Raw genomic sequence first — 72,089 nt, 5'->3', positions numbered from 1 at the left:
GATTGAACTTCCAACAATTGTTGTTCAAATTTTGTAGATAACTCGAGACTAAGACTTTGAATCTCTAATCCGTGAATTTATGTATTGTTTCGTGAACTCGGGTAGTTTTATAAGATACAACGTCGATGTTAGAGTAATTTCAAGAATTAATTCATCTATTTCAACCATATGGTCCTTATATTTACGTGGAACATTCTGAAAATAGAACATTTTAATCTTCCATAATACATCCAATTACACAAGTATTGGAATATAAAGTAATTTATTGGCTTTCGACTTATTACTAATACAAAAAGGAGGGTCTTTCTACCGTGAGATCCCAAGAACACGACTTATATGACATACCCCTTCAGATAGCGACACGTGTCCCAACAACAAATCCTATTTTTTCTCCATTTATGTATTGTCGCAAATACCCTTTGTACAATTATTAGTTTAAAAAAATCGGCAATTATAAATTATTAATGAAATGTCAATTTTACCTTCTCTAGTTTAATGCAATTTTCAATCTATATTTATTGATGAATTAAAATTTATAAGTTCAATTATATCATTATTGGTAAAAATCATTAAACCAACCATCCAAATTTCCAACAACCTTAATTCAAACTTGTGATCATCTGAAAGCATACAAGAATACTTACCAAGACACAACACATAATTGACAATAAAATAACAATATGGATATACATCACAAAGCTACAATGTATAATGACTATAAAACTTATATAAATAATGTTAAATAAATTATTAATTCTCATATAATTATTATTATATATTAAAAATACCCCTCTTGTTTGGATAATTACAAACACCCCCTCAACTCCTCAAATTTAGTGGAATCTTCAAGATTATATGGAATATTATCACTTGTGTACCCGTTTTATCCCATTCAAACTCTACATTATGAAGCAAAATGATCATAATATGCGATTTTTAGCTTGTATATAACAGTTTGTGGTGCATCGGAAACTGTATTTTTACACAAAACGAGTACAAACTAGAGCACATTCCACGGAATCTAGATGATTATGTTGAATTTGGCACAATAAGGGTGGAGGTGTAAGAAAAAATCATAGTTGAGGGGGTAGATGTAATTATCCAAACAAGAGGGGGATTTTCGTAATTTGACCATACCTCAGAGAGGAGTGTTTGTAATTTACCCTTTAAAGAAATATATATATATATATGCAGTGGTTACAAATTATTTATTAAGAAGATAAGAAATCTAATTTGATTTGATTTGCTTTCAACTTGAGTAAAAGGAGAAAGTGATTCACTTCAAATAATTCGAAAGGGTGACACATAATTTGATCTCATATGCAACACGACTTGCGCTAATACGAACCACGACTTGCGCTAATACGATCTCATATGCAACACGACTTGCGCTAATACGAACCAAGACTTGCGCTAATATGAACCACGACTTGCGCTATGCTTGATGTATGAGGCAACCTAGAAGGATGAAACGAAAGCGCAAATACTGCGAATAAACCTAATATATATTTAAATCAAAATAATATATATATATTAATCAGATACGAGGTTTTTCGAATTAATGTTGCAATGTTGCTGCTGAAATAAAATTAATGGTTTTGTTTCCATCACCATTGCTTTCCACTGCAGCACCACCGATGTTTAAGTGAATGTTGTTTCTTTCGACATTAAATTTCCAGGAAAGCGGGGCCTGGGCGAACATTTTGAGGTCTTCTATGAAAGGGTTAAGGTATAGTGGAGGAAATATTGCCCGTAAATCATACCCGCAAAGCTACTCATACAGTTCCCGTGCAGATTATCGACTTTATAATATCTTTCTTTGACACATGCCGCCACCCGGTTTTCCATCTGTCGCGCATTAATTACCTCAATGGCAATTAATGATTCATACCTGCACTTTTGACAATTTTCTCTCACATTCGATTTTATATGTCTCGAAAGCAATGAATGGGAAATTAAAACCACCTCATTCCTTTTTGTATTAGTAATAAGTCAAAAGCCAATAAATTACTTTATATTCCAATACTTGTGCAATTGGAATACATAAATTCACGGCGGATTAGAGATTCAAATTTGATGATGCCCCAACTACAACCAATCCAAAAAGATATTGAACCTTGTACGTAAATTGTAGGTTTGCAACATTCAACTTAATTACTTCATAATCTTTTTTTAGGGTAAATTACAAACACCCCCCTGAGGTATGGTCAAATTACAAAACCCCCCTTTTGTTTGGATAATTACATCTATCCCCCTCAACTATGATTTTTTCTTACACCTCTACCCTTATGGTGCCATATTCAACATAATCATCTAGATTCCGTGGAATGTGCTCTAGTTTGTACTCGTTTTGTGTAAAAATACAGTTTCCGATGCACCACAATCTGATATATACAAGCTAAAAAACACATATTATGATCACCTTGTTTCATAATGTAGAGTTCGAATGGGATAAAATGGGTACAAAGGTGATACTATTCCATATAATCTCGAAGATTCCACTAAATTTGAGGAGTTGAGGGGTGGTTGTAATTATCCAAACAAGAGGAGGGGTTTTGTAATTTGACCATACCTCAGGGGGGTGTTTGTAATTTACCCTTTATTTTAAGTATGCCCTGAAAACTATAAGATTTTTTTTTAGAAAGTAATTCGGTCTTAATGCACATCTAAGTTTCGTTTCGTCTCGCTCTACGTAATCCAAAAGCGGAACATAATTACTAAATATAGGTTTTGCAACTATATGAATATCACATAAAAAGAGTAGTTTCTGTAGGATACACACTTCAGAACACAAGGGCTTTTCGAACAGTTGAAATCTTCAAAAAGTCCATCTCTAGCAATAAAACCTAACACGTATTATGGAGATAAAGCCAGGATTTACAGATGCGTTCGCCATAGAAGCAATTTGTAATCTCCAAAAAATAAATATAAATGTATAATATGATCCGCGAAAGTATTACAGATAGCTTCAGATTTTAAAGCAAAAAGTGGATTATACCTCAATCAAAATCAACGCCTTCATATTTTCCTTTTCTTCCTTCCGCCAATCATCATCGTGCAATTGCTGCTCACTCCTGTTATATGGGTGTGTGTATTCTGAAATGGGAACGAACAAAATTTGGACAGAAGTTTGACAAGAAATATGTAGTCGAGGCAAAAACTAGGTTCTTTCTCCTTAAGACAAACTTGCCTCGTGCAGTGCTCTCGGTTTATAGCAATCGTCTCCCAAGATACAACGACTATTTCAGTTCCAACAAAGTAGCACACCAATTATTGGAACACAGCGAACGAAATGACGTTTAGGACTTTATAAGACACGAAAAAAATGGACTTGATAATGCACCAATATGCTACGACGAGAAGTGAATTCAATTAATGTATTGAATTCTATGTGAAAATGAACTATCTCAAATGGTAGATTTTGGAATCTATTTATAGATTTTCAAAGGTTATGACCACAAGTCACAACTCTTAGAAAAATAATTTCATGAAAAGGTATCACACCTTTTCCCATTAACCACACATATATTCAATTTAATAGGTGTTTAAACACCTCCATCTTTTTCAATGTGGCATTTCACTTTCTTTATTTTCCATTTATTATATTAAGTGATTTCATTGATTTCTCATTCATTTAATTTTGAGAAACTAAATTTAATCCACTTAAATAATCAATCAAAATTGTGTCTAACCCTCAAAATTTCCAACAATCCCCCACATGAATGAAATTAATGCATGCAGACACATTCAAAGTTCAAGCGATTTGTGATTGCATCAGGAGAGGTAGCTTATGGCTTTGAACCTTCCTTAGTAAAATGTTGTCGGATTTACTTGTTGCTTAGTGAACGCGTTGTCTTGAACTAATCAACTTTTGTGTAAACCAAGACAACAACACTTACACAATAACATCTCTAACGTCTTTTGTTCTCACGTTGTGTCCATTTCGGCCTGGGACACATTCTTGGATTCATAAGTGTTTCGTTGAAGCGGCCCTATACTTCACACTTAAATAGGTGATCTCCCATAAAGATTGCCCTGTCGTATTCCACCTTAAAAGGTCATAAGAATCATTAAAAGTCACTAGACTTAACCTCACCACATTCGACAGGTAGCACTTGGATTTTAGGGAATGGTAGGAATTATTTCCAAGTGCTCGATTTGAATTTCCATAACTTAGTTGTCCTATTGAACCAATATCTTGGGATCTCCAATCTACAAGGTTGGGTTACCATCATGGATTTTCGTTTGAGTTATGGGTTTAGACCCATTCCCATCACTAACTAGCACATTTGATCTCTATTGATTCCTTCGTTAAGGATCAACCAAATTATCTCCTGGCTTCGTAAAGTCAACGTTTATAATTTCAGTAGAGATCAATTGCTAAATGGTGTTACGTCTACGATCGAGACTTTACCATTTTAGATATTATTTTGTGCTCTTTGTATAGCCAATTGACTACTACAATTATTTTCAAGCACGAACTAAGTCCATCACATAATGTCCTCTAGAAAATTATGGAGTTATCCAACATTTTTCTTTACCTTCCAAGTTAAAACTCGAATTCTATAGTGAATCGAGTTTTACATTTGTTTTGAGGACTTCCACAATACAAAGTCATTTATGGACTTAGTATCTTAGTAGCACATATCCAATTCGTATGAATTTACTTTTCAAGTACAATTGGATATCTTCTATAGTGTAATTTGCGTTTGTACGTCCAAGAGAACTAATTACATATAGGATTATCTATTTACTTGACTTGATTAATGAGTTAATCAACATGTAATTCATTAAACTACAATCTCTTCAAGAATATTTTAGTTGAACCATTGTTCATCACTATTCTTTTGTCTTATATTGATGAGTTCAATATGACTAGCATTGTCTCAACATAATGAGACTCCAATAATTCATAAAATCCTTACTGAATTTAATCTCAATAATATTGCATCAATAGGACCATATTTTGCACATTTGAAATATTTTACTAATGTTTCATTAGTTTTCATGATAATACCATGATTACACCGCATGACTAACATTCCATTTACTCATAAACATGTACTCTTAACCTCCAATTGCACAACACTTCATTAGTTGCTCGAGGTTCATTTTCTAACTCATAAATTAGAAAACCAAAATCAAACTGTTGATTTCGTAGCTCTCTTTTATTGAGCGTTTGGTTATTTATCACTTTATAAATTACCACTTGATCTCATAGAGAGATATATCTTTAGCTAACCATTTACACTTAATAAAGTGCTTTAAATAGCTCATTGTCAATGTGGGATGGTGTCTTTTCACCTCCCTATACATTAATCTCCCATTCACCCCTAGTCGAGTTTGAGAAATTAAACACACTAGATTTATCTAGTAAAAGTGTAGATTTTTATCCCATAACTTATCAAATGGAATCCACTTAAATTGTTTGTCAAACTTGGGTCAAAATCCAAATTCTCAAACACATTCAATTTCAAAGATTGTACATTTATTTGCATCAAGAATGACAATCTTGCGCACTATCACGGGACATTATTACGTTCGTTGAACATGTTCAACTTTGGTACATCTACCTTAGTAAAAAACACCCCCACATTTCTATGATCCAAAACCTTTATGTGGTAAAGTAATGAGAAAGTGGTGAGTCATAATCTCTCCCACAAATTCTAGCTTACTCTATAATTATCAACATAGCTTTCTTACTCATTAATAGTTCGAGTATTTCATTTCTCAATATATTCAACTGTGGTTGATAAGGACTAGCGATTTGATAAGTAAAAAATTTGTCAAAAAAGACTCCATATCATCCACGTCAATCACTTTGAATAACAATTTTTATTCATATACCATGATCATTCTCATTTTTTTCCTCAAAAAAATGATCATTCTCATTTAAATGCTTCTAAGGCCTCGTCTTTGTTACTTAACAAAGATACATAATAAAGTTTTGGTATAAATACCACAAAAGTAACAAATACTTTTCTCATAAATTGTACAATCTTTTAAATCACTAATGTGATTTAAATTTTATACACACTGTGTTTATTTTGTCTTAATAGAACACACTATAAGAAACTTCTCAAGATACTCAAATCAAGAAAGTTCTTATCAAATTATGACAGTTTGTACACAATTCAAATCTAGAGTTTAGAAACTCCCACCATTCACAATATAGAAATATTGATCCAACAGTGCAACTGGCCACAATAATCTCTCGTATAGATATTGTTTGACATTTTCCATCAGAAAAAACAACCATTGTTGGTTACAAATGGATCAGATGTTCAACATCATAAAATTCATTCATATGGTATACTCATGTCCTACATTCAAAGGTCAAGACGATCCAATAGACCGATCATCTTCGATGTTCTTTTAGATAACAACTACTCAAATATTCCTTTAGAAATTGAGCGAGCTTCTTGAGTTTCGATTGTATATCAATTTCAAATATTATATGCCTCTAATTGCACACTCATATGAAATTATCATTTTAAAGAGAAAAGTGCATCAACTTGATCTTCAATATACTAAATATTGAATTTAAGCATAATAATATCACAAATAGCATGAATTCTCAATGATATAACATAACATTTGGAACTAATCGGGAGCTTATAAACATACATATATGCACGTAGTCATAATTACATAATTTCAAATATTCACATGCATCATATAATTTATGCATACAAAATACTTATATGTACATAAGCATTTCAAGATTAATATGGAATAAATAATCCATTTGCACATTTAATAAACCATTATCCGATTAAACAATATTATTCTCATGCAGAAAATCATTTATATCATAGCATAAATATCCATATAATTTAATCACGTACTACAACATAATTTCCAATTCATAAAATTATGCTTCAACAGACATATATTATATGCTTCTAATTCTATGTACTCATAGACATCGACATCATCTAAATAATATAACATATAAAAAAACATTATTATTATATGTTATCTCATGTATGCGACAATACTAACATCTCATAATATTATGCACTAATTTAATATAAATAATGCATACGAATTTCAGCAAAATCTCATGCATATATCAAGATTAATCCATGCATCTCAACATATCGAAATAATATTCAAAGTATCTATACATGCTTTAAGCATAACAACATTCAAGATTTATCATGCTCTCATAAATAATGTTATCATGCCAATTATAACATATAGTGCAAATATTATTACGCCATAACTTTATCATGCAACATAACCATGTTTCTATCTCATATAATACCATATTATTTATCATATAATATTATCACTTAATTGCATGAGATATAGTTTTATAAATGAAAAGGCGTACCCGAAATAATTATAAACGTGTTGTTTCATAAGGAATGCATCGGCAGTTTTGGCAACACGGAAAAACTTAATCATATCTTTAGCATCCGATTGTTGATTCAATATGATCCGAATAGCCAACGAAATTTCCTACAACTTTCGTCTTTTAAGTTTTCTGAGATTCGGACTGGATCATGATCAAATTAAGCCTCCAAGTCAAAGTATGTGTGCTGTATAAAATTGCACCTACAATGGAACCATGAAAATATTAAATAATATTCAAGAATTGAGAATAATATAAACCTCATCATATTTAGGGTGTGATTCCATCATTATTCTTTGATTAGGTCTTCTTTCACCAAATCGTGCACCATAAAGTGTTAGAGATGTGTTGGTATGCTGGGGTTGCATCGCCTCACAAACGGTTGCAGTATTCATGAAAAGGTGTGTTGGGCACCCTTTTCGTATTTTCGGACTCCTCCGTATGAACTCCGATTGGGATGAATTAATATGTTCTAGAAAGAACACTTGATTTTCTGCAACTTTTGTGAAATGGTACTTTTACAGATTCCGACCGTATCACCTCCAAAAATGGGCTGGAACATAGACGTTGTCTTTTGTCTGAAAATGACATTTTCCTCCAATTTGATTTCGTAACTTCTTGGATTATGAGTAGAATATCTTCTTCTCCATCTCGAAAATACAACTAAAATTTGTCTTAAGATTGTTATATGGGTGTGTGTATTTTGAAATGGGAACGAACAAAATTTAACAGAAGTTTGACAAGAAAAATGTAGTCGAGGCAAGAACTAGGTTCTTTCTCCTTAAGACAAACTTGCCCCGTGCAGTGCTCTCGGTTTACGGCAATCGTCTCCCAAGATACAACGACTATTTCAGTTCCAACAAAGTAGCACACCAATTATTGGAACACGGCGAACAAAACGATGTTTAGGACTTTATAAGACACGAAACAAATGGACTTGATAAGACACGACGAGAAGTGAATTCAATTACTGTATTGAATTCTATATGAAAATGAACTATCTCTAATGGTGGATTTTGGAATCTATTTATAGATTTTCAAAGGTTATGACCACAAGTCACAACTCTTAGAAAAATAATTTCATGAAAAGGTATCACACATTTTCGCATTAACCGCACACCTATTCAATTTAATAGGTGTTTAAACACCTCCATCTTTTTCAATGTGGCATTTCACTTTCTTTATTTTCCATTTATTATATTAAGTGATTTTATTAATTTCTCATTCATTTAATTTTGAGAAACTAAATTTAATCCACTTAAATAATCAATCAAAATTGAGTCTAACACTCAAAATTTCCAACAACTCCCAACATTGCGTGTGCGTATTTGAGAGAAACGGAGCGACAGAGATTACAGTAAATATGATTTCGGAGGGTTTTGCTTTTCCCTTTTCCTTTTTCTCTTTTTTTCTTTTATTTTATACTTATTGGTGCGTTTGCATTAAAAAAATATAAGATAAGGAAAATTAGGAATTAGTAAATATATGTGAAATGTATAGCAAAATAATGGAACACCGAAAATGTAAAAATTCCACTGATTGCAATCATAATCTATATATCTATTTTAATAATAAAATTTAAAACACATACGTGTGCTATAAAAAAAGGAGAGAAAAGTTAGTGATGGAGAGAAAAAAAAAAGGAAAAGAAAATAATCAAAAAGAAAAAACAAACCTGAAAAAAGGATTCAAATTTGATCGTATTTAGTGGGGAAGGGAAAAAAAATAATTAAAAAAATATGTCCTATAAAAAAAGAGAGAAAATTTAGTGCCGGAAGAGGAAAAAAGAAGAAGAAGAAAAAAATATTTGAAAATAAAAAAAGTGAAACAAGTTTGACCATGTTTAGTGAGGAAGGGAAAAAAAGGAAGAAGAAAAAAAGAAAAAGAAAACAATTAAAAAAACGAAACGTGTTTTATATATATAAAGACCGAAATAATTTTTGAATATGCTATCAAGAAAGTAGAAAATAAAGAAAACAAATATTTCACAAAAATATTTATAAAAAAAAAAACATGTTTTTAGGGTTTTGGGGCAAACCTTCTTTTATATATAAAGATAATAAAAATTAAAATTAAATTAACTAGGAAGTAAAAAGCGTGTTAGTGTATAACTTCCGCGAAGCTCAAATATTACAAATGCGATTTTGCTTTCCTAAACTAATAAGAGTAAATTGCAAATACCACCCCTGAAAAATAAAATTCACTTAAACCTCCTTGTGTAATCAAAGTCAAAGCATTAAGACCCCTGAAGGCAAATTGTGTCTCACAAGCGCGAGTTGTGCGATTTTTCTTCACCTTTGCTGTGTGAAATGACTGAGTTGCCCCCAACATCATTTTTTTTCCTTCTTTGCTCGTCATCGTCGTTACCAATTAATCGACCCCTCTCCGTCAAAAACTCCCAATCCACGGCTGTCGAAATTCCAGCTGTGGATTTGCAGTCATCTTCGCCGGCAAACCATGGCCGTCGTCTTCAATCGCCAGCGGTGGATTTTGTGTAACAATAACTATTAAAGAATTCCACAAAATCAACCTCTGCGAAGGATAAATGGGTATTCGAATCTCAAGTGAATTCCACCTTCACTGTGAGTTGCTTCGCCTATCATTTGAAGCAATTTCTTTTATCACATTCCAATACTATTGCACCTCTCTGATGTCCAATTTCTCCGGGAATGACGACGTCTTGCTTGCGGTTGTGGGCGGTGGATCTTAAAAACACGGTGGTGGTGGTGGTGGTGCAGGAGGGGTGAATTGATGGTGAGCGGCGGAGCGGGCAGAGGGCTGGGAGAAATGGTGTGGGGTAGGGTGATGTGCAGTTTGTGGGGTGCTGCGAAGAAAACGACAATTTTTCTTTTTTCTTTTTTTTTCCCTTCAATTTTTCTTATTATTATTTATATTTATTATATATTTTATTTATTTAACACAATAAAATTATTAAAAATTTGTTAAACACTGGTAGGTTTTACTAATTGCAAAAAAACCATAGGGCATTTTTGTCCTTTCGCCCTTGATCAACAATTAAACTACCAATTGGTGCAGTGTGCTTCGAAAAATATCACACGGAGAGGTATGAGTGAATTGTTTTTTGAGAGAGAGTATTTGACAATTAGGTATTACACAGGGGATATATTTGCAATTTACGCTCGGATGGAGTGTGTTGGCTGTTGGGTAAGCAAGTTGCATAACTAAAATAAATAAATATACTAGTAATAATTTTGCTTGTTTTAGCACGTGTCACATAGTAATCATTTTTCTGAATCTTACACTCAATAGAGTTCAAAGGACACTCTTCTTCTTTGTCATTCTTCCACATAATCTCACACTTGAATTTTTCTCTTATTCACCACCGAATAAACATCTTCTTCCACTCCATCTCCATTTTCCAAGAAAAAACAAAAATCTCCATGAAAGTCCCCATATTTAACCGTGGCTCTTGAGTATGTTATGAACACCATTTGAAAAACTTGCTCTCACCATAGAGAACATCATCTCCCTCTTGGAAACCCGCAGCATCTCCGTCACCATCGAGGTTGTTTAGTTCGAATTTGGCATCAACTCTTGTAGCATCTTCCTTGATTGGTCTTTCTTTTCCTTTCGGCTATATAGGTAAGAAATTCGATTTATCGATGCAATTAGAAGGTATCAATAGCATTAAAATAATTTTGCAAGATTGCCTAAAATACTTTAAAAAAATTCGAAATTTATGATTTTTTTGGGGGAAAATGAAAATATGGTGCTAATCTTTAATTCTTATATATTTCATGTCTTATCTTCGGTTATAATCTGTAAATCTATATTGAGTCAAATGAACCCGTGCATTGGGTAGAGATTCTAAGAATCAACTGTTCGAAAATATGTGAATTATATTATTATGTGAATTATATGAATTGATTATACCATTTACGTTAAATATAAGACTTTCTATATATGCCTAAGTATGTCATTTAATTTTGGGGCTCTTTGAGGAAACCCTCTCATAACTTCTTTTAATGGAGAGATGTCCAAAATATTTCTCTCCATTTGAGAAAAGCCCACGCCCATCTTGAGCCATTATGTTTTCCAGCTTTGCCCCCGCCCGCCACATCATCATCGGGTCACGTGCTCAGCGATTTTTTGTTTTTTTTTCCTGTTGTTTTTCTTCCGTTTTTTTTCCCCTTCTTTTTCTGTATCAGTTTTCTTAATCGACTATGAAGCATAGTCGATTAGCCTTAATCAACTATGATTCATAGTCGATTAAGGAAATTCTTTAAAAAAAAATTGTTTTTTAAATTTTTTTTTTTCTATATCAATATATTAATCGACTATGATGAAGCATAGCCGATTAAGAGTCTGCTACTAAAAATAACAAATCAAAACTGCAAATAAATGCAAAATCAAGGGTTTTTTTGCACTTTGCACCCTTAAATTACACCATTTTGGCACTTTGCACCCTTAAATTGCAAAATTGGCAGATTGCACCTTTAAACATAAATTGTTTGGCACTTTGCACCCCAAATCACTTTTGGCTTAAAAAACTTACTTGCAACTTGCTAGAAACCTGGAAGATGAGCAAATTCATAATTTTCTTATTATCTATCATCCTCCCTAAATTCTTAATCATCGTTCCACCATGTTTATCTTTCGTCCCTTAAATCAAAATATCCTATATCTTTTTAGCCATTTCTTTCAATGGTAAAATCGGTATAAACACTAAACAATAATAGTACATCACTTTTTTTTCCTTTTGAGTATGAAAAATAATGTAACTGAAAATTTTAGGCCGAGCCCTCAATTTGTTTTTTTTTTAAATAGTCAAATGACAAAATAAGGCTACTGGGAAGTTTATTTGGTGGTAGAAAGGTGGTGCCTATTAGTTTCATGATGGGAAGATTTTTGTGCTCCCATTGAATAGTTTGGATCTGCAAAATTATTAAAAAAAATAGCGTTACCATGGAATAAAACTTGATTTTCTGAAGGTGTGTTATCGGACTCTTGTCTATATATTCCGACCATTATTGAGTTTAAGTTCAGAATTTACATATTAGGGCAAATAGAAACGGCTAAGAAGAACTTAGGATTTTTTGATTATTAGGACGAAATATAAAAATGGTGGGACGATGATTAATAATTGGGGGAAGAGGCTAGATAATTAGAGAATTACGAATTTGCCCATCTTTCAGGTTTTCAATAAGTTGCAGATAATTTTTCTAAGCCAAAAGTGATTTGGGGTGCAATGTGCCAAAAAAATTATGTTTAAAGGGTGCAATCTGCCAATTTTGCAATTTAAGGGTGCAAAGTGCCAAAAACCCCAAAATCAACTATATTTTACAAAAACAAAAAAAGGGAAAAAAAATCATTATAATTGATTTATACAATTGGTCAATAAACAAAAAATAAAAAAAAATAAAAAAAAATTGGAGTAGATCAACCTTAATCAACTACCAGAGAATAGTCGATTAAGAATCTGCTAATAAAAACAACAAATCGCAACTGCAAAAAAATGCAAAATCAACTACATTTTACAAAACACAAAAAATATACCAACATTATAATTGATTTATACAATTGGAATCAATAAACAAAAAATCCAAAATAAAAAATAAAAAATAAAAAACTGGAGTTGATCAACCTTAATCGACTACCAGAGCATATTCGATTAGCTTAATCAACTATTGAACATGTACATAGTCGATTAAGATTCCAGCCTGCGCGAATTTCTCTACATGCGCCGTCATTCGCCCGATCCACCAAAAAACACTAAATATGCCCCTCCATCGTCACCACACCGCCGCCACACACACTATTTGTTAAAATTTATTTCGTGCAGATATTAAATTATTTGTGTCAGATTCAGTTTTTCGTTACTGTTGCGTGAAGTGATGCAACAGTTCGTGAAGCAGTTCGTAAAAAACAGTAATAAACGAGACACAAATTTTAATGTGGTTCGGATACAATTGTACCCTACATTCACGGGGACCTGCAAATAAAATTTACTAATTTTTTGTTTTACGAATACAATAATAGGACTTAATCAAAATACAAAGACTCCCTCTTTGTTGACGCCGTTCTCGTATACTACGCTGAATTATAAATCTTCAATTTGCAGCACGTCCCTTGCTCCGCACGGTTGAACTCCCTTCAACGCTGAATCCCTCAGTCGGCGGATCGATCTCCTCCCGAGATCTGTTTAAGCCCCTCTCCCGAAGAACCGATCTTCTTTTTGTATAGAAGAAGCAAACTTGTGATACTCGTTGAATCTTGGTGTCTTCACCACAAAGCCTTGAAGCCGATATATTTTCTATGAAAATCACGTATCACGATGGAGCAATAAAAACGAGAGGAAAAAATAATTTCTCTGAACTCTTCTCTCGATCAAAAGACCTCCAGGTGCAGCAAAAATAAGAGCAGAAAAATATAATTTTTCTTCTCCAACAAAAGGCGTGCAACAGCAACCAAGAAGAGAGAGATCGGCTTCTCTTAAAAAAAAAACGCACAAACCGTATTATGTTCCTGCTTCTTCTTTTATAGTTTAGGAACACTCCTGTATTAGGTTTTACTAGGTTAGAGACGTAGAAGGAATTATCTTGTTAAAAGATATGGAATAAAAGTCCATGCCTTATTAAAATATTGTCATCCTAATTTAATGGGAATTCCCATGTAAACAAACAACCAATTAATGACAATAAAATATAAAAGATAATCAAGGAAATCTTTTCCTTCTTGAAAAATGATACGCACAAGGACTATTGGATAGTCTTGGTGTACAAAAACTCTTTTTGATTAATAAAATAGTTTTCTATATAAAAGAAACAATTAATGACAAATTAAAGAATTTGAGTAAACAAGGAGACTTCCCTTTTGTGTGACACCCCTCTCTCGATTACCCTTATTATATGTAATCTCAGCGGAAGACTTTTGAAAACATGATTTTTGTGGATATAAATTTACGTGAAATTTTTTTTTCTTTTTAAATCAGAGGGAGAGAGGGCACAACTTGCTAAACCCTAATCGATCAATTAACACCAATGCATGCTAAATGCAAGACTAGAAAGTAACTAGGCATGATGGACTTAATGCAAATGCGGACAGATTCAATGCAGAAGCTTTAAAAATTAATTCCTCTTAATCTACTCATGCAAATGACCCCAAATTAATACCATAACATTTAAACCGGGTCTGGATCACTCAGTAAAAACAGTTTTGAAATATGCATGGCCATTTAGGAGAAATAAATAAAATAGCACAGTCACTCGGTTTAAAATCCAAAACAGGGGAGGGGGTTTTGAAAATTCACAATAAATTCCTCACTGACCCAAAAACTACCAAGTTTTACCCCAAGGCAGAACAATAAGTTTAAAACATTTTCCAAGTAGAAACAAGGCATTTGAGTGAGTAAAACTCCAGTTATACCAGAAAACACCCGAATGACCTTGTTTCAATGCAGTAGTGAGAATTAAATCATAACTAAATGAATACTTACCCAAATCATGCACAAGACCTATCAAACTGATGCGGACAGAGAGATGCAGAGACTCCTAAAATTTCATGATTTTCTAAGAAGAGAACCTATATGAAAATAATTTTAGAACATGGAGACAAAACATGAAGAAATCACTAGCCGAAAGCATGCATGCATTTAAATAGTGAAAATTTGCTTTCGCTTACAAAAGACTACGGATTACCGATTAATTATCCAAAATAGGGTAATCCTAATTACTATTACACATATCGTCTTTTAATAATTTCCACCGATCGGAGGAAGCGAACGGTAGAAAATACCTAAAACCGTATCAAAAGTTTTTATAAGCATATTATACGAATAAAACCACATAACTAGATTAAGAGCCAACACTATCCACAACCCCTCCATACGATCTCCTTCCGATTCTCGAGCTCGATCCCCAACTTCACTCCTCGGGCCCTAAATCGGGTATACCTACAAACATACAACACCTATATGAGTCTTTGAGGACTCAATGAGAATCTTGAAGTAATATCGAATACACATAGCACATAGAGTATACATATATCTATACATATATATACATACATATATCTTATACATGAACATACAACATGAAGTAAAACAATCATATACTTCCCTTTTTCGTCGGCGTTCTTCATTCACATAATTGCCACACGCATAGAGTGAGATAATTCCCACCTTTATAACCCTATGCCATGACACGTATTGAAGATTATAGAAGGAATTTCCCACCTTTATAACCCTACGATCCCAAGACCGTAGAGTGAGATTTCCCCCCTATATCAACAACACCATAATGCAACATGCATGACATGAAAAATTGTCGGGAATCCCTCGGAAGAGTCAATCTAAGTTACCGGTAAATAACCCCATATAATTCGAACCATGACTAACTACGTGGGATCAAACCACCCCTAGGCCCTACGGTACCGGCTCGCCGTACCCGAGAAATTTACCGTAACCTCGAAAGACTTTCCAACATAGCTTTATCTTTTTTTTTTTTAAATTCATGACACTTAATGCACCCACCCATGCACCCTTTCTACTTACCTTTCTCTCATCTTCACACCCAATGATTCACATAAGCAAGCAAGAGCACATAGGAGCACATAGAAAATACACATAAAGTTTCACAAAATCATTTAGTCATACTAACATAGAAATAACCGAAATCTTAACATGCAAAAACAATCTAACATCAAAGTTCACTAGATCTAGCATTTTTACAAGAATAAAATTCAAGACTTCCATCTTTACATTTATTCAAGCAAATACACTAGATCTTCACATGCAAGAGTATTTTAAATCAAATTAGCACAAATCCTTAGTTCTTAACCATTTTTCATAGAAAACACTAGATCTTAACATGCAAGACTTTAGATCAACCATCAATCACTAGATCTTAACATGCAAGACCTTGGATCGACAATCAATCACCAACCTTAACATGCAAGGCCTTAAAACAACAATCAACACAAGATCAACACATGCAAAACACAAAATAAACCACATAAGCAATTTTAAGCATTTTACCTAAAAATTTCGAAGTTCCTTAGTTAAGTCAAAAATTCATTTTCTTTTCACAAATCAACAATCAAACACTAGATCAACACATGCAAGGCACTAATTAAACCAAATAAGCCATTTAAAACATTTTTCCCCAAATTTTCGAAAGTTTCATGGCTAGGCCAAAAATTCATTTTCTTTCCAAAATTCAACAATCAAACACTAGATCAACACATGCAAGGCACTAATTAAACCAAATAAGCTATTTAAAACATTTTTTTCCCAAAAATTCGAAAGTTTCATGGCTAGGCCAAAAATTCATTTTCTTTTTAAGAAATCAACAATCAAATACTAGATCAACACATGCAAGGCACTAATTAAGCCAAATAAGCCATTTAAAACATTTTTCCCCAATTTTCGAAAAATCATAGAACTTCAAGAACAAAGTTATCTTTTCAAAACACTAACATGCAATCATCATCTAAACCATATAATCAAATAATATGCAAGAATCAACAAATAAATCACATAAAAACCGAAAATACTAGTGGTGTTGTAGGTTTGAGCAAGAATTCAAGAATTCTCACCTATACTCTTTAGGGGAAGGATTTGTTAGCTCTTTTCTCTCTAATACAAGAAGAGATAAAGAATTAGATTACAAAACAATATGAAGAAGGAAGAGAGGAAATTTTCGAATAAGAGAGGAGATGAAGCTCTTACATTCAAATTCAAGAATCTCTTGAAGAAAATATTTTGAGCTTCTTCTACTACTAATTTCGAAAATGGAAGAAGAAAGAAGAGAAGAGAGATTTCTTAGGATTGTAGTGGGGAGATGAGAAAACACTTGGTAATGGGTTCTATTTATAGAGTGGGGAGGCTTGCAACCTTAATGGGTAAGTATTGAGGAGGGGCTTCTTGGCAATTAAATCTTTAGGTGGGTTGGGGGTGATTTTGCAATTTTCGAAAATTGAAGTGGTGGTGGTTCTTGGGTGGTTCAAGCTTGAGAAAATGGTGGCTATGGTGGTGGTGGTGTGGCTGCCGAAATGAAGAGGAAGGAGGGAGAAGAAGAAAGACCTTTGGTCTTACTTAAAGTGGAGTGAAAAGCATGCCTAGTCTATAAAGTAGGGAACTAGGCTTGGGTATTTCTTTCTATGCTCAAAGTACAACCACACTAATGTATGTTTTTCTACCAATTAATATGCAAAATTTAAAAATCATGTGTGTGTGTGAGGTGTCCGAAAATTCAAGAAATGTGGGGAGGATTTTCAAATTTTCGACATTAATTAAAAATCCTAAAATGCATGATAAAAAAATTTATTTTCTAAAATTTTGTGCATGCATAAATATGATGAAATGCTCATTTAAATTACATGCAAGAATAAAATCCAAGTTTATGAAAAATAATTTATTTCGACATACTATTTCGAAATATTTCCTAAGCACATAATTCACATAATCACCTAATTCACATAAATACTAATCATGCAAGAATTATTATAAATTCTAATTTCACAAATATGCACATAAAGGTGGTAAAAATTGTTTTACCGAAAATGCGGGGTGTTACAATCTTCCCCCCTTAAAAAAATTTTGTCCCCAAAATTTGTACCTTTTTCAATTAGTTCCGGATAACAACTCACAATCTCATCCTCAAGTTCCCACGTTGACTCATCCGGAGAATGGTTTTTCCAAAGGATTTTGGCTAGGCGAATTTCTTTGTTTCGGAGTTTCCTAACTTTTCGGTCTAATATTTGGGAGGGTTCTTCGGTAAAGGATAGGTTCGGGGATAAATCAAGGGGTTCGGTTTCAAGGATGTGGTTAGGGTTGGGAATATATTTTCGGAGTATGGAGACGTGAAAGACATTGTGGATCTTGGATAGTTGAGGCGGTAGGGCGAGGCGATAGGCTTGGCCACCAACAACTTCTTCAAGTCTTGATACATTTTAGTTTCACCCGGATGGCAAGAGTAGGGTGTTTTGTGAGCTTCGTCGAGAATTAATCCTTTGATCTCTTTGTTCGCCGGAATGCAAATTCTCCTTGAAATTTCAAGATTTTGCCGTCGGTTATTGAGAAATTTGGATTTTGACCGGTTGCTAAGCCTTCTCGGATTTTGACAAGTTGATCATCATGGTCTTGAGCGGACTTGATAGTTGATTCGAGCGGCGGTTTAATGATCAAGGCGGACATGGATTTTTCGGCTAAGAGCGTCGGCGACAACGTTGGCTTTACCGGGATGGTAAAGGATTTCGCAATCATAGTCCTTGACTAATTCAAGCCATCTTCTTTGCCTCATATTGAGCTCTTTTTGAGTAAAGAAGTACTTGAGACTTTTGTGGTCGGTGAAGATCGAACATTTTTCGCCGTAAAGGTAATGTCTCCAAATTTTGAGAGCGAACACGACTGCCGCGAGTTCCAAGTCGTGCGTCGGGTAATTCTTCTCGTAGTCTTTTAATTGTCTAGAGGCATAGGCAATTACATTCCCGTTTTGCATTAGGACGGCTCCGAGCCCGTGCTTGGAGGCGTCACTATAGACCACATAGTTTCCGGTTTTGTCTGGTAGAGCGAGGATTGGTGCCGAGGTTAATCGCTTCTTGAGTTCTTGGAAACTAGACTCGCATTCGGGAGTCCATTGATACTTGACTTCCTTTCGGGTCAAACGAGAGAGTGGAGCGGCTATCTTGGAAAAGTTTGGAACGAACCGTCAGTAGTAGCCTGCGAGGCCGAGGAAACTTCGGATTTCTCCGACATTACGAGGGATTGACCAATTACACACGGCTTCAATTTTGCTTGGATCAACGGCTATGCCTTCCTTGGAAATTACGTGACCAAGAAAGTGGACTTGTCTTAACCAAAACTCACATTTGGAAAACTTCGCATAGAGTTGGTTCTCTCGGAGAGTTTGGAGCACCATTTCCAAATGATTCCGATGTTCTTCATCATTTCTTGAATACACCAAGATATCGTCGATGAATACGATCACAAATTGATCGAGATATCTGCGGAAGATTCGATTCATGAGATCCATGAAAGCGGCGGGGGCATTGGTTAGACCAAACGACATCACTACAAATTCGTAATGGCCGTAGCGAGTCCGAAACGCGGTTTTCGGAATATCTTCCTTCTTGATCTTCAATTGATGATATCCGGAACGAAGGTCGATTTTGGAATAGACCGTGGAGCCTTGAAGTTGATCGAAAAGGTCGTCAATTCGTGGCAATGGATACTTGTTTTTGACGGTGACCTTGTTGAGTTCTCGGTAGTCGATACACATTCGGAGGCTTCCGTCTTTCTTTTTCACGAAGAGTACCGGAGCACCCCATGGGGAAAAACTAGGGCGGATGAACTTCTTGTCGATAAGATCTTGAATTTGGTCCTTGAGTTCCTTTAGCTCTAACGGTGCCATGCGATAAGGTGCCTTCGAGATAGGAGCGGAACCGGGGATCAAATTAATTTCGAATTCGATTTCACGATCGGGCGGAAGACCGGGGAGATCTTCGGGAAAGACATCGGGAAAATCGCAAACGATTGGCACTTTGGAAATGTCGGCTTTATCTTCGTTGAGAGCTTCCACTATGTCGACCAAATGGCATAGGTGCCCTTTTTGAATAAGTTTGCTCGCTTTAATGGCGGAAATGAAAGAAATCGACGGATTGTACGAGCTTCGGAATTCGAGAGAACTTCCATTCGGTAAGGAGAAACGAACGGTTTTGTGAGCGCAATTAATTTGAGCGTCGAATTTTGATAACCAATCCATTCCGAGGATTATTTCGAAATGTTTAACGGGTAGGATGATTAGATCGGAGGCTAGGGTTTGGTTATGAATCTGAATAGGGCAATCTTTGATGATGAAATTTGATTTAAGTTCATCACTGGAAGGAATAAGTATGCTAAACAAGGCATCGGCTTGGCTACGGACTAGGCGGAGTTCGGCAACGAGGGTACTTGAGATGAATGAGTGAGTTGATCCGGAGTCGATGAGGGCATACACAAAATTATTATACACATTAACGGTACCTGCGATCATTGACGGGTCAGCTTCGGCTTGGTCTCTTGTCATGGCGAATACTCGTCCCGGCACTTGTCTCGGGGCGATAGGGCAGTCTCGGACCATGTGTCCGGGCTTCTTGCATCGAAAACAGTGGTTGGTTCCGGCAACACAATCGCCTGAGTGTTCTCGCTTGCATTTAGGGCAAAAGGGCTTGTTGCTCGGGGTCACGGTTGCTCGGTTGATCGGTTGCTTTCCTTTGGCGTTGTTGAGGTTTGGTTTCTTCCATGGTCGAGAAGAGGCATCGTGAGGAGGTGTCCATTGTCGTATTTCCATCTCGTCTTGTTCGGCTTCCAAGGCTTTGTCCACTACTCCTCGGAAAGTAGAGGCGCAGGTTAGTCGAACGTCGCGCTTGATTATCGGGTTGAGGCCTCTTAGGTAGTGATTCATCTTTTCGGTGTCGTCTTTGGATATGAAAGGTGCGTAGAGGCTTCCTTGCTCGAAACGGCGTGTGAATTCGGCAACGGTTAGGTTTCCTTGTTTGAGTTCGAGAAACTCCTTAAGCTTTTGTGCTCGAACAGTTTTGGAAAAGTACTTTTCGAAGAAAAGAACTTTGAAAGCTTCCCAAGTGGTATTAGCTAGATCGATTCCACTCTTTGCGCCTTCCCACCAATTTCGGGCTTCGTTTTTCAACAAGAATAGTGCGCAATGGATTCGGTCGCTATCGTTCATCACCATGTACTCGAAAATAACTTCGAGGGATTTGATCCATTCTTCGGCAACAGTTGGACTAGGGCCGCCGTGGAATTCGGTAGGATGCATTTTCAAAAATCGCTCGTAGGTGGCTTGTGGGGCTGTATTTCTAGGTTGGGGAGTGGGAGGAGGATTTCGGTTTTGAAGGTTAACAAGGCGGTTGATTTGTTCATTTTGTTCTCGGACGAGGGCGGTGAGGTCTTGGATGGTACGAGATTGATTGTGAGGATCGTTAGCGGCATTTTGAGCTCGAGTTCTTGCTCCAGACATCTTAATACTTAAACATATACAAACGATTCACATTAGCCATAAAATTCACATAAAATTCACATAAAACATATACCTGCCCGAGTGTTCAGTTGGAGTCGTGCTTTGAGAATCGTGAAGATCATTAGGTCGTATGGAGGTTTCCGGGATCGTTGCTCTGATACCACCCATGCTGTGACACCCCTCTCTCGATTACCCTTATTATATGTAATCTCAGCGGAAGACTTTTGAAAACATGATTTTTGTGGATATAAATTTACGTGAAATTTTTTTTTCTTTTTAAATCAGAGGGAGAGAGGGCACAGCTTGCTAAACCCTAATCGATCAATTAACACCAATGCATGCTAAATGCAAGACTAGAAAGTAACTAGGCATGATGGACTTAATGCAAATGCGGACAGATTCAATGCAGAAGCTTTAAAAATTAATTCCTCTTAATCTACTCATGCAAATGACCCCAAATTAATACCATAACATCTAAACCGGGTCTGGATCACTCAGTAAAAACAGTTTTGAAATATGCATGGCCATTTAGGAGAAATAAATAAAATAGCACAGTCACTCGGTTTAAAATCCAAAACAGGGGAGGGGGTTTTGAAAATTCACAATAAATTCCTCACTGACCCAAAAACTACCAAGTTTTACCCCAAGGCAGAAAAATAAGTTTAAAACATTTTCCAAGTGGAAACAAGGCATTTGAGTGAGTAAAACTCCAGTTATACCAGAAAACACCCGAATGACCTTGTTTCAATGCAGTAGTGAGAATTAAATCATAACTAAATGAATACTTACCCAAATCATGCACAAGACCTATCAAACTGATGCGGACAGAGAGATGCAGAGACTCCTAAAATTTCATGATTTTCTAAGAAGAGAACCTATATGAAAATAATTTTAGAACATGGAGACAAAACATGAAGAAATCACTAGCCGAAAGCATGCATGCATTTAAATAGTGAAAATTTGCTTTCGCTTACAAAAGACTACGGATTACCGATTAATTATCCAAAATAGGGTAATCCTAATTACTATTACACATATCGTCTTTTAATAATTTCCACCGATCGGAGGAAGCGAACGGTAGAAAATACCTAAAACCGTATCAAAAGTTTTTATAAGCATATTATACGAATAAAACCACATAACTAGATTAAGAGCCAACACTATCCACAACCCCTCCATACGATCTCCTTCCGATTCTCGAGCTCGATCCCCAACTTCACTCCTCGGGCCCTAAATCGGGTATACCTACAAACATACAACACCTATATGAGTCTTTGAGGACTCAATGAGAATCTTGAAGTAATATCGAATACACATAGCACATAGAGTATACATATATCTATACATATATATACATACATATATCTTATACATGAACATACAACATGAAGTAAAACAATCATATACTTCCCTTTTTCGTCGGCGTTCTTCATTCACATAATTGCCACACGCATAGAGTGAGATAATTTCCACCTTTATAACCCTATGCCATGACACGTATTGAAGATTATAGAAGGAATTTCCCACCTTTATAACCCTACGATCCCAAGACCGTAGAGTGAGATTTCCCCCCTATATCAACAACACCATAATGCAACATGCATGACATGAAAAATTGTCGGGAATCCCTCGGAAGAGTCAATCTAAGTTACCGGTAAATAACCCCATATAATTCGAACCATGACTAACTACGTGGGATCAAACCACCCCTAGGCCCTACGGTACCGGCTCGCCGTACCCGAGAAATTTACCGTAACCTCGAAAGACTTTCCAACATAGCTTTATCTTTTTTTTTTTAAATTCATGACACTTAATGCACCCACCCATGCACCCTTTCTACTTACCTTTCTCTCATCTTCACACCCAATGATTCACATAAGCAAGCAAGAGCACATAGGAGCACATAGAAAATACACATAAAGTTTCACAAAATCATTTAGTCATACTAACATAGAAATAACCGAAATCTTAACATGCAAAAACAATCTAACATCAAAGTTCACTAGATCTAGCATTTTTACAAGAATAAAATTCAAGACTTCCATCTTTATATTTATTCAAGCAAATACACTAGATCTTCACATGCAAGAGTATTTTAAATCAAATTAGCACAAATCCTTAGTTCTTAACCATTTTTCATAGAAAACACTAGATCTTAACATGCAAGACTTTAGATCAACCATCAATCACTAGATCTTAACATGCAAGACCTTGGATCGACAATCAATCACCAACCTTAACATGCAAGGCCTTAAAACAACAATCAACACAAGATCAACACATGCAAAACACAAAATAAACCACATAAGCAATTTTAAGCATTTTACCTAAAAATTTCGAAGTTCCTTAGTTAAGTCAAAAATTCATTTTCTTTTCACAAATCAACAATCAAACACTAGATCAACACATGCAAGGCACTAATTAAACCAAATAAGCCATTTAAAACATTTTTCCCCAAATTTTCGAAAGTTTCATGGCTAGGCCAAAAATTCATTTTCTTTCCAAAATTCAACAATCAAACACTAGATCAACACATGCAAGGCACTAATTAAACCAAATAAGCTATTTAAAACATTTTTTTCCCAAAAATTCGAAAGTTTCATGGCTAGGCCAAAAATTCATTTTCTTTTTAAGAAATCAACAATCAAATACTAGATCAACACATGCAAGGCACTAATTAAGCCAAATAAGCCATTTAAAACATTTTTCCCCAATTTTCGAAAAATCATAGAACTTCAAGAACAAAGTTATCTTTTCAAAACACTAACATGCAATCATCATCTAAACCATATAATCAAATAATATGCAAGAATCAACAAATAAATCACATAAAAACCGAAAATACTAGTGGTGTTGTAGGTTTGAGCAAGAATTCAAGAATTCTCACCTATACTCTTTAGGGGAAGGATTTGTTAGCTCTTTTCTCTCTAATACAAGAAGAGATAAAGAATTAGATTACAAAACAATATGAAGAAGGAAGAGAGGAAATTTTCGAATAAGAGAGGAGATGAAGCTCTTACATTCAAATTCAAGAATCTCTTGAAGAAAATATTTTGAGCTTCTTCTACTACTAATTTCGAAAATGGAAGAAGAAAGAAGAGAAGAGAGATTTCTTAGGATTGTAGTGGGGAGATGAGAAAACACTTGGTAATGGGTTCTATTTATAGAGTGGGGAGGCTTGCAACCTTAATGGGTAAGTATTGAGGAGGGGCTTCTTGGCAATTAAATCTTTAGGTGGGTTGGGGGTGATTTTGCAATTTTCGAAAATTGAAGTGGTGGTGGTTCTTGGGTGGTTCAAGCTTGAGAAAATGGTGGCTATGGTGGTGGTGGTGTGGCTGCCGAAATGAAGAGGAAGGAGGGAGAAGAAGAAAGACCTTTGGTCTTACTTAAAGTGGAGTGAAAAGCATGCCTAGTCTATAAAGTAGGGAACTAGGCTTGGGTATTTCTTTCTATGCTCAAAGTACAACCACACTAATGTATGTTTTTCTACCAATTAATATGCAAAATTTAAAAATCATGTGTGTGTGTGAGGTGTCCGAAAATTCAAGAAATGTGGGGAGGATTTTCAAATTTTCGACATTAATTAAAAATCCTAAAATGCATAATAAAAAAATTTATTTTCTAAAATTTTGTGCATGCATAAATATGATGAAATGCTCATTTAAATTACATGCAAGAATAAAATCCTAGTTTATGAAAAATAATTTATTTCGACATACTATTTCGAAATATTTCCTAAGCACATAATTCACATAATCACCTAATTCACATAAATACTAATCATGCAAGAATTATTATAAATTCTAATTTCACAAATATGCACATAAAGGTGGTAAAAATTGTTTTACCGAAAATGCGGGGTGTTACATTTTGTGTCACGGTACATAGGACTTGTTGCACAAGTCTTTACTCATCCCTTGTTTATTAGAATCCAATTAGATTCTAACAATCTCCCCCTTTGTCATTGATTGATTCTAACATTTTCTCCCCTTGAGTAAATTGCCTGAAAATGAAACAATAGAGGATATAAGGAAACAATAAAACTAAAGATCATCCTCAGCATCAAAGGAACAGCTCATCATCATAATCTCTTTCAGCAACAAGAGTGGCATGAACTGCTGCAATAGCAAGTGCCACAGTTTCAGCAACTGTTCCCACAGTAGTGGCTTCGGCAGGTGGTTCACAACGGAGTCAGCTCCCCCTGCATGTGTGTCTTCCACTGTGAATGATCCTTAGGCAGCTCCCCTTGTAAATGACTTCATTCTTCCCCTTTGCTTACTTGGCTTTGTAGACTTGGAGGGCGACGTGGTAAATCACCCACGTGATAAAAGACTCAGCAAATAACGTCGGCATTATAGCTCCTCCTTTTATATTCTTGTGAAGACCTAAACCAATTAATGACAATAAACATCTCCATAGAATTCCACTTGGTGTTGTGGACTTAGAATCCCACCGAGATTCTAACACTCTCCCCCTTTGGCATGGATTGGTCATAACATTTACTCCCCCTAAATATATGATACATGCATGAACAAGGGTCAGCAAATTCAAAATAACATCTGCAAATATAAACTGTTGCAACAGTTTATCAAACAGTTCAGCATATAGTGTACAGTTGTTCACTTAAGCAAAGAACAATTAAAAATATGCAATATAGCAGAATCAACTTCCCTTTACAATGAATTCCTCCTTATTTGTCATGTATTTATGCACTATTCCAACAACTGTATGATGCATTGTCTCAACTGTTGTCTGAACTCCCCCTGCATTCCTGCACTGTTCCAGCAACTGTCTGATGCACTGTCGCAACAGTTGTCGGAACTCTCCCTGTGTTCATGCCATCGCTGACTGTTCTTTTCTCCCCCTTTCTGGGCAATCACCATGCATAGACAACTCAACATGGTGCACGTAGATGTTCAAACACTTTACAAAAAGATCTTGATGATTCGAGCAAGCTGTTCAAACACTTAACAAAAAGATCAAACGTAGAGAGAATTTTGAAAGTAAGTAAGAAGAATCACCATACATGACGTGCACACAAAATCACAAACTCATAAACTCAATACCACACGATAATTGCAATTCGAAAATCAAAGGATAATGATATCAAATCCAACATTAAATAACAAAGACTACTGAGTTTGCCAAACTTCATATGAGACGTGGAAATGCGAGGAGTAAAATCAATAGATCCGGCTGCAACAAAAATCAAATTTAACCGGCACATAAACAAAAATCCCGTCTCTCTCTCTCTTTTTTTTTTTTTTTTTTTTTTTTTTTTTAATAATGCCTAATGCAAGACAAGAAGTAAACATGAGAAATAAACATGAGTGAAGAGACAGATGTGAATAGGATACTGCATGGACAAACAAAACATATGGGATTTATCTTCACATTCACGATAAGCGCAATCCCCAAAAATCCGACTGCCAATGCAACCAATAAACTTAATAATCCCAAGTCAAACACAAAGATGCTCTTATTAGGTAGCGTACACACACGTCTAATGGTAGCTTTTTCTCATGAAAAATAGAGCAATTAAAAGGAACGAGATTATGGTGGTCGTGCAATGTGTAGTCCCCTGGGCTTTCTAATTGAGCCTTGTAGTGAGTGTTCGGTCAAGTGGTTTACTGGCTCGACTCAACTAGGCTTCGAACTATTCACTGACCATATGTATAATTTATATTGGACGTGCAATGTGTAGTCCCCTGGGCTTTCTAATTGAGCCGTGTAGCGAGCTTTCGGCCACGTGATTTACTGACTCGACTCAAAAAGGCTTCGAACTATTCACTGACCAAATGGTTGTAGATATATATATATTAGTAGCAGTAGTTCAAGAGTAGCTTTCACTCATTAAAAGAGGCAGTTTTTCCCTATAAAAACATCCAACCATGACAAGACTATTCAGAGAAATAAATAAGTTGGAGCCTTTTAAGTAATCATTTTGGGAATTGGTGAAGTTCTACCCCCACAAAGTTTAGAAGAACACAAAGTATCAAATTCACATTTGTCTCAATCATATGCAATATGCTTAATGCAGGTCCTATATGAGATGCAAAAACATATGCAGTGTCCTACCACTAAAAGTTGCAAGTCTGGACACACAGACTGTTGCAACAGTTCATGCAACTGCATCAGATTAAACAACATAAATTCCCAGCGATTTTTGCAAGGAATCAAATCTCTGTGCATCAAGGGTTTTTGCAAAAGCATCAGTTAATTCATTCTCCGTTGCAGCATAATCAATTGAGACAACCCCCTTTTCAACCAAGTCCCTTATGAAACTATGACAAATATCAGTAAGCTTAGTTTTCGAATGCTGAATTGGATTCATAAACTTATTTTTCACATACAAATTATCACAATTCAGATTACCAAGTTTTTTTATTCCCCAAACTAGCTTTGTCACCAGAACTGTTGGAACAGTTAGTACTATCATCACATGAGTTTAAAGAAGTAATGGCAGATAAACAATTAAGATCAGACTTCTTTACCCAGATTTTTTGTTGAGTTTTATTCACTAAATCAACCTTTATCTTGGGTTTTTGAGACGACACAAAAGTGTGATCAATTTTAGCGGAAAGTGGTGAGCGGGCCATTATTCGTTTAACCATTTTCAAGTACTTAAAACACCTGGGTCGTATATGACCAGGAACATGACAAAAATGACAGGTAGGAACAAAAACTTTTCTTTGAAATGGCTGTGTTGGTGCAACTGTCGCAACAGGCTGTGAAACAGTGGATTGCTTAACAAAATTGATTTTTCTTTTAGGATTTTCTTTCTGTTTCGCTGCACCAGTAGATAGCTGGTTACCCCCTATACCTATACGACAGTAGTTTGGCTGATTTTTGTCAAAATTTCATTCAAAGTTACTCTACCAGTATTAAACTTAGAAATAACATCTTGGGTTTGAGCAAATTTAGCCTTGAAGCTATCTATTTCTCTACTAGAAGAAATAACATTTTGTTCAAGAGTAGAAATTCGTACCTTCAATACTTTGTTTTCCTCAATTAGGACAAGCTTCTCTTTTTCTAAGAATTTATTTGACTCGCATACCTGAAGAAATTTTTCGTACATCCTTTCATAGCATTTCTTTATTTCTTCCAAGGTTGACACGTCATCATCGCTGTTGTATTCCGAATCCCCATCACCACCTGCAAGATTTAACGGAGTTAATCTTTTATCAGGTATTGAGTGCAACTTATCATACCTAAGTTCTGTCTGAACTGTCTGTCCAACTGATGCAACAGTTTCAACGACATTCTCTTTGCACTCGCTTATCTGAGTAGTTCCTTCGTAGGCCTCTTGTAGAACATCCCATGCCTCCTTTGCTGATTTGCACATTGATATCATTTTGAATTGATCGTCATCAATACAACTTAGGATAGCATTCGTTGCCTTGGAATTATAATCTGCTCTACGTACTTCTTCATCACTCCACTTCTCTTTTGGCGTTTGAATGATTTCGTGTGACTCGTTCATTGAGGTAGGAGGTGTCCAATCAATTAGAATCGCGCGCCAGGCCCATTCATCAATAGATTTGATGAACATCTTCATTCTTATTTTCCAATCAGAGTAGTTTAATTCACCCAAGAGAGGTGGTAGGAATGCGCCTTCACGTTGATTATTCATGTCTGCACAAAAAAATAAAAAATAATTAAATCCCAAAATCTCACTAAGTATATCTAGTGACAGGCTCTTGATGCCAATTGTTAAAATTTATTTCGTGCAGATATTAAATTATTTGTGTCAGATTCAGTTTTTCGTTACTGTTGCGTGAAGTGTTGCAAAATTTCGTGAAGCAGTTCGTAAAAAACAGTAATAAACGAGACACAAATTTTAATGTGGTTCGGATACAACTGTACCCTACATCCACGAGGACCTGCAAATAAAATTTACTAATTTTTAGTTTTACGAATACAATAATAGGACTTAATCAAAATACAAAGACTCCCTCTTTGTTGACGCCGTTCTCGTATACTACGCTGAATTATAAATCTTCAATTTGCAGCACGTCCCTTGCTCCGCACGGTTGAACTCCCTTCAACGCTGAATCCCTCAGTTGGCGGATCGATCTCCTCCCGAGATCTGTTTAAGCCCCTCTCCCGAAGAACCGATCTTCTTTTTGTATAGAAGAAGCAAACTTGTGATACTCGTTGAATCTTGGTGTCTTCACCACAAAGCCTTGAAGCCGATATATTTTCTATGAAAATCACGTATCACGATGGAGCAATAAAAACGAGAGGAAAAAATAATTTCTCTGAACTCTTCTCTCGATCAAAAGACCTCCAGGTGCAGCAAAAATAAGAGCAGAAAAATATAATTTTTCTTCTCCAACAAAAGGCGTGCAACAGCAACCAAGAAGAGAGAGATCGGCTTCTCTTAAAAAAAAACGCACACACCGTATTATGTTCCTGCTTCTTCTTTTATAGTTTAGGAACACTCCTGTATTAGGTTTTACTAGGTTAGAGACGTAGAAGGAATTATCTTGTTAAAAGATATGGAATAAAAGTCCATGCCTTATTAAAATATTGTCATCCTAATTTAATGGGAATTCCCATGTAAACAAACAACCAATTAATGACAATAAAATATAAAAGATAATCAAGGAAATCTTTTCCTTCTTGAAAAATGATACGCACAAGGACTATTGGATAGTCTTGGTGTACAAAAACTCTTTTTGATTAATAAAATAGTTTTCTATATAAAAGAAACAATTAATGACAAATTAAAGAATTTAAGTAAACAAGGAGACTTCCCTTTTGTGTCACGGTACATAGGACTTGTTGCACAAGTCTTTACTCATCCCTTGTTTATTAGAATCCAATTAGATTCTAACACTATTCATGTTGTTGTAGAAAATGCTACTGTAGAAGATGATCAGTGGCCCAAAACAGGAATAAGACTCCAACAAATTGATGATGGATATCAAGTAGTATGCGTGTTGTTTGGGAAACATGATTTCTTCGACAGATAAAATTTAATAAAACAAACAGTAATTAATTACTCCGTCGATTTCTACTCCACAAAAATTTTTGTTGCAGAGAATTCAAAATCAAATTTTAATGGAGATGATGAATTTAAAATAAAAACAAATCAATCGGTTTAAGAAAACAAACCGCGTCGGCAACAGCTTGTTTGACGGGGTCTTCATATCGTCGAGCCGAAACCTCGTCGTCGCGGCCAGAGCTCCACCCCCGCCACCCCATCATCACCACACCACACCCACTGACCCACAGGCTGTGGCGTATCTAGTATGGTGCAAGGGTGTGCAGCTGCACACCCTTGATTTAAAAAAAAAAAATATTTCCTATATATTTAGATATAATAAAACAGTAAATGTAAATATGTTAGATGTGATGCTGTAGTTGAACTGGTGGAATGCTTTCCCCATTTTGTAGAGGTGCCGAGTTCGACACCCTGCGCTGCCTCCCTATGCCTTTTTAATTGTATTAATCAGATTAATTTTTAACTATCCTGCCTATGCCTTTTAATTTTTAATTTTTCTTTATATATGTATTAACTAGAGTTTGACTTTCGAAATTGACTTTTATCCTATTACATATAAATATTTCAGTTGTTTTTTACATTTTCAAAATTTTCTAATGAAATATATATTTTGCTCTTTGCAACTTTAATTTTTTTTTATCCCTCCATCATTTTCGCAAATTTTACTCTATAAACATTTTCTTAATTATTCTAAAATTCTTCATCTTAGCTATTTTCTAAATTTCCAACTATGTGGGTATTTTTTTATTTCAAAAAATCAACATCCATTAATAAAATACTTGTTTTGCTTTACAACTTTAATTTATTTCCTGCTCCTTTAATATTTTCATCAATTTTTTGTTTAAATATTTCCTAAATTATCCAAAAATTTGCAAATAATCTTTTTCAATTAGAAGTTATTACATATTTTTATTGTTTCATGTATATAATATTAAAAAAAAAAAATCGGGGGCGCTGCCCCAGAGACCCCGTAAACTTTACTCAACCATTATATATTTTTTTAAATATTTTTAATTTCGAACACCCTTGGCAAAAATCCTGGATTCGCCACTGCCCACAGCGTCCTCAACGACGATTGGCAGTCATCATCTTCAGCGTCGTCGATGGAAACCACCGCCGCCAACTACAGATCTGTCACCACCCTTCACGCGGCGGCGGGGGGCGGCGACAAACGTTCTTCCAGCACCACCGCCGTCGGTCGCCGTCAAACATTCTTCCAGAGTCGCTTTCTGATATCCTTCTCCGACGACGCCTTGTTTTTCCTGCGAATTCAAGTCGAGAAGAAAAGATTAGAAGAGGAGAAGAAAGAACTGCAAATGAAATGTGTTAGGGTTTTGAAACGTGAAAATGAGATTTAGTATTAATAAGGGTGATTTGGAAACTATTAAAATAGCATTTGGGTAGGGTATTAGGTAAGGGGGTTTTCTCTAATTATTTTTTAGAGTAGGTGTTTCCTTAACTCATTTTCCTAGATGAGGGTGTTTTCTCTAATTTTCTCAATTTTAAAACACCCTAATCTAGACTAGTGTGTGCATACGTGCCCTATGTATTTTACATACAAGTGCATTTTTCTAACACATGCATGCATATATTATATATACATATATTCACATACACATACATATATATATACGATATAACGTACTACATATTTTTTGCTGACTTCATAGAAGATTGTTTGGCATATTGCAAGTTCATTGGTGTCATGAGAATTTTCCTTTGTTAAGCGTAGTGGTAATCATTTGACACGCATTTGAACTAGTGGTAATCATTTGGTGCATTTTCTTGCCTGTTGCCACTATATTTGGTTTAGTATGTAACGAGAGAGTTATCCTTCTTCAAGAATTGGCACAATCTGCCTAACAAAACTTTTATTCTTCCTAAAAAAAAAGATTTTTTTTTGTTTGCTTGAAGTTGAAATTGGAAATATTGGAGTAGGTTAAAATGCCCATGGTTCATGTACTAATAAGTATGCATCAATTTACTTAGTTGATCAGTATAATAAAATTGCTGGAATAGCTCAGTTGATTAGAGCGTGTGGTCCTTAACTATAAGGTCGGAGGTTCGACCCTTCCATCGAGTGAAATATTATGTTTTATATTTATTACTTTATATAATTTGAATTTAAAAATAAAATAGAAGTCATTATTTTTGTTAAAAAACAAAATTAAATTAAAAAATTAATCATCAACATGCTCTTTATATAATTTGAATTTAAAAAAGAAAATAGAAGTCATTATTTTTGTTAAAAAACAAAATTAAATTAAAAAATGAATCATCAACATGCCTATGAGCTAAGCTATGGGCAAGAGAGTTGCCATTATGTGTGTGTCTCTATGCACGCTTATATGCCTAAATCGTGTCTCTCACGTGCTACTACTGCGATTTTTTCTTAATTTTTTGACTGTGAAATATCAAAAATGTCCTCAAGCTCCTTTTCCTTCCCTCTTCTTCATTCTCCATTGTCCCCACTGCTGCACATCACTGCACCTCCGCCGCGAAATGGGGCGCCCTCAATTGGGAGAAGCGAGTCCAAACCTCGGCCCATCCCCACTCCAATTCTCACTCTTACTTCAACAACAAACCCGCCGGATCCGCCACCATTTTAACACCTGCAAAAACGCAATCTCCTTTATCAGAAATCGACAAAATCGATCAAGCCGCGACCTTCTACGCCGCCACCAAAAAATTCGGAGCTTGAGGAAGCCCAAACAATTGATGGATGAGGTGGTGCGTGGTGGGCGGCGACGGTGAATGACAAGTATGGTTGGAAATTGAGAGGAAGAGTGGGGATTTGGGGCTGCGGCCGGGCAAAATTGCAGAAAGGGGAATGGGTTGTGGAAAATTGCAATTTAGTCCCCCAAATTAAGTTTTAAAAGTTTAACAAAATTCCAATTTTGCCTCTTAAATTAATTTAATTTTATGTTATACTGCTTAGGGGTATACTTGTCTTTTTACCTTCGGTCAATCATTAAAATAATAATGAGTGCGGTGAGCTTCGAAAAGTATTACACAGAGGGGTATGAGAGAATTTTTTTTTAACATGGGGTATTTGACAATTAGAGATTTCACAGAGATGGTATTTGCAATTAGCTCTAAAGATTTTGTTCAAGTGGGGAAGATGAAGAGAGGTGGGACTCTAATAGAAGAGTACAACGGGCTCTTCTTTCTTTTCCTTTTTCTTTTTTTCTCTTTTCATTTTTGGTATCTTCCAATCAAATATTCGAATTAATAATCCCTGCTAATTGCAATTTTCTTTTTTGAGATAGAAATAATAAAATAAAAATAAATTTAAGAGTGAATTATATATATATATATTATATCCTTCAAACTCAGCTTAATTAGTAATTACAAAAAGAATCAATCATTACTAAAAAAAAATAAATATCGCTAATGGGAATTACAAATACCGGTTAAGAATTTATATTATATTTTAAATTAAAACAATATTTTTTTGATTTTAAAAGTTGGAGCCATGTATTTATGTTATAAATCAATTCAAATTACATTTAAAGAAATATATATATATATTCAAATTAGATTTCTTAACTTCTTAATAAATAATTTGTAACCACTGCATATATATATATATATATATATATATATATATATATATATATATATATATATATATATATATATATATATATATATATATATATATATATATATATATATATATATATATATATATATATATATGCAGTGGTTACAAATTATTTATTAAGAAGTTAAGAAATCTAATTTGATTTGATTTGCTTTCAACTTGAGTAAAAGGAGAAAGTGATTCAAATAATTCGAAAGGGTGACACATAATTTGAACCACGACTTGCGCTATGCTTGATGTATGAGGCAACCTAGAAGGATGAAACGAAAGCGCAAATATTGCGAATAAACCTAATATAAATCAAAATAATGTATATTAATCAGATACGAGGTTTTTCGAATTAATGTTCGTTAAATGAAACGACTCCGAATAAACAAACCATGGAAATATTATACATAAAAAGGAAGAAAAAGATTCACCCATTAGGGTTGTTAGATGGTGAAACTTACCTAATCAGTCAATTATCCGATGAAGGAAAGTCGTCTTCCAGTTCGTACGAGTCAGCATTACTCATGCAGATTAGCGACTTTATAATATCTTCCTTTGATGCATGCCGCCACGCGATTTTCCATCTCTAGCGCATGTCTCCGATTAATTGTGTTGACGAAGAACTTCTTCTTTATGCCGTCGTCGCTTATGCAGTTGTCTTGCAACATGAGAACCTCTGTAAGTTTATGATACCATCATCAGTCAATCAATTCGCGAAATTAAGTTACCTAAATAGTATGAATTTACTTTTATTAACTGAATTATTTAAAAACTTTATCATGTTGGAAACATGTTAATACTCAAAAAAGATTGCGGTCTTCTGGTAAATTGGAAAAACAAAAGTTTTATCATTAATTGTGCAATCAATTCCTCATTAAAACAACAACAAAGAGCAGGCACAGTGCAATCTATTCTTCTCTGATTATAAAGCCAATTTTGAATATCTTAATAGTGCATCGATACTTTACGTGAGATGGTATTTTTGTAATAGAAAAACTTATTTAGGAAATTGAGTCTCACATGTGAACGTAGACAAGAAATTGTCGATATTCTGAAACTAAATTGAATATTCGCGGACTATAGTAGGGATATGTATCTATACGTATATGCATTTAGATTTGAACGAGAAAGAGTAGCCAGAAGGAACACTATTAGCGTATATATATTACATATATTACATATATATTATTATTATAGTTACTTTGTGTAATAGGTTACCTTGTGTAATAGATTAGGGTTTTATATATATATATATATATATATATATATATATATATATATATATATATATATATATATATATATATATATATATATATATATGATTAATATAGGTGAGATACATAACTCTCTCTTTCTCTAACTCTATTTCTCATATAAACACCACTTATTTTCTCGACACCTAAAAAAACCTAGGGCTGATATAGTGATAACATGATATTAGACTCGAGAGTGGGGGGTTAATGATATGTCTAATTGGGCCAACCCAATAGGCTTATAATTTATTGATATATTGGGCCACGTGCCCAATATTGAAGACCACTATCATCGAGGCCCAATTACCTTCAAATAAGGTTTGAGCCCAACAATCTCGACTAAGCTATAAATAAAGGTTTGAACTCATTCCTTAAGGTACGTCCTATTAACTGAGCAATACTACCAATTGTATTTTCTGGACTATTTCTATATCCGCACGTCTGACTTGAGCGTCGGAGGGGTTTCCGCCGGATCAACCCCCGGCCTAGTTCACGTGTTTTATGATCGCAGGTATCTCAAGGTCATCAAGCTCGTGAGCCAGTGATCCACTCTGCTCTTCCAGCTCATCTTTCTTCAACTATCTATGTTGATCTATCTTTAGCATCATCATTTTTGGCGCCGTGTGTGGGAAGGCAAACACAATCACGTAGCACATATGATGGCCTTGAGACATCTGCTCAGGGGAGTGTGACACTGCTAACGACCTCCCACCTCGTGGAGGCTCTAGCTTGCCACTTCCTCCTCCTCGTGCTCGGGATCCACCACGAGACTTTCCTCGGATGTCCCACTAGATCCTCAACAGGATTCACTTCTTCCCGCCCCTCGATCGGTTCAGACAACCGAGCAGGCCCTTCAACGCTAGCAAGGGTTATCGACTCCCTAGGGGTTTACAGTGCCCCCAAAACATTTCGTTCGCCAAGGGTTATCGACTCCCTGGGGCTTACCTCGGCCCCCAAAATATTTCGTTCGCCAAGGGTTATCGACTCCCAGGGGGTTTATAGTGCCCCAAAAATATTTCGTTCGCCAATGGTTATCGACTCCCTGGGGGTTTATAGTGCCCCAAAACAAAATGAAAAATGATCCCCAAAGGGTGGACATAAAAAGAAAAAATAAAAAATAAAAGGCAGAAGAAAGAAAGAGAAGAAGATGAAGAGAAAATTATCCCCAAATGGTGGACATAAAAAAAAAAACATCAAAAAGTAAGCCAAGCCGCGCGCGCGCCACGCCACGCGCAACCTTCTCCTCGGGGCGCGTGCGCGTTCACACCAAAAAAAAAAAAAAAAAAAGAAGGGAAATGATGAGGCTGCCAGCGCGTGGGGCACCGCTCGCGAGGAAAAAAAAAAGGAAAAAATGCGCAATAAAAACATGCACGCGTGGCGGACATGCAACAAACGCGCGGCCATCGGTCCACGCGCGCATAACAAAAAAAAAAAAAAAAAAAAAAAAAAAAAAAAGCTGAAAAGCGCCAAACAGCCTGCGCGCGTGACGCGCGCGTGTGGGCCACGCGCCAGCAGCATCTCTCCCTTGTCAAATCGCCGTCACTTCATCTTTCTCTCTCCATACATGTAGTAAATGCAGCACAACTCCCATGAAACCTTGGCAGCTCTACACTCTCTCTCTCTTCATAAATTAAATGCGGCACGACCCCCTATGAAGCTCTTCAGAGCTTCTCTCTCCTGGCATTAAAAGCGCGCGCCTTCCCAAGGCACCGCGCGTTCCAATGCGCGCGCGCACGTTCTTCCAAGCGCGCGCAACTCTCGCTATTCTCTACCAAATTGCGCACGGATTTCACCTCGCTTCACTAAATTGCGCGAGAATTTCAACGCGCTCCACCAAATTGCGCGAGCTCTCCAGCGCGCCTCACCAAATCGCGCACGCTCTCACACGGATAAATAAAAATTATTATTTCTCCATACCACGCCAACAATTAATGGTACACCACAACACCGATCTACTCTCGACACGATCCGGTATCCTTTTCGACTTGGCTCCCACATCGAATCGAGAGTGGGGGCTTGCAAGACTCCCACGAGGAGCAAACTCGCTCGGTCCTACAAACCCGTTGCGAGACAACTCCCATGAGGAGCCAACGCCATCGGTATTACGAACCCGCAGCAAGACAAATCCCACGAGGAGCCAACTCGCTCGGAACTACAATGCGTAGCGAGACAACTCCCACGAGGAGCCAACTCCCTCGGGTCTCATAACCACAGCGAGATAAATCCCACGAGGAGACCACTCGCTCCGTCCAACAACCCGTTGCGAGGCAACTCCCATGAGGAACCAACTCGCTTGGTACTACAACACGCAGCGAGACAAATCCCACGAGGAGCCAACTCGCTCGGTACCACAACCCGCAGTGGGACAACTCCCACGAGGAGCCAACTCGCTCGGTCATATAACCCGTTGCGAGGCAACTCCCACGAGGAGCCAACTCCATCGGGTGTACGAAACCACAGCGAGATAACTCCCACGAGGAGACCACTCGCTCCGTTTTATAACCCATTGCGAGACAATTCCCACTAGGAGCCAACCTTGCGAGACAACTCCCACGAGGAGCAAACTCGCTCGGTCCTACATGGCCGCTGCGAGGCAACTCCCACGAGGAGACAACTCGCTCGAAATTCACTACACAATCGCGAGCTCAAGTTAGCACGATTACAACCTTAGAAACACTTAGATATATTATGATAATCTCTATAGCTTGGCCAGCTTGATTACTCATATTTCTCTACTTGTTTTCGACTGGTCCTTCGATCATTAAAACGTGGCCATGGTCCAAACACACTTATGACCCACGAGGTCTAACAAGGGGCACGATCCCTATAAAAAATCTTGAGAGCCTGATCCCCTCCTCAAGTACATCACGCACAAGGCTATATGTAAACACATACAAGCAACGCGTCAAAACATTGACAATGTCGATAAATAACAACTCCCACGAGGAGAATACTCGGACCGTGCTACTACATTATCGCGAGACAACTCCCACGAGGAGATAACTAGATCAACTTGATTACCCCGCGACGAGACAACTCCCACGAGGAGATAACTTGATCCGAGCTACTACATCGTCGTGGGACAACATCGACGACTCAAGTAACTTACATCGCGACAACTTGGTCGCACTACGCGCTAACGCACCTTCACGCCCCTCCGACACACGCTCCAACGCGTTTTCGCACACCATCAGGCCATACACCAACAAGCGACTGCTACAATTTTTACTCTCGACACGATCTGTCGTCCATTTCAACATGGCCCCCACATCGACTCGAGAGTGGGGGGCTTAATGATATGTCTAATTGGGCCAACCCAATGGGCTTATAATTTATTGATATATTGGGCCACGAGCCCAATATTGAAGACCACTATCATCGAGGCCCAATCACCTTCAAATAAGGTTTGAGCCCAACAATCTCGACTAAGCTATAAATAAAGTTTTGAACTCATTCCTTAAGGTACGTCCTATTAACTGAGCAATACTACCAATTGTATTCTCTGGACTATTTCTATATCCGCACGTGTGACTTGAGCGTCGGAGGGGTTTCCACCGGATCAACCCCCGACCTAGTTCACGTGTTTTATGATCGCAGGTATCCCAAGGTCATCAAGCTCGAGCCAGTGATCCACTCTGCTCTTCCAGCTCATCCTTCTTCAACTATCTATGGTGATCTATCTTTAGCATCATCACTTACCAACTCCTTATTCGACCAATTAATGATTCATACCTGCACTTTTGACAATTTTCTCTCACATTCGACTTTATCTGTCTCGAAAGCAATGAATGGAAAGCAATTAAAACCACCTCATTCCTACCCTTTTGGGACTTGACTAGGGTGAGACCACATGTGTTCTAAACTTATATGAGATATGCATTAATCACCATTAATTTTCTAAGATTAAATCTGGACCCTAGGAAAATAACATGGCCTACGGTCCAAAAAATGAAGTACTTTACCAAATTATCCTTCGATTATTTTTTTTATTAAATTAATATAAAATAGATTAACAATGAATTGTCTAATTTACCCCTATTATATTTTTATAAAATAATTAATTTAAATTCATTGTGACCGAGTTTTATTTGATAAATAATCGAAAAAAATGCATTTATTAGGGATAAAACTTGTGTCATCTTAGTACATTCATCACTCCTAACCATCCAAGCACATTAACTTAATATGATATATTTAACCATAATTGTATAAATACTGTTAAATAAAATATTAATTGCGACATTCATTATTATTAAATGATATTAAATAAATTGTTAACAAATTTAATATAATAAAGTTTGAAAAATATAAAAAATTACATTTCAATACGCCAAACATCTATCATTAATTATATAATATTAGAAAGAGATTAAATTCTGAGAGGATGAGCAGATATTGAATATAAATCGGATTCCACTATTTTTTTGACATGTGGCACTCTTAAGTCTTAACTCTTAATAAATCACGCTAATTATAATTAGGGTTAGACGGGTTCTGCTAGGGTTTTTTTTTTCAATTATTAGAATCATAATTATATTTTTATTTAAACTGTACGTGTCAATCATCCTATGGCATTCGATTTTCCTATTAAAACAGGTCATCCGGTCTAAATTTGCACCCTATTAGAAATATTAATAAACTCCACCATTTTAAAAATGTAAAGAATATTCAATTAAATATAAAAAATGCATAACTTAATCCAAACTCACTTATGTTATTAAATCGATAGTGTGACAAATCCATATAAAAAATAAAATAATATGTTTATTTAGAAGAAGAAAAAATTATAACTCATTCCAATTAGGTAGTTTTCTTACTTTAAAATAAAATTATATACTACAAATACTATATTGTGAATTTTCTTTAAATATTTAATATAATCAAATAGTAAGATTTGAATTGATTAAGCTCAAATACTTTCAATTAGTAAAAATTATTCAAATATTTGAATCGATTGCTTAACTATTGACATAACGTGTTACGATTTAACTATTTATAAGTAATGTCTAATTAATATCTCTTTAATTCAATTTTATCATAAAAAATAATAAATTTAATTCCTAACACATGTAAGAACCTAATCGTAAATCGTAATATTTTATCAAAGCGTGATATTTGAACCAATTAAGCTCAAGTCCTTTCAATTCGTAAACACTATTCAAATATTTGAATCGATTAAGCGCGCTCAACTATTGACAAGAACGTCTTAATCAAATTAACTATTATTAATTAAAGTGTCATACATTTTGAATTCAATTTTATCATAAAAAATAATTCCTAAATTACGTAAGAATCAAATGATAAGATTAATTAAAGCGTATGATTTGAATCAATTAAGCGCAAGTCCTTTTAACTTGTAAATATTATTCAAAAATTTGAATCGATTAAGTTCAACCACCGACAAGAACGTATTAATCGAGTTAACTATTTATAATTAAAGTCTACTATCATTTTAATTCCATTTTAACAAAAAATAATAATTTAATTCGTCAAATCGTAAGAATAATGTTGTAAATCGTAAGATTGAATCTAACCATGAACCAATTAAATCTTATGATTTTTACGAATTAAATTTTATTATTTTTTATGATAAAATTCAATAAAAAAAGATACTGAATTTTGACTATACATAGTTTGATTAATACGCTATTGTAAATTATTGAGTTTAATCGATTCAAATATTTGAATATTGTCTACGAATTGAAATGAGTTGAGCTTAATATCGATCAAATCTTTGAATATTGTTTTTGAATTGAAAACACATGAGTTTAATTGATTCAAATATTACGATTAAATTACATCTTACAATTTACGATTCAATTCAAACTTCATTTTTATATTACGCGAGTTGATCAGCATTTCCTTAGATTTTCAAATTATATTAGTGTACTATATTTTTTTATTATGTATTAAATTGATTATTTTTTTCACTAGTTAAATAATATCGCGTGCATTGCACAGGGGAAAATGCTAGTAAATATTAAAGGAATGAACTTATTGGTGAAAGAGATATAGCCCCTAGGGACGTATGCTTGGTTAGGGGCTTATTTGACTTATTCTTTTTTCTTTTTTTCCTTTTTCTTTTGTCTCTTTTCATTTTTGGTATCTTCCAATCAAATATTCGAATTAATAATCCCTGCTAATTGCAATTTTCTTTTTTGAGATAGAAAAAATAAAATAAATTTAAGAGTGAATTATATATATATATATATATATATATATATATATATATATATATATATATATATATATATATATATATATATATATATATATATATATATATATATATATTACATCCTTGAAACTTAGCCTAATAAGTAATTACAAAAAGAATCAACCATTACTAAAAAAATGAAATATCGCTAAAGGAATTACAAATACCGGTTAAGAATTTATATTATATTTTAAATTAAAACAATATTTTTGGATTTTAAAAGTTGGAGCCATGTATTTATGTTATATATTGATGAAAATTAGGAGATCAATAATTGTTGAAAATTATAGTTAAAAAAGTACAGAAAAAATATAAAAAATAAATAATTACATAAGTAGCAATAAGGTAGAATTCTTCACGGGTTAGTTTTAATTTTGATAATTGTTAAAAATTATGTTAGAAATTAGTAGAGAAAAAATATTAAAAATAAATAATTACAAAAATATCATTAGGGTTTTTTAGGGTTGCCCAGCGTTTCTTTCTTTTGTATATAAAATACTGTTAAAAATTATAGTTAGAAATTAGTAGAGAAAAAATATTAAAAATAAATAATTACAGAAATACCATTAGGATTTTTTAGGCCTGTCTAGTGTTTCTTTCTTTTATGGGTAAATGACAAATAGGCCCATGATAAGGGCACTTAATTAGAAGAGGGACATCCTACTTTTTTGTTTTTCAAATACATCAAGCCCATTCAAATTTATTTGCAAATAAGAAAAATCCTTTTATATATACCAAAATTACCCTCAATTCATTGAAACCCAATTCAACTCCAATTTCATGATTTACACCCAAATTTAGCCCAATTTCATCAACTAACCAATTTTAATCCTAATTTCAATTTTGACCCCAATTTTGACCCGCCACCACTAGAGACCGCCGGTCGCCGCCGTTGACCGGCGTTGACTTTTTTTTTTTTTTTTTTGAATTTTTTTTCCCCATAATTTTTTGTCCGGCCGGTCAACTGCTGTTGACCGCGCTCTCCGGCGTTGACTTTTTTTTTTATCATTTTTTTTTTTCTTAAAAAAAATATTTTAATTAATATTACTGTCATGGTTGCTAAATTACTGTCTCCAGCAGTTATTTAACTGTCGGAGACAGTAAATTGACTTTTTTTTCCTTCAAAAATATTTTAATTAATATTATTGTCTTTGCTACTAAATTACTGTCTCCAGTAGTTATTTAACTGTCGGAGATAGTAATTTAAATGTTAATTGATTTTTTTTTAAATATTTTAATTAATATTACTCTATTCGTTGCTAAATTACTCTCTCCAGCAGTTATTTAACTGTCGGAGACAGTAATTTAACTGTTAATTGACTTTTTTTATTCTTAAAAAAAAAATTTAATTAATATTACTATTTTCGTTGCTAAATTACTGTCTCGAGCAGTTATTTAACTGTCGGAGACAGTAATTTAACTGTTAATTGACTTTTTTTTTTCTTAAAAAAAATTATTTTAATTTATAATACTGTCTTGGCTGCTAAATTACTGTATCCAACAGTAATTTAACTGTCTTAGACAATAATATTAATAATATTATTGTTCGGGAAAATAATATTCATAATATTATTGTCCCAAAACAGTAATATTCATGTGTGAGACAGTAATTTAGTAGTCAAGATAGTAATATTAATAAAAATATTTTTTTTCTAAGAAAAAAAAATTCAAAAAAAAAGTCAACGTCGGAGACCGGCGGTCAACGGTGGTTGACCGGCCGGAAAAAAGTTTCAAGAAAAAATTAAGTTTTCAAAAAAAAAAAAAAAAAAAATGTCAACGCCGGAGACCGCCGGTCAACGCCGGAATCTGGTGGAAAAAAAAACATTTCAGAAAAAAAAAATTTGGTGGGGGTTAATGTGATATATTTGTTTAAATCCGAGGTCAATGTGTAATATTAAGGAAGTGAGAGCATAATGGGTGGAATTGATAAGAATTATATTATGGAGGGTATTTTAGACTAAAGACATGGGGATGTGTTTAATTGAGAGACTGTTTTTTTTGTGGACCAAAATGCATTTAAGTCCCATGTGATGGGCCTTTTTGCCATTCGCCCTTCTTTTATGTATAAGATTATAAATAAATGAAACATTCATATATATGACAATATTACCCCTACCCTTTATACCCAATTCTTAATTGTAATCCAAATTTAATCAATTTTGTCCACATAAATTCAATATTGTTTTTTTTTTTTCCAAAAACTTTTTTTTTCAAAAAAAAAAAAATTGCCGCCTGATTCCAGCGTTGACTTTTTTAGGGTTTTACTTTAGTTTTTTTTTTAATTGACCGTCATTGTGCTTAGAAAAACTGTAAACACAATAATATTACTGTCAACAACATCAATATTTTTTTGTTGGTTTTTTGTTTTGTTTGAGTTATTTTCTTTTTAAATTCAAATTATATAAAGAAATAAATATAGAATATAATATTTCGCTAGAAGGAGGGGTCGAACCACCGACCTTGTGGTTAACAGCCACACGCTCTAACCAACTGAGCTATTCCAGCAATTACATTTAAGCTTTCTTTAATACTTATCAACTAAGTAAATTAATGCATACTTAACATACTCCAACATTTCCACTTTCAACTTCAAGCAAGCAAAAAATAAAAAACTTTTTTTTAGGAAGAATAAAAATTTTGTTAAGCAGACTGTGCCAATTCTTGAAGAAGGATAACTCTCTTGTTATATACTAAACCAAATATAGTCGCAACTGGCAAGAAAATGCACCAAATGATTACCACTACGTTCAACAAAGGAAAACTCTCATAACACCAATGAACTTGCAATAAGCCAAACAATCTTCTATGAAGTCAGCAAAAAATAAGTAGTACGCGTATATATGTATGTCAATATGTGTATGTGAATAAATGTATATATAATATATGCATGCACGTGTTAGAAAAAAATGCACTTATATGTAAAGTACATAGGGCACGTATGCATACACTAGTCTAGATTAGGGTGTTTTAAAAGGGAATATTAGCAATAACCCCTCATCTAGTAAATGTAGTTAAGAAAAACCCTGCTCCAAAAAATAATTAGAGAAAGCCCCTTTTATTATTAGCTTGGATAATTAATAAAGGTAATCTCTCAATTATATACTTACTCCTAACCTTAAATTTAAACATTTCATCTTACGCCGCTTCTCTTCTCTACTCTCTTCTCTCGTCTCGTTCTTTTTTCTCTCTCTTTCTCTTTTTTTTTTCTTTTTTTTTTTTCTTCTGCTCTCTTCTCTCTTCTCTCGTCTCTCGTTCTTTCTTCTCTCTTTCTCTCTCTCTCTCTCTCTCTCTCTCTCTCTCTCTCTCTCTCTCTCTCTCTCTCTCTCTCTCTCTCTCTCTCTCTCTCTCTCTCTCTCTCTCTCTCTCTCTCTCTTCTTTTTTTTCTTATCGATCTGCTTATTCTCTGCTCGATCAGAATTCGGCCGGCATCGTTAAATAATGCTCCGACGAATTGGCCGACATATTGGGTGAAGAACCGCTGCAGCCATCAGAATTTGACACAGCCCTTTTCTCCTTCTGGATTGAACGAGAAAGAGCCTTCCCATTTTAAATATTTTTTGCAGGTTTCCCAAGGGCGAACAACCATCCATCACTCCGACCAATTCCAGCCTCAGTTGCTTTTGTCTGGTTCGAAACCAGCTTGTGTTACCTGTTTCCTTGACCATGCCTTCCATTGCATTAAAGCAATTATAGATCAACTATGAATTTTGTCTATTTTATTGGTAAATAGTAATCTTTTGCGACGGCGTGGGATACAGATGTGTGGTGTGGCGACGTTGTGATGACGATGGGGAGGCTGATCTACGACTATTTGGTGGATCAGGCGGAGGACGGCGCGTGTAGAGAAATTTGCGCAAGCTGGAACATTAATCGACTATGTACATATTCAATAGTCGATGAAGCCAATCGACTATGCTCTGGTATTCGATTAAGGTTGATCGGCTCCAATTTTTTTTTTTTTTGGATTTTTGGTTTATTGATTTCAATTGTATAAATCAATTTATAATGTTTGTATATTTTTTGTATTTTGTAAAATATAGTTGATTTTGCAATTTTTTTTTTGCAATTGTGATTTATTATGTTTAGTAGCAGATTCTTAATCGACTATGCTTCATCGTAGTCGATTAATATACCTGATATAGAAAATTAAAAAAATTAAAGAATTTCATTAATCGACTATGAAGCATAGTCGATTAAGGCTAATCGACTATGCTCCATAGTCGATTAAGGAAAGTGATACAGAAAATACAGAAGAAAAAAAACCGGAAAAAAAAAAAAAGAAAAAGAAAAAACGATGAGCGCGTGACACATTGATGATGTGGCGGGTGGGTGGCAAAGCAGGAATATATAATAGCTGAAAATGGGTGTGGGCTTCTCTCAATTGGAGAGAAATATTTTGGGCCTCTCTCCATTAAAAGAAGTAATGAGGAGGTTTTCTCAAAGAGCCCCGTTTTAAAATTGGGAAAATTATAGAAAACCCCCTCATATAGGAAAATGAGTATGAGTTAAGGAAACACCTCCTCTAAAAAATAATTAGAGAAAATCCTCTTACCTAATATCATACCTAAATGCTATTTTAATAATTTCCAAACCACCCTTATTAATACTTAAACTCAATTTCATTTTTCAAAACCCTAACCCATTTCATTTGCCGTTCCTTATTCTCCTTTTCTCATCTTTTCTTCTCGACTGAAATTCCCAGGAAAAGCAAGGGGTCGTCGGAGAAGGATATTGGACATCGACTCTGGAAGAATGTTTTACGACGACCGATGGTGGTGGTGGTGGAAGAATGTTTGTCGCCGCCCCCCGCCGCCGGGTGAAGGGTGGTGACAGATCTGTAGTTGGCGGCAGTGGCTCCCATCGACGACTCTGAAGATGATGACTACCAATCGTCGTCGAGGACGCATTGGGTCAGTGGGTGTGGTGTGGTGATGATGGGGTGGCGGGGGAGGAGCTCTGGCCGCGAAGGCTGGCAACGATGAGGTTTCGACTCGACGATATGAAGACCCCATCAAACAAGCTGTTGCCGACGCGGTTTGTTTTCTTTAACCGATTGATTTATTTTTATTTTAAATTCATCATCTCCATTAAAATTTGATTTTGAATTCTCTGCAACAAAAAATTTTGTGGAGTAGAAATTGATGGTGTAATTAATTACTGTTTGTTTTATTATAATTTTATCTGTCGAAGAAATTAATCACGTTTGGCAGATTTAGTGTTTTTTGGTTGATCGGGCGGATGACGACGCATGTAGAGAAATTCGCACATGCTGGAATCTTAATCCACTATGTACATATTCAATAGTCGATTAAGCTAATCGACTACGCTCTGGTAGTCAATTAAGGTTGATCGACTCCAGTTTTTTATTTTCATTTTTGGATTTTTTGTTTATTGATTCCAATTGTATAAATCAATTATAATGTTGGTATATTTTTTGTGTTTTGTAAAATTTAGTTGATTTTGCATTTTTTTGCAGTTGTGATTTGTTATTTTTATTAGCAGATTCTTAATCGACTATGCTCTGGTAGTCGATTAAGGTTGATCGACTCCAATTTTTATTTTATTTTTGATTTTTTTGTTATTGATTCCAATTGTATAAATCAATTATAATTTTTTTCCCCTTTTTTTTGTTTTTGTAAAATATAGTTGATTTTGCATTTATTTGAAGTTTTGATTTGTTATTTTTACTAGCAGACTCTTAATCGACTATGCTTCATCGACTATTAGTAGAAAAAAAAATTAAAAAACAATTTTTTTTATAAAGAATTTGCTTAATTGACTATGAAGCATAGTCGATTAAGGCTAATCAACTATGCTTCATAGTCGATTAAGAAAACTGATACATAAAAGAAGGAAAAAAAAAATGGAAGAAAAACAACGGAAAAAAAAAAACAAAAACAAAAAATCCCTGAGCGCGTGCCCAGTGATGATGTGGCGGGCGGGGCGAAGCTGGAAAACATAATGACTCAAAATGAGCGTTGACTTTTCTCAAATGGAGAAATATTTTGGACATCTCACCATTAAAAGAAGTAATGAGGGGGTTTTCTCAAATAGCCCCTTTAAAATTAACGTAAATGGTGTAATCAATTCATATAATTCACATAATTTCGAACAGATAAAAATAATTAAAGTTAGAATAACAAATCTACCAAATATTAATAATATTGATATGAAAAGGCACTTAATTTCATGGAAGAATATAAAGATTAACTTCGGAAGTAACGGTTTTGAAAATGTGGGGTGTTACACTTCCACCACTTTTTGTTGTCGGAAAATATAATCAAAGAGATGAAGATATCTAATCTTCAATCGTATTCCCAAATTTATTTTTCATCAAGGGTGGACTTGTGTTCTAGAAAAATACTAAAATTATAATTGAGAAAGAGAAAAAATATTCTCTTGTTCGTTGACTGGGTCGGCCGAACAGAAACAAAGAGGGGGACAAAAATTGTATTCTCGTCTCAACCCAATATCACTTATATGTAGCACAAGGAATTTGAGTTACGTACACAAGGAAATAGTTACTTGTAAACAAATCCATCTCTTTCCATGACTCCTAGTGGGCAAAAATTGTTGTTCGAGAAGTCTCAATTTGTTCGGTCACTTAATTCCTAAATTATAATATTGGTTGAATTTTATTTTCTCGATTATCTTCTATTTTAATTTGATTATTCGATGGGCTACAATAGGGACTAAAGGATAAAATAAAATACGGACAATTTAATAGTTAATTAAATCCAAATTCTGAAAATAATTCGTTTAATTGAATATTAAATAATTATTTATATTCTCAAAATTATATTTTGAACTCATGTTTATCATTGCCTAAATACTTCTCGCATTAAGATATACCACTAACCACCATTTAATTTTATTCACTGAAAAATAAATTAACTTGGCATATTTTCTTTAGTATTACTCGCTTAACTTATTTGAGTACGTCGGATATAAAATCCACTTGGCCGAGTTTCTGAAATAAACAAGACTTATAAGTTATTCAAGGATTATTAATCAATCTCATATTTCAGATATGCAAATTCCTTTCGATAATTAGTTCCACCTATTGATTCTTAGCATCTCTACCCAATGCACCGGGTTCGTGGACTCAATATAGATTTACAAATTATAACCGAAGATAAGACATGAAAGATATAAGAATTAAAGATTAACACCATATTTTCATTTTCCCCCAAAAAATTCATAAATTTCAATTTTTTTTAAAGTATTTTAGGCAATCTTGCAAAATTATTTTTAATGTTATTGATACCTTCTAATTGCAGCGATAAATTGAGTTTCTTACCTATATAGCCGAAAGGAAAAGAAAGACCAATCAAAGGAAGATGCTTCAAGAGTTGACGCCAAATTCGAACTAAACAACCTCGATGGTGACAGAGATGGTGCGGGTTTCCAAGAGGGAGATGATGTTCTCTCTGGTGAGAGCAAGTTTTTCAAATGGTGTTCTTCGCATACTCAAGAGCCACGGTTAAATATGGGACTTTTATGGAGATTTTTGTTTTTTTCTTTGGAAAAGGGAACGAAGTGGAAGAAGAAGTTTCTTCGGTGATGAAGAAGAGAAAATTTCAAGTGTGAGATTATGTGGAAGAATGACAAAGAAGAAGAGTGTCATTTGAACTCTCTTGAGTGTAAGATTCGGAAAAATGAGTACTATGTGACACGTGCTAAAACAAGCAAAATTATTACTAGTATATTTATTTATTTAAATTATGAAACTTGCTTACCAAACACACTCCATCCGAGAGTAAATTGCAAATATCACCCCTGTGTAATATCTTATTGCCAAATACCCCCTGTCAAAAAACAATTAACTCATACCTTCCTGTGTGATATTTTTCGAAGCACACTGCACCCATTGGTAGTTTAATTGTTGACCAAGGGCGAAAGAACAAAAATGTCCTAGGGTTTTTTTGCAATTAGTAAAACTTACCAGTGTTAAACAAATTTTTAATAATTTTATTGTGTTAAATAAATAAAATGTATAATAAAAATTAATAATAATAATAAGAATATTTGAAGGAAAAAAAAAAGGAAAAAAGAAAAATAGCACCCCACAAACTGCACACCACCCTACTCAACACCATTTCTCCCAGCCCTGTACCTGCTACGCCGCTCACCATCAATTCACCCCTCCTGCACCACCACCACCACCGTGTTTTAAAGACCCACCACCCACAACCGGGAGCGATTAGATAATTGTAGTGTGTTGAAATGCTCAAATCCAATATGGGATGAATGAGAAATAAATGCACAAAGTAAGTACTTCAATGAGCTAAAGTGAGCTCAAAGGGCTTGGTGGGAGGTGAAAAGTCACTTGTCCCACATCACGAAAAGAGCATTAATGAGAACACTTTAAATAGTGTCAAATGGATAGCTAGAGGTATAACCAAGTGAGGGCTTAAGTACCAAGCCACACGCGCGCCGCCGCCGCCTGTCCGGACCGGGACCGAGCCCAAGCGCGCCCGCGCGTGCGCGTGCCTGAGGCTTGGACTTTGGGTCCGTTTTGGGCCTAAAAGTAATTAAGTTTTTGGGCTTAATTAATTAATCTAGCATCATATCCGAACAGGTGGTAGTTTAAACACGAATTGGTGTTTAACCCCTGCGAAAAGGCACAATGCTTTTTCAGCCCTTTTCATTTTCTAGAGTTGTGTCTTTTGGAACACAACTTTCTGAAAACTATAAATAGAGCCCTAGTTTTCCAGCAGTCTCACTCAATCATCCAAGCATTCATAAGCATATTTGTTGCATTATCTCTTTCTTTCGTGTCAATAAAAGTCCAAAACGTCTTTTCGTTCGTTGTGTTCCAGCAGTTGTTGTGCTGCTCTGTTGGAACTGTAAGTCGTTGTATCTTGGGAGACAATTGCCGAAACCGAAGCACTGTCGTAACTACGTTCTCAACGGACTCGACAATACGTTGTACAATGTCTACAGCAACTTCAAGATTGCGAAAGAGTTGTGGGACTCTCTCGAAAAGAAGTACAAAACCGAGGATGCCGACTTGAAGAAATTCATAGTCGGACGGTTCCTCGACTACAAAATGGTGGACTTCAAGACAGTGGTCGAGCAAGTCCAAGAGTTGCAATTGATTCTGCATGAGATTCATTCCGAAGGAATGCAACTAAGCGAGTCTTTCCAAGTAGCCGGAATCATCGAGAAGCTACCGCCTCTGTGGAAAGATGTCAAGAACTACCTCAAGCATAAGCGCAAGGAAATGCGGCTTGAGGACTTGATCGTGAGGCTTCGAATTGAGGAGGACAATCGTCAAGCCGAAGCCAAAACCGTGAAAGGAAAGATGGAGGCAAAGGTGAATTTTGCCGAGCCAAGTACCAAGAAAAGAAAGGTGACCAAAGGCAAGCCAAATCCTACTAAAAGGTTCAAAGGAAACTGCCACAACTGTGGAAAAATTGGTCACATGGCTCGAGAATGTCGTCAGCCAAAGAAGGGACATAACCAAGCTAACCTCGCCGAGGAAAAAGTTGTCTCTACCGATTTGTCCGAGATGGACCTCACTGCTGTGGTGTTTGAAGCCAACTTGGTGGACAATCCAAGAGAGTGGTGGGTGGACACCGGAGCAACGCGCCACATTTGCTCGGACAAAGAGATGTTCTCCTCCTATACAACCATTGAAGGAATGAAGCTATTTATGGGAAATTCCGCTACATCAAACGTAGTGGGTGAAGGCAAGGTGGTGCTAAAGATGACTTCCGGCAAAGAGCTTACGCTTGTGGATGTGATGCATGTCCCGGACATTCGCAAGAATCTAGTCTCCGGAGCCCTGTTGAGCAAGGCGGGATTTATGCTAGTGTTTGAGGCCGATAAGTTTGTTTTGACCAAGAATGGTCTGTTTGTAGGCAAAGGGTACTTCGAGAAAGGGCTCTTCAAAATGAATGTAATGGCTGTGAAGCGTACTATGAATAAAATAAATGCTTATTCTTACTTGCTTGAGTGTTCTAATTTATGGCATGATAGATTAGGACATGTGAATTTAAGTACATTACAAAGGCTGGTTAAATTGGACTTATTGCCTAAAATGGAAATAAATTCACAAAATAAATGTGAAATTTGTGTTGACGCAAAGATGGCCAAAGCACCGTTCCATAAAGTGGAAAGAAGTACTGCACCTCTAGAATTAATTCATACGGACATACGTGACTTGAAATTTGTGCAAACTAGAGGAGGCAAAAAGTACTTCATAACTTTTATTGATGATTGCACAAGGTACTCTTACGTATATCTACTTAACAGTAAAGATGAGGCTTTTGAAGTATTTAAAACTTACAAAAGTAAGGTGGAGAATCAACTTGGTAAAAAGATCCTAATGATTCGAAGTGATAGAGGAGGAGAATAAATCGCTCCATTTGAAGAATTTTGTGCCTCTAATGGTATAATTCATCAAACGACAGCACCATACTCACCGCAATCTAATGGAGTTGCCGAGCAAAAAAATCGAACTCTTAAAGAGATGATGAACGCTATGCTAATTAGCTCGGGCTTACACCAAAATATGTGGGGGGAAGCCATACTCTCGGCAAATTACATCTTAAATAAGATTTCCCATAAAAAGATGGATAAAACTCCATATGAATTATGGAAGGGTCGAAAACCATCTTATAAATACGTCAAATTGTGGGGGTGTTTGGCTAAGGTTGAAGTACCTAAACCTAAACAAGTCAAAATTGGATCCAAGACTGTTGACTGCATTTACATTGGACATGCAAATAAAAGGTAGTGCCTATAGATTTATAGTGCATAAGTCTAAAATTCCCGACTTAAATCGTGGAATGACAATTGAATCAAGGAATGAAATATTCTTTGAACATATTTTACCGTGCAATGAAACAGTTGAAGGAAGTTCTAAAAAGAGAACTTACGAAGCTACAAGTGCTCCAACTCAAGATGGAGATGAACCGAGACGTAGCAAGCGGGCCAAAGTCTCTAAGAAATTTGGGCCCGACTTTCTAACTTTTATGTTGGAAAATGAACCAAGGACTATTCAAGAAGCATTGTCTAGTCCCGATGCTTATAGAAATAAGCTATAAGAAGTGAGATCGACTCCATTATGCAAAATCATACTTGGGAACTAGTAGATCTTCCACCGGGGTGCAAACCTTTAGGATGTAAATGGACCCTTAAAAGGAAATACAAGGCCGATAGGTCAATTGATAAATTCAAGGCTAGACTAGTAGCTAAAGGATTTAGACAACAAGAAGGATATGACTTCTTTGACACGTATTCGCCTGTGACAACCTTGAAAAACCTTGAACGTATGCTCATTGCTATTGCAGCATTGAACAACCTTGAGATACGTGTGCTCATTGCTATTGCAGCATTGAACAACCTTGAGATACATCAAATGGATGTTAAAACGGCATTCTTGAACGGTGACCTCGATGAGGAAACATACAGGGAACAACTCGAAGGGTTTGTGGCTCCCGGCCAAGAGAAAAAGGTGTGTAAACTTGTAAAGTCACTATATGGTCTCAAACAAGCACCTAAACAATGACATGAAAAAATATATAGAACTATGCTATCAAATGGTTTCAAAATAAATGAATGTGATAAATGCATCTACATTAAAGGTTCAACAAACGATTTTGTAATTGTTTGCTTATATGTAGATAACATGATAATTATGGGCAGTAGTCACGATATTATCGTGAAAACAAGGAACATGTTAAAATATAATTTTGACATGAAGGATATGGGCCTAGCCGATGTTATCTTGGGAATCAAGATAGCTAGGACACCAAATGGAATTGTCTTAACACAATCTCATTATGTTGAAACTGTGCTTAAGAAATTCGATGCATTTGAGAGTTCTCCTGCAAAAACACCTGTGGACTTGACTTTACATCTAGTCAAGAATCAAGGAGATGCTGTCTCTCAAATTAAATATGCAAAGATCATAGGAAGTCTAATGTATTTAACAAACTGTACTCGTCCCGATCTTGCATATGCCGTGAACAAATTAAGTTGATTGACGAGCAATCCAAGTGAAGATCATTGGAAAGCAATCACTAGAGTACTTAGATACTTAAAGAACACCATAAACCTTGGATTGCATTGTACAAGATATCCAGCTGTGCTAGAAGGCTATAGTGACGCAAACTGGATATCGGATACGAACGACTCCAAATCCACGAGTGGATAAGTATTCATGATTGGTGGGGGAGCTGTTTCATGGAAATATTCTAAACAAACGTGTATAGCGAGATCCACAATGGAATCCGAATTCATAGCTTTAGATAAAGCCGGTGAAGAAGCCGAGTGGCTTCGTAATTTCTTAGAAGATATTCCTTGTTGGTCGAAACCTGTGCCCGCAGTAATGGTTCATTGTGATAATTTATCTGCGATAGCAAGGGCTCGAAACACAATGTACAATGGTAACTCTAGACATATCCGTCGAAGACACAACACCATAAGGCAATTGATCTCTAATGGAATTATCTCAGTTGACTTTACGAAGTCAAAAGATAATTTGGCCGATCATTTGACGAAAGGAATCAATAGAGATCAAATGTGCAAGTTAGTGATGGGAATGGGTCTAAAAAACCCACAAATAAAAGAAAATCCATGATGGGAAACCATCCTTGTAGATTGGAGATCCCAAAATCTTGGTTCAATGGGCAAACTAAGTTATGGAAATTCAAATTGTGCACTTGGAAAATTATTCCTACCATTCCCTAAATCCAAGTGCAACCTGTCGAGTGTGGTAAGGGTAAGTCAAGTGACTTTTAATGATTCCTATGACCTTTTAAGGTGGAATATGACAGGATATTCTTTTAGGAAGTGTGAAGTATAGGGCCGCTTCGATGAAACACTTATGAATCCAAGAGTGGTCCAAGGCCGAAATGGACAAAACGTGAGAACAAAAGACGTTAGAAATGTTATTGTGTAAATGTTGCTGCCTTGGTTTACATAAAAAGTTGATTAGTTCAAGACATCACGTTCACTAAGCAACAAGTAAATCCAACAACATCTTACTAAGGAAGGTTCAAAGCCATAAGCTACCTCTCCCGATGCAATAACAAATCGTTTGGACTTTAAGTGTCTGCATGCATTAATCTCATTCATGTGGGGGATTGTTGGAAAATTGAGGTGTTCACCTCAAATGTGGAAAATATTGAAGTAAAATTCCATGATCGTTTCAAGGAATAAATTATGGGAAACATAATCTACGCTTCGAGTAGATAATTGTAGTGTGTTTAAATGCTCAAATCCAATATGGGATGAATGAGAAATAAATGCACAAAGTAAGTACTTCAATGAGCTAAAGTGAGCTCAAAGGGCTTGGTGGGAGGTGAAAAGTCACTTGTCCCACATCACGAAAAGAACATTAATGAAAACACTTTAAATAGTGTTAAATGGATAGCTAGAGGTATAATCAAGTGAGGGATTGAGTACCAAGCCACACGCGCGCCGCCGCCGTTCGCCCGGACCGAGACCGAGATCGAGACCAAGCGCGTGTCTGAGGCCGTTGGACTTTAGACTTTGGACTTTGGAAATGTTTGGTTTGGAGTTGGGTCCGTTTTGGGCCTAAACGTAATTTAGTTTTTGGGCTTAATTAATTAATCTAGCATCATATCCGAACAGGTGGCAGTTTAAACACGAATTGGTGTTTAACCCCTGCGAAAAGGCACAATGCTTTTTAGCCCTTTTCATTTTCTAGAGTTGTGTCTTTTGGAACACAACTTTCTGAAAACTATAAATAGAGCCCTAGTTTTCCAGCAGTCTCACTCAATCATCCAAGCATTCATAAGCATATTTGTTGCATTATCTCTTTCTTTCGTGTCAATAAAAGTCCAAAACGCCTTTTCGTTCGTTGTGTTCCAGCAGTTGTTGTGCTGCTCTGTTGGAACTGTAAGTCGTTGTATCTTGGGAGACAATAGCCGAAACCTAAGCACTGTTGCGGGGCAATTTTGTCTTAAGGAGAGAGAACAAAGTTCTTGCCTCGACTTTTCCCTGTTTCACAAATCTTTCTTCAAAAAATTACTATCTCGAAAACATCCTAAATAACATATCCTACAGAAACTACTGTATTTATGTGATATTCATATAGTTGCAAAACCTATATTTATGTAATTATGTTCCGCTTTTGGATTACGTAGAGCGAGACGAAACGAAATTTAGATGTGCATTAAGACCGGATTACTTTCTAAAAAAAAATCTTATAGTTTTCGGGGCATACTTAAAAAAAGGGTAAATTACAAACACCCCCCTGAGGTATGGTCAAATTACAAAAATCCCCCTCTTGTTTGGATAATTACAACCACCCATCAACTCCTCAAATTTAGTGGAATCTTCGAGATTATATGGAATATTATCACCTTTGTACCCGTTTTATCCCATTCGAACTCTAGATTATGAAACAAGGTGATCATAATATGTGTTTTTTAGCTTGTATATATCAGATTGTGGTGCATCGGAAACTGTATTTTTACACAAAACGAGTACAAACTAGAGCACATTCCACGGAATCTAGATGATTATGTTGAATCTGGCATCATAAGGGTAGAGGTGTAAGAAAAAATCATAGTTGAGGGGGATAGATGTAATTATCCAAACAAGAGGGGGGGTTTTGTAATTTTTCCATACCTCAGGAGGGGTGTTTGTAATTTACCCTAAAAAAAAAGATTATTAAGTTATTAAGTTGAATGTTGAAAACCTACTATTTACGTACAAGGTTCAATATCTTTTGGATTGGTTGTAGTTGGGGCATCATCAAATTTGAATATCTAATCCGCCGTGACAAGTATTGGAATATAAAGTAATTTATTGGCTTTTGACTTATTACTTATACAAAAAAGGAATGAGGTGGTTTTAATTTCCCACTCATTGCTTTCGAGACAGATAAAATCGAATGTGAGAGAAAATTGTCAAAAGTGCAGGTATGAATCATTAATTGCCATTAATTAGGCAATTAATGCGCTAGAGATGGAAAACCGGGTGGGGGCATCTGTCAAAGGAAGATATTATAAAGTCGATAATCTGCACGGGAACTGTATGAGTAGCTTTGCGGGTATGATTTACGGGCAATATTTCCTCCACTATACCTTAACCCTTTCCAAGAAGACCTCAAAATGTTCGCCCGGACCCCGCTTTCCTGGAAATTTAATGTCGAAAGAAACATCATTCACTTAAACATCGGTGGTGCTGCAGTGGAAAGCAATGGTGATGGAAACAAAACCGTTAATTTTATTTCAGCAGCAACATTGCAACATTAATTCGAAAAACCTCGTAATATTTGCGCTTTCGTTTCATCCTTCTAGGTTGCCTCATACATCAAGCAGAGCGCAAGTCGTGGTTCATATTAGCGCAAGTCGTGGTTCGTATTAGCGCAAGTCGTGTTGCATATGAGATCAAATTATGGGTCACCCTTTCGAATTATTTGAATCACTTTCTCCTTTTACTCAAGTTGAAAGCAAATCAAATCAAATTAGATTTCTTATCTTCTTAATAAATAATTTGTAACCACTGCATATATATATATATATATATATATATATATATATATATATATATATATATATATATATATATATATATATATATATATATATATATATATATATATATATATATATATATATATATATATATATATATAAATATATATATATATATTTCTTTAAATTTAATTTGAATTGATTTATAACATAAATACATGCCTCCAACTTTTAAAAGCACAAAAATATTGTTTTAATTTAAAATATAATATAAGTTCTTAACCGGTAGTTGTAATTCCTTTAGCGATATTTAATTTTTTTAGTAATGGTTGATTCTTTTTGTAATTACTAATTAGGCTGTTTCAAGGATATAATATATGTATATATATATATATATATATATATATATATATATATATATATATATATATATATGTATATATATATATATATATGTATATATATATATATATATATATATATATATATATATATATATATATATATATATATATATATATATATATATGTATATATATATATATACATGTATATATATGATATGCATAATTGGGCCAACCCAATAGGCCTACAAATTATTTACCTACTGGGCCACAAGCCCAATATCGAAGATCATTATCACCGAGGCCCAATCACCTTTAAGTAAGGTTTGGGCCCGAAAATCTCAACTAAGCTATAAATAAAGGTTTGAACTCATTCCTTAAGGTACGTCCTATTAACTGAGCAATACTATAATATGTATTCTCTGGACTATTTCTATGATCAGCACGTCTGACTTGAGGGTCGGAGGGGTTTCCGCCGGATCAACCCCCGGCTTAGTTCATGTGTGCTCATTTTGCAGGGACCTCAGGATCGTCAAGTTGTCAAGCTACTGATCTGCTTTGCTCTCCCTGCTCGTTTTTTACACTACATCAGGTGATCTAACTAATTAGCATCATCAATATATATATATATATATATATATATATATATATATATATATATATATATATATATATACATATATATATATATATATATAAAACTATGGACTTTAGCACATTAGAAAGTATGGTATTGACAAGTGTCCTAGATAGGTGTTACTATTAAATTATAGAAGTTACCTAGTGATGACATGTGTAATGGTGACTAAGGCATTCTCATGCCTATAAATACTTGTTTTTTGTATTGAAATGAATAAGATAATATACTACATTTGCTAGCATCTTTCTCTCTATTCTCTCTCTCTCTCTCCTCACATACTCCCTCTATCTTTCCCACTCACACATTTATATTATATTATATTGTGAATGATATTATATTATATTAATTAGTATATATACATATATACATATCCGTATATACTAATATATATATATATTAGTATGTATATATTAGTTCCACATTAAAAACTAGTTAATATTGATTAATTAATAATATTCACACCATTAGTATTTCTAATAAAATATTTAATACATTAGCTAATGGGAATTATTTCACAACACGTTATCAGCACGAGGTTCTGCTCGAAAAAAAGGTAGTTTATGTAAGTTTGTTTATGTTATTTTCCATTTATGTTATTTGATAAAATCCAGATCCTCGATATCAAATGGTGAAGCGAATACTACGGTATTTTATACGCCACCGATTTTCGGAGGAAAGGAAGGATATATATATCTATAATTATGTGCATGTTGATTTATGAGAAGAAGAAAAAAAAGGTTATTATCTCTCGCCTCGGCTATGAATTTTCAACTTGCATTACATGATTTTGATTTTGTAAATTTAGAAACTTGTAATAGGCATGTGCAAGTTTCGATTTATTTATTTAATAATCTTGTTTAAATTAGCAAAAAGAAATGGGCTGATTGAGATAATGAGAAATGAAAATGACTCCGTCGCATAGGAGTCCAAATTAAGGGTCGATTTAAAGGCTTATATGATAATTACTCCGAACATAATGTTCGTAGAGATGGTGGATGTCGTAGTCCCTGATAATAGCCGATATAAAAATCATAAATATAACTCCGGGTGTGATGCCCGTACAGTCACTAAAGGTTGTGATTCCCCTAAAAGGCCAATGAGGCTATTAAAATAAAATTAATTGGGTGTAGTACCCATATAAACGATGGACATTTTTATTAAGGGTCGATTGAAGGTCATAATAAAATTAAATATGGGGTTATGCCTACAACGACGATGTGAAAGATAGTCCTCGTCAAGATGTTCTTAAATTGACCTGAGTGGATGCAAATATTTCCGCTGAGATAATCATCTGGTTAAAATTAATTAAATCTCATGAGTTTATTGCCTACAAAATATATTTGGCCTATGAGTAAAGGTTATATATTTGAGATCATGCATGATAATATTCTTAATGATTACGATATAACTCTCGATGTAACGGTTTTCGAGATTGAATTTACTTATTTATGAACATACCTCCCTCGAACGATATATACACGAGGTTGAGCCTATAATATTTTCTCGAGATAAATATAAATGACGTCAAATTGAAATACTTCTCTCGGATGATTTTATTCCCGAAATTGAGCTAATTTCTAAGATAAAATTATATATCTCTCTCGGACGACATATGCCCGAGATCGAGTTTATAATATCTCCCTCGGACGATACATTCCTGAGGTCGAGCTTAATTATATATTCCCAAAATAAACATTTACGACTCTCTAGATCGGTTGATTTATTCCCGAGTTTAAGTGAATAACACTCCCTTGGAAGAAATATTCCCAAGGTCGAGCTTATACACCCTGAAGATATTGGGAATATTTCAAAGTTAATTTACTATGTCTACTAATTGTGTAACATGTACATATCTCTCGGATGTTAAATTCCCGGGATCCAATTTGCAAAACACCATCGAACGAGAAATTCTCGAGGTTGAAATTATATATCTCTCTCGGATGTTAAATTCCCAAGATTGAGTTAGCATTTTATTGACATATTATTTAATATGGATGTACATGTGAACAAATATAATAGACTATTGTCTATGGTATTATAATTTCGAACTTTGAAATTGAGTTATATATCTTTCTCGGACTGATTCCCGAAATTAAGATAATAAGCTACATATCTCACTCGGGTGACATATTCACGAGGTCGAATTTTAGAAGTTCTCCTTCAGATGAAAATTTCGTGAAGTAGAGTTTGCATATCTCCCCTGAAATATATATATTCCCGAGGTTGAATTTAAATATCTCCCCGGACGATGTATTAGTCTAATTGACAGTTTAATATATTCTAAATTTTATTGAGTGTGATATTGCGCAAAACACGAAGTAAAACTAAATTATTTTTCGTAGAGATTATGGCTCCGGGAATAAACAATTGTACTGCTTATTAAAGGCATTAACTCTTGTATTGTATTGTGTCCTAATTCGAGTTTTTCAATTACTACACCACCATGCCATATAAACTAGTTAATCCTGAAATGTTCAGGTTTGGCATATTAATATGGGGACGCCCATAAAATATTATGGTGGCTTAAATAAAGAATATACTACGGACATTCGTACGATATAAGGATCCTTATGTCCACAGAGAATTTCTGTAATTTATAGAAATCTCGTTATATGACCTTTTGTGCAAAAAGGGTTGATAATATTTCTGGACCAATGCAACATTCTAAGTGGTCCAATATTTTAAATATTTATGATTTTGTTCGACGCATCTTATGGATGGTCTCGTGTGTGTTTATTGTATTCATGCAATATGATTTTGCACGTTTTCTGCACAAGTTACTATACCCCGTGCATATGAGAATGGATAGTGCCGGAGAAACTCGATCAAAATAATTTTGATGGGATTTGTGCAGAGTACTTGGGATAAACATCAGTACCTTGTAACACACGCTCACACTCATATGGATTAATTAAATCCACTGAATGAACGAGTCATGATAAACATACTCCGGATAAATATGTAGAGATTAATCTCTCGACTAAGGGCAATTACAATTATAAAATTTCGGGATGATTAATCCAGTGAATCACGTTCAAAATAATAGAATGTCGGTAGAGCCAAGTTTGGCCTAAATGCGAGAAAACGATTAAACCGGAATTGGCTTTCCTAGAGAAACAAAATAAATACGGATTAATGGTACCAACTCCGAACAATATTAATTCCCTAGATATAAATGGGGTTTTGTTCGTTAGAGGAATAATAACAATAAGGGTAAATTACACACACCCCCCTGAGGTAAGCTTAAATAACTGTAAGGTCCCTGTGGTATCGATAATTACACTTAGCCCCCTGAAACGTAGTCAGAAACTCTAATGGGATAATGAATTGGATACGTTATTCCGATAGGGTTCTAACGGACTATTGGTTTCAGAAAGTGGTGAAGACAACAAAGAGCTATGGGGTGACATGGCTCCCCGAACATTCCCGAACATTTCTTAAATCACCCATAACTCTTTGTTGTCTCCACCACTTTCTGAAACCAATAGTCCGTTAGAACCCTATCAGAATAACGTATCCAATTCATTATCCCATTAGAGTTTCTGACTACGTTTCAGGGGGCTGAGTGTAATTATCGATACCACAGGGACCTTACAGTTATTTAAGCTTACCTCAGGGTGGTGTGTGTAATTTACCCTAACAATAAAATTGTTCGGTATAATGTGTGCCTTGTAAAATAAGGATTATCCCGAGTATATGGGAATGATTATATTATATGTATTTACTGGTTATGAATACTATCAATTTTTCCATTTCCTAGGGTTGTCCATGAGGGAATGGACATACGTCTAACAGACATTCTAATGTCATCTTTATGGTTCACTGAATTTTGATATTTATACTCCTGTGGATTTAAAATGCCTAAAGCAAAGACGGAGCGATGATATGTTGCACTATTTTTCCCTTTTGATCGGTCTTCTTCCCATGTGGTTTTTCCGACATAAGGTTTTTAACGAGGCAACTTATGAATCTTTAAATAGCCTATTTCGGAGGCCTATATTATTTCTTTCAGAGGGAGCACATAATGCTATGATGTGTTGTACTCTTTTTCCCTTTTGACTGGGTTTTTCCCATAGGGTTTTCCAGCTCAAGGTTTTTAATGAGACAACCTACAAATTGATTGATAGCCCATATTGGGGGCTTATATTGTTCATTTCAGGGGATGCAATAGTGCACTGCACTCTTTTTTCCCTTACGATTGGTTTTCATCCCATTGGGTTTTCCAGCTAAGGTTTTTAATGAGGCAGTTTATGCATACGACATGGATTTAAATCATGCACAATTTTTCCCTTCTGATCGGTTTTTCCCACTGGGTTTTCCGGCTTAAGGTTTTTAATGAGGCATCAATTCAGTCGATACAATAGTGCTACGTCCAAGGGGAAGTGTTATAAAACTATGGACTTTAGCACATTAGAAAGTATGGTATTGACAAGTGTCCTAGATAGGTGTCACAATTAAATTATAGAAGTTACCTAGTGATGACATGTGTAATGGTGACTAAGGCATTCTCATGCCTATAAATACTTGTATTTTGTATTGAAATGAATAAGATAATATACAACATTTGCTAGCATCTTTTTCTCTACTCTCTCTCTCTCTCCTCACATACTCCCTCTATCTCTCCCACTCACACATTTATATTATAGTATATTGTGAATGATATTATATTATATTAATTAGTATATATACATATATACATATCCATATATACTAATACATATATATTAGTATGTATATATTAGTTCCACATTAAAAACTAGTTAATATTGATTAATTAATAATATTTACACCATTAGTATTTCTAATAAAATATTTAATACATTAGCTAATGGGAATTATTTCACAACAATATATATATATATATATATATATATATATATATATATATATATATATATATATATATATATATATATATATATATATATATATATATATATATATATATATATATATATATATATATATATAATTCACTCTTCAATTTATTTTATTTTTTCTATCTCAAAAAAGAAAATTGCAATTAGCATGGATTATTAATTCGAATATTTGATTGGAAGATACCAAAAATGAAAAGAGACAAAAGAAAAAGGAAAAAAAGAAAAAGAATAAGTCAAATAAGCCCCTAACCAAGCATACGTCTCTAGGGGCTATATGTTTTTAGGAGATCAATAATTGTTGAAAATTATAGTTAAAAAATTAGTACAAAAAAAATATTAAAAATAAATAATTACACAAGTAGCAATAAGGTAGAATTCTTCACGGTTAAGTTTTAATTTTGATAATTGTTAAAAATTATAGTTAGAAATTAGTTGAGAAAAAAAATTAAAAATAAATAATTATAGAAATACCATTAGGGTTTTTTAGGGTTGCCCAGCGTTTCTTTCTTTTGTATTTAAGATATTGTTAAAAATTATTGTTAGAAATTATTAGAGAAAAAATATTAAAAATAAATAATTACCGAAATACCATTAGGGTTTTTTAGGGTTGCCCAGCGTTTCTTTCTTTTATATATAAGATTATAAATAAATGAAACATTCATATATATGACAATATTACCCCCAACCCTTTATACCCAATTCTTAATTGTAACCCAAATTTAATCAATTTTTGTCCCTAAGAATCCAATATTGTTTTTTTTTTCCAAAAACTTTTTTTTTTCAAAAAAAAATTTTGCCGCCTGATTTCGGCGTTGACTTTTCGATTTTTTTTTTCTGGTATGTTTTTTTCCGCCGCCGGATTTCGGCGTTGACTTTTTTAGTGTTTTATTTTAGTTTTTTTTTTTTTTGTTTTTTTTTTCGTTTTGTTTTTTCTCTTTACGTCCGCCGATTTTTTTTTTCTGGTATGTTTTTTTCCACCGCCGGATTCCGGCGTTCACTTTTTTAGTGTTTTATTTTAGTTTTTTTCGTTTTGTTTTTCTTTTTACGTCCGCCGCTAAACGTTGACCGTAATTGTGCTTAAAAAACTTTAAACACACACAATATCAAAATTTAATTTTGTTTTTTAACAAAAGTAACGACTTCTATTTTCTTTTTAAATTCAAATTATATAAAGAAATAAATATAAAATATAATATTTCGCTAGAAGGAGGGGTCGAACCTCCGACCTTGTGGTTAACAGCCACACGCTCTAACCAACTGAGCTATTCCAGCAATTACATTTGAGCTTTCTTTAATACTAATCAACTAAGTAAATTAATGCATACTTAATAGTACATGAATCATGGGCAATTTAACATACTCCAATATTTCCAATTTCAACTTCAAGCAAACAAAAAAAAAAATCGTTTATTTAGGAAGAATAAAAATTTTGTTAGGCAGATTGTGCCAATTCTTTAAGAAGGTTAACTCTCTCGTTACATACTAAACCAAATATAGTGGCAACTTGCAAGAAAATGCACCAAATGATTACCACTAGGTCAAATCTAGTAACAAGAGAATGCGTGTCAAATGATTGCCACTACGTTTAACAATGGAAAACTCTCATAACACCAATGAACTTGCAGTAAGCCAAACAATCTTCGGTGAATCCATCAAATAATATGTAGTACGCTATATCGTATATATGTATGCAGATTTCCACGAGTAAAGAAATCCGCCACACTTGGGAATTAAAGATTGGCAAATATTTGTATTTCATGTTTATTTTGGAATTTACTAGAGTCCTACTTTTGTAATACTTCTATTACGACTTAGATTTATTTCCACGTACTTTATTCTAGTTAAGTATCTCTTATATTTATCTAGAATAGAAGTAGAAATCGACTAGGAGTCTTTTTCCTTGGTTAATCGATTTCTTTGTGTTCAAGATAAGTCTTGGAAGGCTGCTTTTCGCATCTATTTAAGCCTCCTAGACTCACAAGAACCGTACACTTTTTTGGGAGAAAAATCACTCTATAGCATTGAAGAATTGTTAAGACGTTCTGCTGAGCAGGACTGTGCCATCGTTGCATGTGTCAACAGATACAAATTTGCTGTATAGATCTCAAGGGAGATCAACCGGGTTTCTGAAGGGAGTTCGAGGCACGCGGTGTGGAGCTGTTGTTGGAAGAGACACGAAGTTCAAGTTGTGTACAAGAAGGGCATAAAGAATTAAAGAGGGAGTCATAATTGTTTTAATAAGTCCTATTAATGTACACTGTAAATCTGAACTAGTGAAATTGTGTTTGTAGGTCCACGTGGATGTAGGGCACAATTGTGTCTGAACCACATTAATTCTTGTGTCTTTTTATCTGCTTTCAGTAGAATATAACTGTTAACTCAAGAATTATAGGTGTAACTAAATATTGTTTCGACAACTCAAACTGTTACAACTTAAGATTAATTGAATTTATAGGCATATAAATCTTCACCTTGTAATATTTCTCTATATGTAATCAATGTTAATCAACCCATAACTCATGGGGGTTTCTATTATGTCTTAATTCTCACTTTCTCCAATTTTATTTTTCCTAGAGTTAGTTATAAAATATTTGAAAATTTGAAACAGAGTATTAAGTTGGTACTTACATGATTTACGTCATCGGAAAATATGTCCTTTCTTGAAATCTGCAGTCAAACTGTCAAGCTTCATCTTGAAAACTCGACAAAGAATATCAGGACGATCTTCTGGTCGCAAATTCATATTTTTTGTAACGTTCTTTGTACTTACGGTCACTTTTAATTGCATGTGATAATAAAAATAATTATGGAAACCCAATCCAATAACATATTTATAGTGCGCCCATGAAATTGTTGAATATATCGGGTTGTTTGTAAGTTTCGTTGGAATAATTATACGCGTACCAATAGGTTTGCCATTACTATCTCCACTTCCAACTTTTTTCTTCAATGCTCCTGTAGATATCAACCCTAAGTTGATATTGGTTATGTTTTATAAAACTCAATCTCTCTAGTTCAACCATCGAAAATGCATCCAAATTAATTGTTGATTTGAATTCAAGAGTACCGGACTGTCCCTAATTCTTCTATATATCTAGCATGCAAAGAACTATCTCATGGTTACACATCTTCACTTCCTACTATTACTTGTTGAAGATTCCCTCGAAGGAATGTCCTCTCTATAACCATCTTCCCCACAAGGAAAAATTAAGGAGTACTGTAACGGCAAATAAAGAGGATGTAATTCACTAATACGTTGAAACTTCTTGGACTGTGTTTCTACTACAATGTCCCTAACCCCTTCTTAATTGTCAAAGTCTCCAACAATAAGATTTGCTATTTCACTAGCATTTGGAAGATTGTATCTATGATCATTTGTGTTTCGACTCTTTACCAATTTCAATTTTACTCCTTGCTCTCCATATCTGGAAATACAATCACAAGCAGCTATGTATGACCATGCAAGTACATTGGAATCATAAATCATATCTTTTAATGAAGACACAATAGCCGGATCTAAATCATGTAAATTATTTCGACATCTGAAATAATATTGATATTAGAGTAATAGAAATTTTAAAAAACAGATGCATAAGCAAATATAATTTTATGCCCGAGAATATCAAATCTATTTTGTACTTCATTTTCTATGTCAAAATGTACAGCTGAGCAAATTTAGACGTTGTAGCTTCCTCCGGTAATAATCTTCCAAGAAAACTATAATTTTTACAGGGAAGAATAAAAGTGTACGGACCGACTCCATTGTTTATAGATGTCTCTATGCTTCCACCAAGAGAGGTAAACGAAAACATCATATTGTAAGATCGGATTTTGTCTTGGAAATATCTACCCCGTCTATCTCTTCCAAACAATAAATTCGACAATATAGTTGGAGGTTCTTTGAAGTTAGGTAATTGAACTTTACCATTAATTCATACAACAAAGTAAAATTTTTGGATTTAATGTATGTTTGTGTTGGTCAAGCCTTCCGTCTTACCAGATATTGCACTACATGATTGCCAAACATAGGACTGATCTCCAAGATCATCATCACATATATATATATATATATATATATATATATATATATATATATATATATATATATAATATATATATATATATATATATATATATATATATATATATATATGGCAAATGGCAAATAGGCCCATAACACATGGACTTAATTAAAGAAGGGACATTTAATTTTTTTGTCTTGCAAAAAAACCCAATACTTAAAAGTTTATTAAAAATCAAGGGAAGGGTCTTTTTTACGACATAATTACCCCTGTATTTAACGTGAAAGCCCTAAGCTCGTTTTTTATGAATTGTCCGTGATTCTTCTCTATTCTCCCCCGAATCCCTCTCTGCAACTCTATATCTCGAAACTGAGCTGCATCTAGCTGTTTCGCGTCGGTTCTCGCCGGCGGTCGTGTCCAGCTTTTACCACGAATTATATCTACTGATTATTATTTTCAAGGAAGGTGTGTCAATTTTTTTTATCTGCATGCGAATGTTTTTTTAAGTTACTAATGTCAACATCGCTATATGTATAGTTTGAATTGTAGTAAATTGAACACCCTGATGTATGGGCGTTCAATTACTGTTTACAGAAATGTGTTTTTTTGTTTGTTGTGTATTTTTGTTTTCACGCTATTTTTTTTTTTGAAGTTTTTATACAATGTTGTTGCGATTGGCAGTATAATTGCATGTGTATGTTTATTTCGCTGGTTGTTAATGTATTTTGACTTCCATTTAGCAGTATAATTATGTTTTCTTATGTTTTTCTTTTTGAAAGCGTTTATATAATGTTGATGCCATTGGCAGTATAATTGAATGTATATGCTGATTTACTTGATGTATTAGTAATGGGACTGTTATTAGCAGTGTAATTATGTTTTCCTATGTTTGTTTGCAAGTGTTTATATAATGGTACTGTCATTGGCAGTATAATTGAATGCACACACAGATTTACTTGATGTATCAGTAATGTGACTGTTATTAACAGTATAAATATGTTTTAAATGAAATTGCAGGATGACTAGTTCTATTGTGTTGTTGTTGAGATATGGTGCATTTTGTTCGATCACAGATTTTACAAGAGGGATGAGTTTTTCCAATCTTGTGCATTTTGTTTGTTCAAGATGGAATTCTTTAAGTGTTGATAACATGTCATTATCGTACTCTGTCCCTGAGATTGGTGTTTTTTCAATCAACGATGATGAAGATGTAAAAGGGTTATTTATTATTGTGGAACAATGGTCGATTCAAAGGATTGAAATTGCTGTGAAGCAAGTTCATGCATCTCTTAGTACGTCTGATATTAGTTACAGTTCTATGGTAGGTTCGTCGAGTGTGTTACCTGTTGTTGGAGCTAAATACCTAACACGCAAGTGCACGTATCGCAAATTACCTAATCCTAAGTACCAAATTCGGACAATTATGATTTTTATACAGCCTACGCAAGGTTGACAAATATAATTAACTAAATAATTAATCTAATTATGAAAGCAATTAAATACGAGAAAATATCAACATAAAAACATATCTAGGATTTTATCTTCCCCCTATGCGGTAATTCGTCACCAATTAAACCTCTATCATGCAAGTTACGATTCCGGATTATTAACCCGAGACACTCAATTAATCATAACCCGTTGTCGCGTGTATTTTGAGTCTATTATTTATAACCGATTCACTATATGTCTATGCAAACCAATTATGAATAAAGCATTAAATAACAAGTCTCGTAAACGGCTACCTAAGGTATTATCTATATGTATACGATAATACATGCAATTAACACACTCATCCGGTGAAAACTACTCGAAGGCTCTTCTATCCCTGTTCTAAATATTAAAACGATATGTCAATCAATTCTAACAATAACACATAGCAACATAAATTAGCTAAGTTCATGCGCTAAATAAGATCAAATAGATGAAATAATCATGGAATTTAACCTTGCATAATACTAGAAAAATAGGTTTGAATCACCACATAGGGTTCAAATAAAATCCTAGATTAAAAGCTTAGCTACTCGTAATTCTTATGATAAACAAAATAAAAATAAAAGAAATAAGAAAAACTATGCTTGAGTCTTCGTTGATCTTCGTTCTTCGCGTTTTGTGGTGTAAAATTTCGTGCTTATGGTGTAGAGACTTGTTGCTTTTATAGGCTTTTCTTGGTAAGGAAGTAGTGGAAACCTAATAGGAATCAATTTCCGCCACTTTCCCCCATCAATATTTGTTCGTCGATTTGTACCATGTTGGAGTCCGAATTTTGGAATGTTGTCAAATTAGCTTTCCAATGCCGCCAAAATCACCTAATTCGGAGTTAGTATGAGAGAGATATGCTCGAAATGGTGGACACTGTCAAAGCTGTGGCGAGATTCCTTCTTCCAATTTGATTTGTTTCCTTATTTGCAACTTTTTCCTTTCTTTTTGATCTTTTTTCCTTCATGGACACATAATTCTCGTTTTTCACCTATAAAACACAAAATCAATTAATTAAAGCACAAATATAATTAAATCTAAACAAAAGATCCATGTAAAGTAAACGTATTGAGTGTAATATATACACTCAACACCTGTCGCTGCAATTGAAGCAGCAGTTAATCCCCCATGCAACACATTACGTGCCATTGCCCCCAGAAAGACTTTGCTTAGCTCACATTGGATAAATCTGATAACCGATGTTGGACAAGTTTTTCGTGGGGGACGTTCAAAATTTAGAATATGTTTGGCTAAGTTTGCGTATGAGCTTGGATTTGAATTGGATTTTATCAAAAACGATACGAAGAGAGTGACTGCAGTTTGTATGCTTAGACAGGAGAAAAATTGTTTGTGGAGAATTCATGCTACAATTCAACCTTTAACCGAATATTGTATTATTCGCACGTATGAGAAACATCACACGTATGAGTCGGCATTTAGTACTGTCAAGAAGGTAAAAATGGGCGTTAAGCTCGTAGCTGATTTAATCGTGGAGGACATTCGGAATAAGCCGTTGATGTGTTCTAACGACGTTATTCATGACACAAAAAATAATTATGGGATTGATATTAACTACAATACATCATGGAGAGCTATGGAATCTAGTCGGAGTTTTGTGTTTGGAGACGATGGAATATCTTATTCGTACCACAAAGCGTATTTTGAAGAAGCTGGGTGTGTTGCAATCCAGACAGTGTGTTTCACCTGGAAGTTGATGAGAAGCATAACTTGTTCAATCGTTGTATCTTCTGTTTTGGTGCTTGTCTGTCCGGATTTAAGTTTTGCCGTCCGATTCTTTTTTTGGATGGAACATTTCTGAAGGGTATATACAAAGGTATTCTTTTGAGCGCCATGGCGAAAAATGCAAGAAATGGTAATTTTGTTGTATTACATTCTTTATTTCAGTCCCCATATATCTGTTAATGTCATATATAGTGTATTAAGGTTATATTACTGTCATAGACAGTAAAATAAGTTTTACTGTATGTGGCAGTAAAATAAGGTTTATATGACTATTATAGACCATGAGTTCATGAAATGACAAGTTTTATTTTTACATTGATTTTACGGTGTTTCAGGTCTTTATCCAGTGGCATTCGCCGTTGTGCATGAGGAAAATGATTCATACTGGAATTATTTCATGGAACATTTAAAATGCTGCATTAGCTCAGATCGTGTTTTGACATTCGTATCCGATCGGCAGCACGGTATCTTGGAAACTGTTAGAAATATTTTCCCTAATTGTTACCATGCATTCTGCTTGTTGCATATAGAGAATAATTTGAGGTATAAGTTGAGTGGAATGAGCTCTAGTTATAGAGATGTTTTATTTAATCAGTTGATAGCAGCGACAGTTATATTGTTTCATTAATTTTCTTCAGTAATTATATGTTACTTTCAGTGACAACTATATTGTTTCAGTAATTTTCTTCAGTACTTATATGTTACTGTGACTGACAGTTATATTGTTTCAGTAATTTTGCTTCAATAGGTATATGTTACTGCAAGTGACAGTTATATTTGTTTCAGTAATTTTCTTCAGTAGTTCTATGTTACTGTAAGTGACAGTTACTTTTGTGTAACTCATGTAATTTTCTTTTGAATGGTTCTGTATAACTGTCTACAATAGGTACATTATGTATAACTTGTAAGTAAGTACAACATTTTCAAATTCAGAATAATACTATATGGCAGCAGTATATTTGTTGCACTCTTGAACATAAAGTACGTAGTGTAACATACTACAAATACTTAATAATACATTAAGACCACGACCATAGAGTATCATACTACAAATACTTAACAATACATTTAAACCTACAACCATAGAGTTTTATACTAAAAATACTTAAAAGTTCATTTAAACTTGCATTACATTAAGCCTATCAGACTGGTGTTGACCGCCTAGCTCTGTGATTAACAGTGTTTTTGTGGTTCAGGAATAAGTGAACTAGTTCATTTCTGAAATTCTTAACATTTTTTTCTGCATCCAACTTGTCCACTAGCTGTTGACAGAAATACTGTCTGATGATATATAGTACAAAAATCCTGCAATCCTCAATGCCGTACTCTTGTTGAGGTGAATCCTCAACTTCTTCAAGTGTTGCATCTAGCGGGATTTTCTTGATTTTGCATTCTCTGGTGACTGCTTCAACAGCTATTACCTGCAATTTTGCAATTTTGTTTATTCAATTTTATAATATGGAGTTTCCTTTATTTTGTTTATTTAGTGTTACTTACCATTGTTTCCGCGATATACAGATATGGATCTGTGCGTTTCTTGTTTTCCACTGCCCTTGGCTTGTAGGAGTTGTAATGTTTCCACGTTTTGAGCTTTATATCCAGGACAACCATAGTCCAATGATCATTATCCTTGTGTGTGTTGCCTTTGGAATGAAGTGGAAACAAGAGGAATCGATACTGCTGAACATGTATTTTCCGAATGAGTTGGCTCAGAATTTTATTGAAAGATTCTTCACCATTTGGTTGCTGAAAACGGCCTCTATGTTAACACACCATTATATATATATATATATATATATATATATATATATATATATATATATAGAATAATATATAAATTTGAAAGATTCTTAGCTAATGTATGTTAACGGCCTGTATGTTAACACACCATTATTGAAGGCCGGATCTTGGGGTGAAAGCCGATCAACATCGATCAAAACCGGATCTAGTGATTATGCGCCGGAAATGAAGAGAAATGTAGAGAAGGAAATCGGAAAGGAAAGAAGGAAGAAGAACAATAAGGGGGCCGCTGCTTTGAAGATGTACAGAGGAGAGAGAGAGAGAGAGAGAGAGAGAGAGAGAGAGAGAGAGAGAGAGAGAGAGAGAGAG

General features: G+C 34.7%; 1 long non-coding RNA gene and 2 other non-coding genes across 3 annotated transcripts; all 3 read right to left on the bottom strand.

Annotated features, from left to right (window-relative positions):
- Nucleotides 1–13,269: 13,269 nt before the first annotated feature.
- On the bottom strand, nucleotides 13,270–27,068 carry LOC148771534 (uncharacterized). The gene is made up of 3 exons (XR_016030220.1): nucleotides 25,204–27,068; nucleotides 13,827–14,191; nucleotides 13,270–13,717 (listed from the first exon to the last, which is right to left on the bottom strand). It is a non-coding gene; the product is annotated as an uncharacterized LOC148771534 (long non-coding RNA).
- Nucleotides 27,069–43,845: 16,777 nt separating this feature from the next.
- Nucleotides 43,846–43,919, bottom strand: TRNAN-GUU (transfer RNA asparagine (anticodon GUU)). The gene has a single exon. It is a non-coding gene; the product is annotated as a tRNA-Asn (tRNA).
- A 20,018-nt stretch (nucleotides 43,920–63,937) lies between these two features.
- On the bottom strand, nucleotides 63,938–64,011 carry TRNAN-GUU (transfer RNA asparagine (anticodon GUU)). The gene has a single exon. It is a non-coding gene; the product is annotated as a tRNA-Asn (tRNA).
- Between the last annotated feature and the right edge of the window lie 8,078 nt (nucleotides 64,012–72,089).

This window comes from Erythranthe guttata, chromosome 3 (assembly GCF_056151865.1).
Source record: "Erythranthe guttata isolate IM_541 chromosome 3, IM_541, whole genome shotgun sequence".
Classification (NCBI taxonomy): domain Eukaryota; kingdom Viridiplantae; phylum Streptophyta; class Magnoliopsida; order Lamiales; family Phrymaceae; genus Erythranthe; species Erythranthe guttata.
The sequence above is the reverse complement of the archived record's forward strand: the minus strand, read 5'-3'. Positions and strand labels throughout refer to the sequence as shown.